At 36.6% G+C, this 72,089-nt stretch overlaps 1 protein-coding gene across 2 annotated transcripts; it reads right to left on the bottom strand.

The window, feature by feature from the left end:
- Positions 1–11,610: 11,610 nt before the first annotated feature.
- On the bottom strand, positions 11,611–59,694 carry EIF3E (eukaryotic translation initiation factor 3 subunit E). Of its 2 annotated transcripts, XM_070802791.1 has the most exons (14): positions 59,540–59,694; positions 53,506–53,620; positions 51,862–51,979; positions 48,257–48,299; positions 47,099–47,203; positions 41,432–41,557; positions 40,628–40,752; positions 30,209–30,335; positions 29,074–29,175; positions 27,757–27,866; positions 13,225–13,327; positions 12,806–12,940; positions 12,412–12,470; positions 11,611–11,788 (listed from the first exon to the last, which is right to left on the bottom strand). In XM_070802791.1, exons 1-14 carry the CDS (start codon positions 59,627–59,629, stop codon positions 11,686–11,688), a joined length of 1,461 nt encoding a protein of 486 aa, XP_070658892.1. In that variant the 5' UTR covers positions 59,630–59,694; the 3' UTR covers positions 11,611–11,685. The 2 variants fall into 2 exon arrangements, with proteins under 2 accessions (XP_070658892.1, XP_019829403.1); XM_019973844.2 differs by lacking the exon at positions 12,412–12,470.
- Between the last annotated feature and the right edge of the window lie 12,395 nt (positions 59,695–72,089).

Here is a 72,089-nt window from a genome sequence, read left to right as displayed (position 1 = left end):
CCTGAGGGATGGGATGGGGAGGGAGGTGGGAGGGGGGTTCAGGATGGGGAACACATGTACACCCACGGCTGAGTCATGTCAATGCATGGCAAAAACCACTACAATATTGTAAAGTAATTAGCCTCCGATTAAAATAAATAAATTTTTAAAAAATAAAAAAATTATGGGCTTCCCATGTGGCACTAGTGGTAAAGAAGTCACCTGCCAATACAGGAGATGTAAGAGATGTAAGTTTGATCCCTGGGTTGGGAAGATCCCCAGGAGGAGGGTGTGGCAACCCACTCCAGTATTCTTGCCTACAGAATCCCATGGACAGAGGAGCCTGGTGGCCTAGTCCATAGGACTGCAAAAAGTCAGACTCGACTGAAGCGACTTAGCACAGCACATTAAAACATCTATTGAAACATACAGATCACTTAGAATTCTGGACGGCTATTCACACATTCTGCCCAGTATTTTGTAGGCCTGATTATGCTAACTCACCAGCAGAAAATTTAATTTTTAAGTAAGAATGATAACAAGTTTCAATACTTGTCACAGCTTTTAAAGTTCTGTCCCTATTAATGCAGTATTTACACTTACGGCAGCATATACGGTACCAATGTACTGACCTTTTGATATACAAAGATAAACTTCTGACTTGCCACTAGGAGATTCATGATTTGCTTTGTTTTTAAAAGTTGTGATAATTTTAAGCAGATCTACGTGAACCCTTTTCTGGTCTTCTCGCATCCAATGGCACACACTTAGGAAACACTGGCAAAGGTTCAAGTTGCAAGTCTCTGGCTAGGAGTAGAAAAACACTGATTGACTTCTGCACAGATGACCAACAGCTCCATTCTAATTGGCAAACTGAACAGACATAACTAATCAGTGCATTCTCTCTATGCAGACTATTTGTCTTTAAAATAGAGATACTCCCTAAGTTGAGGAAACCAGAGGGAATCACCTGAATAAACGAATAAGTAGTGGAGGAAATATCTACTAAGTATCTACTATTAAATCTACTGTTTAGGGAGTACAAAATGAACAAATTATGGCTACCAGGCTTAAAAGGGAATGTAGAGGTTAAGAAAAACAACATATCTACACATAAATGCAATAGAATACTGTTTTACTCCCTCAGAAGAGCACCACATTTCAAGCCCTGATCAAGTAAGACTGTCTTTCTGCAATCCATTTGTTTTTTTCCATGCTATTCTGCACATAAGTCATCCTCTGGTCCTCAAACAGCTGCTATCTGACACTGATGCACATGGAATCTTAGAAGTATACTTTTGTCATCAGACTTACGCATACCCAGACATATACTTCGTTTATTTATCTGGAATTGTGCCTAAGCACCCATGCTGCTTTCCAGTTCAAAATGTCAACTTCTCCATTGTCCTCACAATACTTAAAAACAAAATGAATCAATCTGGCATTGTTCTCCCAGTCTCATTAGGCTAAATGGAAGTCAGCATGAGAGTCACAGTTTTAGAACCAAAATAGGAGATGCTTAATGTTATTTCTTGCAGATTCTAATAGTCAAACAGTTTATTAAATACAGGAGATGAAAAATTAACAAAACTTAACAGTGTTTGTGCTACCTCTCCAGTAAGTTAACACTTTTCCAGAGGATGGTTTGATCTCTGAGAGAATTAAAATGTGTGGGAGTAAATTATTTGCATGGAAAATACATAAAACAATTTAACAGCAGGCTCCTTCTAAGAGTCTAATTAAAGACTCATTGGAAGTTTTAAACATTTCACTCTAGCCCTGACCTTGTTTACTTCTCTTACTGATGGTCTGTACTGCTCAGTATTTTACCACTGACGTCTAAGGCTGAGGCAAATCTGATTTAGGGCTTCCACTGCTCCTGTTTTAGCAGTGGTACTAAAATAAAGAGTTTACTTTCCAAGTGACCTCTTCAAGATGCATGAGGATCTTTGAGGATAACTGTATCTCTTCCTTTGTCCACACATCCAACTGGAAAACAAAATATTGGTTAGATATGGGGATCAACAGTAGTCTGACAAACAATTCCAAGTTCAGAATATTGTCATTTTAGAAGTCAATACTTTTATACGTTGTTTAGCTGTGAAGTATAAAGGAAGGAAAATATCTGAGATCATTAGAATATCTGCTTCTATTTTTGCTTCTACCAAGAAAGAGCCAAGACCAAGAGAAAGTTTTGAAACTTCTCATAAATTGCAGTATTGTGTAGATTTTAACAAGTTTTCCAGTGACCTTAACCACTTAAAAAAAAAAAAAAAAAAGGATACTGTAACACTTCATCAGTCCATTTTCAAATTTTCAAATACAACAGTACCTAACAAACTGTATTACATTTGTGTCTGTGTATCAGACATCAACTGTAAACTCATGGAAAGAAGTGCTGGGGAACTCTTTGTAAGCTTTTGAAAAGGTACGTTTATCAAACTCTCTCCCTCCAAGTCCACAATTTTTCCTCTGTACCATTCTGAACAACATTTATTCTTTCACTCAATAGTTTGTATGTGTTAAGTTGCTTCAGTCATGTCTGACTCTTTGCAACCCTATGGACTGTAGCCCGCCAGGCTCCTCTGCCCATGGGATTCTCAAGGCAAGAATACTGGAGTGGGCTGCCATGAGCTCCTCCATGGGCTCTTCCCAACTCAAGAGACTGAACCCACTTCTTTTACATCTCCTGCATTGGCAGGCATGTTCTTTACCACTAGCACCACCTGCAAAGTCTATTCAATAGTTAATTAAGGGCCTAATACAAGCCAAGCATTAGGAATTTGGCAAAGAATAAGACAAATATTATCCATAAACAAATGACACTGATAGTCTTGGGCAAATATTAACCAATTAATTATAAAATTATTAATGTAAGTGGGGTTCAGTTCAGTTCAGTCACTCAGTCATGTCTGATTCTGTGACCCCACGGACTACAGCACACCAGGCTTCCCTGTCCATCACCAACTCCGGAGCTTGCTCAAACCCATGTCCATTGAGTTGGTGATGCCATCTAACCATCTTGTCCTCTGTCGTCCCCTTCTCCTCCTGCCTTCAATCTTTCCCAGCATCAGTTCTTTTCTAGTGAGTCAGTTCTTCTCATTGGGTGGCCAAAGTAGTAAAGCTTCCATTTCAGCATCAGTCCTTCCAATGAATATTCAGGACTGATTTCCTTTAGGATGGACTGGTTTGATCTTGCAGTTCAAGGGACTTAAGAATCTTCTCCAGCACCATAGTTCAAAAGCATCAATTCTTCGGCATTCAGCTTTATGATCAAACACTCACATCCATACATGACTACTGGAAAAACCATAGCTTTGACTAGACAGACTTTTGTGGGCAAAGTAATGCCTCTGCTTTTTAATATGCTGTCCATGTTGGTCATAACTTTTCTTCCAAGGAGTGTCTTTTAATTTCATGGCTGCAGTCACCATCTGCAGTGATTTTGGAGCCTGAGCCCAAGAAAATAAAGTCTGTCACTGTTTCCATTGTTTCCCCATTTATTTGCCATGAAGTGATGGGACCAGATGTCATAATCTTAATTTTCTGAGAGTTTTAATACAGCTTTTTCACTCTCCTCGTTTACTTTCATCAAGAGGCTCTTTAGTTCCCCTTTGCTTTCTGCCACAAGGGTGGTGTCAGCTGCATATCTGAGGTTATTCATATTTCTCTCTGCAATCTTCATTCCAGCTTGTGCTTCATCCAGCCCAGCATTTCACATGATGTCCTCTGCATATGTTAAATCAACAGGGTGACAATATACAGTCACAGCCTTGATATACTCCTTTTCCAATTTGGAACCAGTCTGTCATTCCATGTCTGGTTCTAACTATTGTTTCTTGACCTGCACACAGATTTCTCAGGAGGCAAGTAAGGTGGTCTGGTATTCCCATGTCTAAGAATTTTCCACAGTTTGTTGTAATTGCAAAGTAGATGTTTTTCTGGAATTTTCTTGCTTTTTCTATGATTCAATGGATGTTGGCAATTTGATCTCTGGTTCCTCTGCCTTTTCTAAATCCAGCTTGAACATCTGGAAGTTCTCGGTTCATGTACGGTTGAAGCCCAACTTGGAGAATTTTGAACATAATAATACAAATGAGATAAAACTGTAATAGAAGAATCTAGCCTAGTTTAGGGGTAAAAGAAATTTTCCTTTAGTAAGGAAATGTCAAGTTTTCTTTGGTAACTGAGTTGAGTTCTGGAGAAAAAATAAACTAAAAGTACATGTGTGCTTCTGGAAAGAGGGAGACAGGAGAAAAAATTTATTCCCAGGTAGAGGGAACAGCATTACAAATATTAAAGCACAGGGAGGACTCTTGCTCTTTAGAGAAGTATTTTTCAAATGTGAATTGATACCAATTAGATTATGAATACCAACAGAATAGAAAAAGAGATCATCACATATAGAAAGGGTGGGCATTGTTTCATAAACTTTTGCATCAAGTATGTTTTTATAGTATTGGGTTATAATGTAATGTTTCTCTTATTCTTCAGTAGCCAAAATAGCTGGAAGTTACTGCTCTGAAGGGCAAAGAAGGTCAGTGTGGCTTGAGGCTGGTATACAAGGAGGATGCAGCAAGCAGATATTAGATAATGATAGTCAGGGATTCAGTCTTTAGGCTAACAGTTTGGAGCCACTGAAGAATTTTAACCAGGGAAGAAAAACAATCAGATTTAAATTCTAAAAGACTATTCTTATACGGAAAACAGCTGGGAATGGTGGGAGGGGAAATGTCAAGAATACTTATAGGGAGAGTAATTCAGAAGCTACTGTACTCATCAAACAATGGATGCCAGCATGGATAAGAGTAGTGGCAGGGAAGTAGATTCAAAACACAAAATACAAAATAAATGAAAATCATTGAAATAAAAAGCTGAATGGATGTTTAATGGCAAATCAGAAACAGCTGAAGAGATCATTAATGAATCAGAAGACAAATCTGAAGAAATTACCCAAAATCTAATGCAACACAGACACAGAAGTAAAAAATTTGGAAGGTAGGGAGGTTTATCTGGTGTGAGAACTCAAAACCTGAGGAACTGAAAAAAGAGAAATATCCGGAGTTACTTTTCTAGGACTAATGCAAGACAAAATCCATTTTCAGAATCAGGAGGCCCAATAAATATTGTCAGTATAAGTAAAATTCACTTAGCCACAGTGTTGTACACCAGTGGAAAAGAAATGCTAAAAGCAATTCGAGGAAAAAAAGTCTAATCGCAAAAAAGAATGAACAAGGAAATGGATATTATTGTACAAAATAATGTCTTAATTTATGAAGTTACAATGAAAAGGAGAGACTATGGACACAAATAACAAGTGGAGAGCAAGATGACCAGCAGCAGCTTTCTTCATGACACTAAGGTCAGAACTACCTGTTAAGGACTTCCCAGTGGCCCAGTGGTGAGGAACGCACCTGCAAACGCAGGGGACATGGGTTCTGTCTCTGGTCTGAAAGAGTCCACGTGCCCTGAGGCAACAAAGCCTGTGCACCGCAACTACTGAGCCCGCATTCTAGAGCCTGAGCTGCAACTACCAAAGCCGGCATGCCCTAGAGCCCATGCCCCACAGAGAAACCTCCACCCACCGCAACTACAAAAAGCCTGTATGCAGCGCAAGCTAAGACCCCACACGGTCATTAAAATTTCTAGGGTGACTGCTATAACAATAGAATGCTTAGTCGCCCAACTAATAGAAGATGAAAGAAAAATGGAACCATAAGAAGGCAAGAAATGGAGGTGAAAAAAGCCAAAGTGGAACATATAGAAAGTGTTATAGTAAGATGGTAGAAATAAACTCATAAACATAAGAGGAAATGGATTTAACATTTCAGTTAGACACATGACTGTCAGCCTAGTTTCATAAATTTCAGGTAAGAAGGTGGAAACACCCCATGTTCAACAGTTGAATGAATTAGTTATCGTATAATCAGACCAGAGAATACTACAAAGCAGTGAAAAAGAACGGACTATAGATGAATTTATCAAATTAACATGGGTTAGTTGCAGTGTTGACAATGCAAGCCATAGAATACAAAGCATTTCAATTAAATATACATCAAAAATATGAAGAAAAGAAACAGGTCTTTTTGTAGGGATATACAAAGAAATAACACAAAGTCATGGTAATGGTTACTTCTTAGGGACAAAGAGGAAAATACAATTAGTGAGGGGCTCACAAGCTCTTCAAAGTTAAGAGAACCACTCAATTTCTTAAGCCAAGTAGTAGGTAGGAGATATTAGTTAATAGGTATAGGTTTTATTTTTCTTTAAACTGGAGATGTTAAATACAGTCTTTTGTATATTTCATATTTTAAAAAGCATACACATTTATGAACATAAAAAAGTTTTAAAAAAGACACACAAGCAACTATTTAAGTTTCTTTGATGTGTTCCAGTGCCTGTAAAAGCTGCTGACACAAAGAAGTGCCAATTATAGAATGCAAAAAAATAAAGAGCACAAAAATATTAATTAGTACATCATTTGTGGTCAGCATCTTACTAGGACAGTTTACCTGTTATCAAAACCTAATGTTAAATCCAGAACCAAGTAATTTGTTTTTATACATGCTTCAAACATACATTTCATCAATGAATACATTTTGGTAATGTGAAAATATGACCATTAGTTATATAAATTTTTTTTCTGATTGATACTGGTAATCCTTGGTAACATCATGTTTCAAATTCAAAGGGCAGTAGTATTTGAAAAGTAAAGTAGTAAAATATGAATATTAACTTTAGGCAAAGGCAAATTGGAAGTGGTCAAACAGGAGATGACAAGAGTAGATACCATTATATCTACTACTGTGGGCAGGAATCCCTTAGAAGAAATGGAGGAGCCATCATAGTCAACAAGAGTTCGAAATGAAGTATTTGGATGCAATCTCAGAAACGACAGAATGATCTCTGTTCATTTCCAAGGCAAACCATTGAAAATCACGGTAATCCAAGTCTATGCCCTGACCACTAATGCTGAAGAAGCTCAAGTTGAACAGTTCTACGAAGACCTACAAGACCTTTTAGAACTAACACCTAAAAAAGATGTCCTTTTCCTTATAGGGGACTGGAATGCAAAAGTAGGAAGTCAAGAAACACCTGGAGTAACAGGCAAATTTGGCATTGGAGTACAGAATGAAGCAGGGCAAAGGCTAATAGAGTTCTGCCAAGAGAACACACTGGTCATAGCAAACACCCTCTTCCAACAACACAAGAGAAGACTCTACACATGGACATTACCAGATGGTCGACACTGAAATCAGATTGATTATATTCTTTGCAGACAAAGATGGAAAAGCTCTATACAGTCAGCAAAAACAAGACTGGGAGCTGACTGTGGCTCAGATCATGAACTCCTTATTGCCAAATTGAGACTTAAATTGAATAAAATAGGGAAAACCACTAGACCATTCAGGTGTGACCTAAATCAAATCCTGTATGACTATACAGTGGACGTGAGAAATAGATTTAAGGGACTAGATCTGAAGAGTGCCTGATGAACTATGGACGGAGGTTCATGACATTGTACAGGAGACAGGAATCAAGACCATCCCCAAGAAAAAGAAATGCAAAAAAGCAAAATGGCTGTCTGGGGAGGCCCTACAAATAGCCATGAAAAGAAGGGAAGCGAAAAGCAAAGGAGAAAAGGAAAGATATACCCATTTGAATGCAGACTTCCAAAGAATAGCAAGGAGAGATAAGAAAGGCTTCCTCAGTGATCAATGCAAAGAAATGAGGAAAACAACAGAATGGGAAAGACTAGAGATACCAAGGAACCATTTCATGCAAAGATGGGCACAATAAAGGACAGAAATGGTATGGACCTAACAGAAGCAGAAGATATTAAGAGGTGGTAAGAATACACAGAACTATACAAAAAAGATATTCATGACCCAGATAATCACAATGGTGTGATCACTCACCTAAAGCCAGACTTGCTGGAATGTGAAGTCAAGTAGGCCTTAGGAAGCATCACTATGAACAAAGCTACTGGAGGTGATGGAATTCCAGTGGAGCTATTTCAAATCCTAAAAGGTGATGCTGTGAAAGTGCTGCACTCAATATGCCAGCAAATTTGGAAAACTCAGCAGTGGCCACAGGACTGGAAAAGGTCAGTTTTCAATCCAATCTCAAAGAAAGACAATGCCAAAGAATGCTCAAACTACTGCACAATTGCACTCATCTCGCACGCTCGTAAAGTGATGCTTAAAATTCTCCAAGCCAGGCCTCAGCAATACAGGAACTGTGAACGTCCGGAGGTTCAAGCTGGTTTTAGAAAAGGCAGAGGAACCAGAGATCAAATTGCCAACATCTGCTGGATCATCAAAAAAGCAAGAATTCCAGAAAACACATCTATGTCTGCTTTATTGACTATGCCAAAGCCTTTTTGACTGTGTGGATCACAATACCAGACCACCTGACCTGCCTCTTGAGAACCCTATATGCAGGTCAGGAAGCAACAGTTAGAACTGGACATGGTCCAACAGACTGGTTCCAAATAGGAAAAGGAGTACGTCAAGGCTGTATATTATCACCCTGCTTATTTAACTTCTATGCAGAGTACATCATGAGAAACGCTGGTCTGGAAGAAACACAAGCTGGAATCAAGATTGCTGGGAGAAGTATCAATAACCTCAGATATGCAGATGACACCACCCTTATGGCAGAAAGTGAAGAGGAACTCAAAAGCCTCTTGATGAAAATTAAAGAGGAGAGTGAAAAAGTTGGCTTAAAGCTCAAAATTCAGAAAACTAAGATCATGGCATCCAGTCCCATCACTTCATGGCGAACAATGGGGAAACAGTGGCTGACTCTATTTTTCTGTGCTCCAAAATCACTGCAGATGGTGACTGCAGCCATGAAATTAAAAGACACTTACTCCTTGGAAGGAAAGTTATGACCATCCTAGACAGCATATTAAAAAGCAGAGCCATTAGTTTGTCCACAATGGTCCGTCTAGTCAAGGCTATCATTCTTCCTGTGGTCATGTATGGATGTGAGATTTGGACTGTAAAGAAAGTTGAGCGCCAAAGAATTGATGCTTTTGCACTGTGGTGTTGGAGAAGACTCTTGAGAGTCCCTTGGACTGCAAGGAGATCCAACCAGTCCATCCTAAAGGAGATCAGTCCTGGGTATTCATTGGAAGGACTGATGTTGAAGCTGAAACTCCAATACTCTGGCCACCTGATGCGAAGAGCTGACTCATTTAAAAAGACCCTGATGCTGGGAAAGATTGAGGGCAGGAGGAGAAGGGGACAACAGAGGATGATATGGTTGGATGGCATCACTGACTCGATGGACATGGGTTTGGGTGGACTCCAGGAGTTGGTGATGGACAGGGAGGCCTGGCATGCTGGAGTTCATAGGGTTGCAAAGCCTCGGACAAGACTGAGCGACTAAATTGAATTGAATTGAACTTTATATAGTGTATAATCTTGAAAGAACATTTAAATATAAAAAAGATAGTCATTAAAGTTTTATTATGTTCCAATAGGTCCTTTTGGGAATCAAATAGTATCAAATGATTATATTGGTTAAAAAATACACCCTCTGCTCTCATTTCAAGATAATGAGATGGTTTTGTGAATCAAGATCCTCGTTTACAAGGTACTTAACATATATCCTCTAACCCTATGTAAACTTAGTCTGGAAGGATTTATAAAGCAATAATGACGTAAGGAGAGATAGTGTGTGATGTAACTGAAAAAGCCTGTTTTCAATTCCATGCTTTAACATTTACTAGGTATGACCCTGAGTAAATCATCTGTGTATGTTTCCTCATCAACAATATATAAATATTAACATCAAATTTGCAGTGCTTCCAGGCATGAGTGAGGCAGTCAAATGTTTGAATCCTTTTTTTTTTCCCTTTGGGTTATTTAGATAAATAAGTGTTAAAAATGCCTGACAAATTCTCTTCCTCCCTACAGTTTTTATGGGTCCACTATGACAAATGAAGTAACTGTCAGACTTGCTTTTAATTGCTAGTGATATAATCACCTAGAAATCTTTGCTATTAACACCTTGGTTGAACAATTGACTTAAAAAGTGAGTGTTAATGATGTTTCCAGAACATTTTGCCCTCGGGTCACTGGTGCAGATGGAAACAAAGGCATCTTAACAGCCTTCCCATTTCAATGCAGCCTGACTAACACATGCAATTTTATATAACTATTGCTCCATTTATTATAGATCAGTACTTCTGATCCAAGGAATTAGCTCCCACGTGAGGTAATGAGGGTGTACTTCTATCTGGTTACTGATATGCCACCTTTTGGTACTTTCTCTATGAACCTCGATCGTTTTCTATAAGCGGTCCTCTAAACTTGGCATTCTCACAACACTGGTTATAGATGAGTCAAAAATTAGCATTTGGCTTACCCTCTTTGGGAATCCTCCCCTTTAGTTTCAGCACTTTTGCATTATAGTTTAGAAGAACCAATACCACAAACCAGAGACCGGAACACAACACGAGCACCAGATTTGACCTGTATTCTCCAAACTTAACTGTATGTTAATGGCGGCCTGATCAGGTGTCAAATAAAAGAAAAATATGCACGTATCTTTTATCTTTGTACCATTTGTTGAGAGCAGTTAACAGGTATTTCTGTCATGTGACTGGGTTTTAGTTCAAAAAAGTGGAAAATCAAACCACTTCTAGGTAAAGGAGACTAAGGGGACTGTATATACTTCTTGAATATTTAACTGTTTAATATTCTGTGTGTTTAACTCTGTGTGTGTGTATGTGCACATACACACATCATATTCAATAAGGTATTTATAAAATTCAGCTTACACTCCTATTTAAGTCTCTGTAGAAGCCTAGTGAGTGACTAGGGAGCCACTTTAACTAAGGCATTAAGAAGTGGTAGCCTTATTTGTTAATAGCCCCAACTGGAGACAATCAAACTATTCTAAAAGAGGTACAGGTCAAACAATGTGGTACATTAATATCATGGAATACAACTTAGAAATAAAAAGAAACAAACCACAGACATACATAACTTGAACAGATCTCAAGGGGATTATGAGTAGAAAAAGCTAACCTCAAAAAAAGTCATATACTGTTGCTGTAATGTTCTCATAATGACAAGATTATATCTCCACTGTGGCTCAGATTGTAAAGAATCTGCCTTTAATGTGGGAGACCCGGGTTCCAACCCTAGGTCAGGAAAATCTTTCCTGGAGAATTCCATGGACAGAGGAGCCTGGGAGGCTACAGTCCATGGGGTCACAAAGAGTCAGACACGATTGAGTGACTAACACTTTCATATAACAAAATTACAGATAGAACAGATTAGTGGCTGTCCGGTGTTAGAGCTGTTGGAGTAGGCATGACTCCAAAGGGGTAGCACGAGGAGACCTTCCTGATGATAATGAAATCTCTAATTCTTGACTGCAGAGATGGTAACACCAAAAGTGATAAAATGGCAGAGTTATTCATACCACTGTGCCAATGTCAATACCCCAGTTTTGATATTGGGATTATAGTAACACAAGGAAAAAATTGGGAAAAACTATATTTAGGTTGCATAAGGCCCCTCTCCGCTATTTTTGCAACTTACTGGAAAACTATTGATATAATTATTCCAAAACGAAAAGTTAAAAAAAAAATCACACACATACACAAAGAAATAAAATGAAACGGTCAATTTTATTCAAATTCTCCAAAATTTATACTAAATACGTTGTTTCTAAAAGGTTTCACCTTCATATAATGGCTTTATTATTTCGCCTTTCTTTTAAAGGTTTTTCAATTTTTCTGTACAGTTCTTCAGTAGAAGCCAGAGTCCTGAGCTGCCCAGTTAGGAGCCTAAAATACACAAAGAGAAATCAACAGGGTGAAAAATAATTTCTGAAAAGCCAACTTCAAAAAAAAGTGACACTAGCATTTTTTTAGCCACACTTCTGCCAATCTATTCTCTACAACAACTTCTGCAATTACCAAATGTGAGGTGTTTCAGAACAACACAACAAAATATCATCTGATACAGTTTTTGACCAATTATAAAGTATAACAATGACAATATTATACCCAAAACAATAGAACTTAACCCTTAAGCATACAGAAATAACAACTACACGATAGTTATTTTTCAGGCTCAGTTAATTCTACACTTGGATGGAATAGGCAAGGACAATAATGTTTAAAACTGAAGGACTATGCTAAGGACACAAATCTGTTAACTAAAACTTCAATCAGATGAGATCCTTGAATGTAGCTCGACTATTTTCTAAAAACTTTCTACCCTCCAGCTATAAGTAATCATAATGCCTGAAAAGTACTAGGGGTAGTTTGGAATCCCAAAATTTCAAGGCTATACAAATTCCTTTAATATCTAACAGGCAGGATTTCTACCCAAAGTGGAAATCTATTTTCCTGACACTTAAATATGAATATCAGATAAAATAAAATTTTGTAAAATCAACACTAACATAATAAGATCAACAATTTTGCAGAAGTAGTTCTTTAAAGGAACACAAATTTCAAGCACTTGAAAGAGAGATAACACATGTAACTTATCACTGCCAGTATCAAAATGATGTGTTGAAAACACTAAGGAAATGACATAATGAAGGCACACAGGAAGGCTAAGAGAAAAAAACACCCAATTGTAATAAAACTAGGAACACATAATTTAATTTGTTTCCTAACTAACGCATAAAACATATAAGAAAAATCTTTTCAGTGTAAGTGATTCTTAAATAAAATTACCCCCAAATACAAAATCAGACACAACCAAAATTAATTTGTTCTCAAATGATGCCCATGTAACAATTATATTATTTACTGCCAAATTTGAGACAACAGAAGATGTGTGGTTCTTACCTCTGACCTACTATTCTGATTAAGTTTCTTCTCAATATTCATGGCCAACATCTGGCTTCTAAATGAAAGGCTTTTGGTCTTTTCAATCACTTGCTGATAGGGTGAGACTGCATTGTTACCCATAACCACATGACCCTAAAATGAGACAGAAAAATTGGTCCTATAACGTTAACAACCGAGTTTCTTAAGTCATAAGTATAACATCACAACCTACATGTATGTTGCAAATATTTTTATGCACAGTACAGATGACAATATTCATCCAACAACAAAAAAAAAACAAGAGAATGCTACTGCCTTCAAAAAAACTATTATATATTAAAACAAAAATTCTAGAATGAATGTCCTAACAAAAACTCCCCCAAAAGTATAAAATAATCAGCAACTGACATCTAGTACATAGCACAGACAACACTCACTAATTTAGAATCAATCTTGGCATCCAGCCTTGCATTTCTAATCAAATTTACAATCCACCTTTCAGCTTCTTCTGGAGTCATGTTCAGTTTATCTGCCAACATGCTAATGAAAAAGAAAAAAGAAAGAAAATGACATTAACTGAGTTAAAAACTTAGCTTTATATACACAGTCTCTGACCTATACTCTATATGGAAACTTTTAAGTACTTATGGGTCATCTTCTCTTAAATATTGTGACTCTTAAAATTGCATTGTTCATGTTTGTGCTATTTTCTTTAGCTGTTCACAATCTAGCTCATTTCACCTAACAGATTTAAGGTTCTTGAAGGGGAGGGCCCCATATTCTGTATTTATACAAATCCTTCTAGCTTCCATAAAAGTATCTTACTTAGTAGTACTCCACTACTAATGATCTAAGGGAGAAAAATGTTGAACGATGTGTAATGATTATAGACATTAAACCCATTACAAGGAGCATTAGTAATTAAAAATAATAAAATGCAGCACATAACTAAAATTCAGGGCTGCTGAATTTCATTTTCTTCTGCACTAAGGACATTCCCTTGAACTGTACACTATAGATACCTAAATGGCCACTGAGTTTAAGGAAAAAGAGACATACATACATACAGAGAAAACACAAACAGAGGAGAGAGGGAAGGAGAAAGATGACAGACACCAAGACCCTGATTTAAAGTCTTTGATGTCATCAACCAATTTGCATTTTCTAATTAATGATCAGAGGCCTCTTGAAAAAGAGGCCACTGCAGGCCTTAATTTTTCAGGATTAACACAAACACAAGCCTTCGTAGCAGGTAAGTCAGTCAGTCAAACGATGAACGAGTATCTATGTATGAATGTATAATATTTAAAAGGATGGTATACATATATGTGTATACAGGTGAAGTGAACTGAAGTTGCTCAGTCGTGCCTGACTCTTTGCGACCCCGTGGACTGTAACCTACCAGGCTCCTCCCTCCATGGGATTCTCCAGGCAAGAGTACTGGAGTGGGTTGCCATTTCCTTCTCCAGGGGATCTTCCCGACCCAGGGATCGAACCCGACCCGGGTCTCTGGCATTCCACACACCTTAACCTCTGAGCCACCAGGGAAGCCCCAAATATAGGTGTTTATACTCAAATATTAACTCTCCTCTTTCACTTGTTTTCAATGAATATATTATACACTTGCCAGGTCTTCTAATATTATCACTACTTTGATGAAAAAAACTAGAATATCAAAATTCCTAATCTAATAGCACTCCCAATTTTAAAGTATAAATTTTTAATACACTGGAAATCATATAGCTATGTAATTGCAGAAGTCTTAATCCAAAAGTAATCAATCAAGTTAACAAAAATACCTTAATGGGAATAATATAATCTGAGCTATCTCTATTTCATGTTTACTGACAAAGAGAAGAATTTCGTTTCAAATGTAAAAAGTTAGGCTATCATTAAAGTTACTGCTAAATCAATGAAGGCAATCATTTAAAATTTATCCCTAAAATAAGCTTGAAGTTAAAACACATCATGACGATGAGTATGAGCCAACTCGACCATAAAACTCCTTGGATTTACATGTCAAATTCTGTTCTCTTTTTATGATCAATTCTGCCTTAAGTACACATTCTCAGCAAACAAAGAACAATTAGTCCATGACTACTACTTCAATTTCACGATCAGGTTTCATTTTATTGTCTTTATCATTGTTCTCTAAGCAAACCCTATTTATGTTACTAAAAATAGGGAAGTATGTCATTTTACTGAAACAACAAGGCATTTTTTTGACTAGGAAAAATTCCTGCAGCTGGTGTTTCCTATGGCTTCTCAATAAACTCCGTGTTTTTCCTACTGGTACTTGACTTATTTTCCAACTGGTACTTGACTTATTTTAGAAATGTGTACATTTCATTTTCTTCTGCACTGCTAAAGTAAGCAACTGCCTAATACTTTTAGCTGAAGCTGCTACTCTAAAGGTAAAGAACATATTTTCCAAAACATTATTTTATCAACTCCTGTAACAACTTCTCTTTTGTATGTCTCCTCCATTCCCCCAAAATACAACTCTTTAAAGTGAAGCCAAGACCATTTTACTCTGAAAAGCACAAATGAAACAATCTGTACTAAATATATTAAAACTCCAATCTTCAAGATCTCCATATACTGTTTTTAAAAAAGATATGTTATTCCTAGTAGCTACTAACGATATAGTCAGTTTTTAAAAGATTTTTAAAACTATAAATAAAAGCTCTTTATGGAGGCTGTTTACATAATTAAAATTATAATGAAACATTCAGGGTTACTTTACTGGATATTATAAAGTGACTAAGAACTCAAGCAGAGTAACCAAGGCCTTATAGTTGCATAATGTCTGCTGTGCTTAAGTCACTCAGTTATGTCTGATTCTTTTCGACTCCATGGACTATAGCCCGCAAGGAATGGGTAGCCATTCCCTTCTCAAGGAGATCTTCCTGATCCAGGGACCAAACCCAGGTCTCCTGCATTGCAGGCAGATTCTTTACCATCTGAGCCATTGAGAAGTCCTACCAATTATCTCTTTAACCACTGACTCTAATCGAAGTTCCCTAACAAACTACTTTCATCTTGAAAGACTCTCCTCTCCACCAACCAGACTAAACCTCACTGTTCATTAACTATGACATGTTTTAAACCACTTCAGGGTCTTTGCAAATGTTGTGCCTTTTGTTTCAAAGGCTAATACCCCTTTTTCTTCACTTAGCGATGTGTTATATAGGTATCAGAGAAAACAGTACCCTCATTGGCCTTCCAAGACACTTCTCCCAACCATTATGTATCTGTTTGATGTTTTCACCATTCTCTGTTTTTTGCAGAGCATTCATAGTCTCTGGTAACTCATATGGTGAAGAACCCATGTGCAATGTAGGAGACCTGGGTTTGATCCCTGGATGGGGAAGATCCCTCGGAGAAGGGAATGGCTACATACTTCAGTATTCTTGCCTGGAGAATCCCATGGTCAGAGGAGCCTGGCAGGCTACAGTCCATGGGGTCGCAAAGAGTTGTACACAACTGAGCAGCTAACACTTTCACTTTCATAGAGCTGTAAACTGAGTATCTTGTTTAATGATAGACTGTCCATGTAACCCAAGAGCATGCACCACAGCTTCCCCGTTCATGTCTATATATCCAGCAATTAGCACAATGCCCAGTAGAGAGGAGGCAATTAATAAAAACTTACTTACCGTCTGATTCCTACCCTAGTTACTACCCCAGTGCTGGCTTTGTGACTGTTTCATAATATTCTAACTAATCTGCCTCTTGAGTCTCATCTTATAGTTGCCAGCTTAGTCCTAAAGCCCAACTACCAGCTTATTCCTAAATTCCTTTCAAAAATATGAGCCCTTCTACCAAAACAATAAAATTCAAACTTCCAAGTTTCATTGTTCTCTACAATTTAGCTACAATTGAACTTTTCAGCCTTCTTCCTCATGAATACCACAGCCCATCCAAACCAAACCAATTCTTTTCCTTTCCTGTCACTTATTCAACAAAATATGAATTGTGTTAGATGCTTGTGACAACATACAGTCTGTCTTCCACTTTTATAAAAGTTTAAAGCTAGAGTTGGGGAGTAGGGGACAAGCACCTAATCCTCCAAATATATAAACTATTTTAAGTGTAAGAAGGAAAAAGAGGAAGAAGCTATGGGAGTGTAAAAGGGTTTAACTAGTTCTAGTTTGGAGGTTTGGGGATAATTTATGTATGGAAATGTTTAATGTCAAGTTATAAAACAAAGACAATTTTATTCTGTATAACTCTACTTAGAATTTTCTATTCTTCTTCTTTCTTTACATACATATTCTAAGTCTTACTCCATCATGGCTGGAGCAATCTGACAACATGTATCAAGACCCACAAACGTGTGCCTGCTCTGACTCATAACACCATTTTGAGGATTTACTGTTTTGCAATGTGTTTGCTGAACCTCTACTTATTAAATCAAGTCAAAGAAAAATCTGAAATAAGGTCTGAGAAGTATTAGTAAATTATTGATACCTTCTCAGATTATCTAGGCTACCAAACACTTTAAGAATAAGAGAATGTGGCAATAATCCATTTTAAGTAACAGTAAAATATACACAGTAAAAGAAATTAAATAACAGAGGGAAGTTCTCTAAGTCCACAATTCTCTTACATTTTGCTGATTTTATGGAAAAAAAAAAAAAGTAAAAGATTTAAAAATAAAAAAAAGTATCTTATTAAAGCTTGAAGAAACAAAAACTTGCCTTTAGCTATCCTACCCCATGCTTATTTTGTGTTATTTAAAAGAATTCAGTTTATCAATTAAAAGACAAAATATATCAAAAGGCAGAATTTCTGGGAAAAAAAATCCTAATTCAATCTAAGTTTCAAACTCAAAAATAACTTCCAGATTATTCAGATAACATTAAAATCTCAACCTTGTCTGCAGACAGCTTAAAGAAGACATTTTAGGTTTAAAACCTTATATTTAAGACATGACATGATTTAAAACGCTGAGAAGGGAACACAGGTGAAACATTTCCTAACGTAAACCATACTGTTTTCTTAGGTCAGTCTCCCAAGGCAATAAATATTAAAGTAAACAAATGGAATGTAATCAAACACAAGCTTTTGCATAGTAAAAAAAACTAAACAAAAAGCCAATCTATTGACTATGAAAAATACTTGCATATGATGTGACTGACAAAGACTTAATTTCCAAAATATACAAACAGCTCATATAACTAAATAAGAACAACAAAAAACCTAATCCAAAAAATGGGCAGAAAACCTAAACAGACATTTCTCCAAACACATACAGATAGCAAATAATTGCTAATTATTAGAGAAATGCAAGTCAAAATTACAATGACCACCAGTCAGAATGGCCACCATTAAAAGTCTACAAACAAATAATGGAGATGGTGTGGAGAAAAGGAACCCTCCTCCACTGTTGATGGGAATGTAAATTGGTGGGACCACTGTAGAAAACAGTATAGAAGTTGCTCAAAAAACTAGAGTTGCCATATGACCCAGCAATCCCACTCCTGGAGATACAGCCAGACAAAACCATAATTCAAAGAGACGCACGCACCCCTATGTTCACAGCAGCACTATTCACAACAGCCAAGACATGGAAACAACCTAAATGTCCAATGACAGATGAATAGATAAAGATGTGGTATATATACACAAGAGAATACTGCTCAGGCATAAAGAAGATTGTGAAATAATGCCATCTGCTGCAACATGGATGGACCTAGAGATATACTAAGTGAATTAAGTCAGAGAGAGAAACATAAATACCATATGATTTAACTTACACATGGAATCTAAAGTATGACACAAACGAACTTCTCTATGAAACAGACTCAAAGTCACAGAGAACAGACTTGTGGCTGCCAAAAAGGAGGAGGGCTGGGGGAGGGATGGATTGGGAATATGGGATTAGCAGATGCTAACTATTAACTAGAGACTGGATAACCAACAAGGTTCTATGAAAAAAACAGCACAGGGAACTATATTCAATATCCCATAATAACCCATAAAGGAAAGGAATATGAAAAGGAATATATATATATATTTGTTGAATTTGTTATAATTCTATATATATATAAATGAATCACTTTGCTGTACAGAAATTAACACATTATAAATCAACTATACTTCAATAAAATAATACTGGAGTGGGTTGCCATTCCCTTCTCCAGGGGATCTTACCCACCCAGGAATTGAACCCAGGTCTCCTGCATTGGAGATGGATTCTTTACCAACTGAGCTATCAGGGAAGCCCATATATAAATTAATCACTTTGCTGTACAGCAGAAATTAACACATTATAAAACTTCAATAAAATAAAGATACATTAAATATTTTGTGTAAATCCCTTATTCACACCTTTTAGTTGAAAAGCTCTCCTGCTCAAGTGATACTGAACTTTTTTTTTTTTTTAATGTGGATCATTTTTTAAAGTTTTGAATTTGTTACAATATTGCTTCCTTTTTTATGTTTTGGTTTTTTGGCCCCAAGGGATGTGGGATTTTAGCTCCCCAACTAGGGATCAAACTTGTACTCCCTACACTGAAAGGTGAAGTTTTAACCACTGGACTGCCAGGGAAGTCCTTGAATATGTTAAGTAAGTAACACATAAAACCCCAAGTGCATGCTTAGTCATTCAGTCATGTCTGACTCTTTGCAAACACATGGACTGCAGCCCACCAGGCTCCTCTGTCCATGGAATTTTCCAGGCAAGAATACTGGAGTGGGTTGCTATGCCCTCCTCCAGAAGACCTTCCCAACAAAGGGATCGAACCCAGGTCTCCCACACTGCAGGCAGATTCTTTACCATCTAAGCCACCAGGGAAGCCCAAAACCCCAAACATCCTTTCCCAAATCTTGAGAAAAAAGAACAAAGCTGGAGGCTTCACATTCCTTGATTTCAAACTACATCACAAAGCTATAGTAATCAAAACGTATGCTACTGGCATAAAAATAGACACACAGATTAATGGAACAGAATAGAGAGCTCAAACTGAAGCATATATGGTAAATTAATTTATGACAAAGGAGGCAAGAATATACAATGGAAAAAGAACAGTCACTTTCCAACAAATGGTGCTGGGAAAACTGGACAATTACATGCAAACAAATGAAACTGGACCAGTCCTCACCCCATATACAAAAATTAACTCAAAATGAATTAAAGACTTGAACTTTAAAACCTGGAAATATAAAACTCCTTTAAAAAATACACACACACACAAGCAGTAAGTTCTTGACATACGTCATTGTGAGGATTTTTTACATCTGATACCAAAATAAATTCAAACACAAAGGTAACAAAAGCAAAAATAAACATCAAACTAAAAAGCCCCTGTACAGTAAAGGAAACTATCAACAAGATGAAAAGTAGCCTACCAAGCGGGAGAAAGTATTGCAAACCACATATATAAGGGGTTAATTTCCAAAATACAGAAAGAACACATATCAACTCAGTATCCAAAAAAAAAAAAAAAAAAACCACCACCAAACAATTTGATTTAAAAATGGGCAGAGGACCTGAATAAATGTTTTTCCAAGGAAGACATACATAGGGCTAAGAGGTACATGAAAACATGCTCGACATCACTAATCATCAGAGAAACATACACAAATCAAAACAATGATATCATCTCATACCTGTTAGAAAGGTTATCATTAAAAAGGTAAGAAATAAGTATTAGCAAGGATGTGGAGAAAGGGAAACTCTTGACGCATTGCTGGTAGTTAAGTAAATTGGTACAATCACTGTGGAAGACACTAAATGGATTCTTCAAACAATTAAAATAGAACCCAGCTAAAAATAGAACCCAGTATGACCCAGCTATTCCACTTAAATTTATCTGAAGGAAATGAAAATTCTAACTTGAAAAGATATAGGTAAACCCATGTTTACTGCAGCATTACTTATAATACCAAGCAACCTAAACAGCCATCAGTGGATGAATGAATAAAGAAAATGTGATTACACACACACAGAGTTATTTAACCATTAAAAAAATGAAACTGTACTACCTGCATGTTGAGGGCAGTCTGCCAAGTGAATTAAGCCAGACCAAAAAAAAAAATACCACATGATCTCACTTACATGTGGACTCTAAAACAAAACAAAAAATGCTCACGGATACAAAGAAGAGATGGGATGGGTGGGACTGGATGAAGGGTCAAAAGGTACAAACTTCCAGTTATAGAATAAATAAGCCATGGAATATAATGTATAGCATGGGGACTACAATTAAGAGTAAATCTCATCACAAGAGAATAAACTGCAACTATGTGTGGCAATGAACATCAAGTACACCTATTAAGGTGATCATTTCACAATATACACAAATATCAAATCATTATGTTGTACACTTAAAACTAATGTTCTGCTATATGTTAATTACATCTCAATTTGGCAACTCACTCCAGTGTTCTTGCCTGGAGAATCCCAGGGACGCGGGGAGCCTGGTGGGCTGCCGTCTATGGGGTTGCACAGAGTCAGACATGACTGAAGTGACTTGGCAGCAGTAGCAGAACAAAAAGTATCATTAATATCCTTAGTAAAATTAAAAACTGTGGAACTGCATTCATAAAATAAGAACAGAATGCTATAAAAAATATTCAGAAAAAGAAGAGTGACAGAGGTCTTTCTTTCGGAAACTGAAAAATAACATCAGAGACTATTTTTAATCCACAGAAGACTTCTCTGGGAGAAAATCTCCCAGAGTGTAGAAAACAAAGATACTATGATGGAAAATAGAGAAATGAAATGAAAATTGGAAGTCTGATCCAGGAGGTCTAATACCTGAATAACAGAAGTTCCAGAAAGAATAAACAGTGAACATAAAGAAGAAACTGTTAAAGAAATAATTGTAATTCAAGAAAAATTCCCAGACCTGGAGGCCATGAACTTCTAAATTTAAAGAGTCCAATATGAAGAACTGATCTCCTTAAAAGGAAATAAAACCAGTCAATCCTAAAGGAAGTCAACCTGAATATTCACTGGAAGGACTGATGCTGAAGCTCCAACACTTTGTCCACCTGATGCCAAGATCCAACTCATTAGAAAAGACCCTGATGTTGGGAAAGATTGAAGGCAAAAAGGTGAAGAGGGTGGCAGAGGATAAGATGGTTAGAAAGCATCACTGACTCAATGGACATGAACTTGAGCAAACTCCAGGAGATAGTGGAAGAGAGCAAGTCTGGCATGCTGCAGTCCACAGGGTTGCAAAGAGTCAGACACAACTTAAGTGACTGACAGCAACAATAAATATGAAAAATTAAAACAGACCTATACAAAGGCATATCACTGTAAAATTTCAGACAACGGGCACCAAAAAAACCTCCCTCCTTCCCACTGCTAGAGAGGAAAACAAAACACCTGTATAAAAGACGTTGCTGCTGCTAAGTCCCTTTAGTCGTGTCCGACTCCGTGCAACCCCATAGACGGCAGCCCACCAGGCTCCTCCATCCATGGGATTTTTCAGCAAAGAGTACTGGAGTAGGTTGCCATTGCCTTCTCTGGTATAAAAGATGAGGAATTCAAAAAAAAAAAAAAAAAGTCTTCTGACTTCTACAATAAAATTGTGGAGTAGTTTTCAAATGAGAGTACCATGCCTAGCAATACCATTACTCAAGTATGAAAGTAAAATACAGAATTTCGTATGTGAAAAAAATTTACCTTCAAAGTACCCTACCTTATAAAGCCACTGAAGAATATGCTTTACCAAGTAAGATAATAAAGGAAGGCATAATATTATGTCCAAGTCCAGATTTTTTGAGGAAGATAAAACTGATAGAAAAATCAATTTTGAAAAGAGATTTATAAACCGGCAAAAAGTCTGAAGTGGAATTAATGAAAAAGTCATTAAGGAAAACAACAAAGCAAATGGCGGGAAAGTGGCCATTATCAATTCCAGAGAAAACAAATATTGAATACTAAACATACTACAAATCTACCTTATTTCAAACAAGGTGCTAAATTAACTCAGCACTTACTTGATGTTAAGTTCAGACACTAACACACAATTTATAAAAGATTAAAGAGTTGAGAAAAAGTCCCATAAACAAGTAATAATTTCAAATACAATATGGATGACATTTCAAATAAGTGGGAGAAAACAGCTTTTCAATAAATCATGTTGGCTATTTTGGGGACAGGGAGAGGAGCTACTTTCTATTTCCAAATAAATCCTCGATGGATTCAAACAGAAGAAATAAAGTCACAGAGGTCCTTAGAAGAAATTAGGTAAATAGCATATAAACCTACTATGAGAAAGAACTTTTAAATAAAATACAGTCAGTACCATAAAGGAAAAGCTTAGTAATAACTGACTAAATAAATATGTAAATCATTCCTTTGGCATGTGTGTGCATGCTCAGACATTGTGACCCCATGGACTAGCCCAGTAGGCTCCTCTGTCCAAGGAATTTTTCAAGCAAGAATATTGGGAGTGTGTTGCTATTTCCTACTTCAGGGGATCTTCCTGACCCTGTGTCTCCTGCATTGGCAAGCGGATTCTTTAACACTTTGCCACCTGGGAAGCCTTCATTCCTTTGGGGCAAAGGGGAAAAAAAAAAGAATCCTAAGTGCTACTTTAAGGCATAAAAAAAATAATTATTTTATCCTCTATTCAATGTCATTAGTAAAACATATTCATAACTCTTAGCACAAAATCAGATACTTTTCTTCTTTCTGGAAAGGCATTAAGACCAGCTGTCCCACCTAAGAACATAAGGTATATAAACCTAAATCTAGAGAACCAATTAGGCTTTCATCAACTCTAGGCTGATTGTCTATCAGGTTTCCAATGACTTATCTTTTCGACAGTCTCCTTTTTCTGAACCCTTCCATAGCCCTTACCCTGATGTATCTTAACAAATAAAGATTTGGGGTCCAGAATTTCAGAAGCTTATCAATTACCTGTTTAATAACTTGGCTTTCCAAATTTTAGTTGATAAGTGCAACTTATTTAAAAAAATACTGACTTAAGCCATTAAGTCATGGAAATCTCTGGCCTGTTTTCCACTGAAGACTGTGGCTAACTATTTTATATATCCAAAGAGCTCCAGTCTTTTATAAGGATATCCTATGACAATTAATTAAAAAGTAAGTGTTAAGTGTAAACTGTATTTAACTGTAAGATTAGGAGGAAATAGGAGAAAGAAAACAGGAGAAAACTGAGACATGAAATGCTCTGTATGACAAATGAAAATTCTCACTGAATTTACCAACATCTCATTAGTCAAAAATGACACTATATTACTTGATAATTAACACAGAAATACAATGATAATGGCTGTTAAAAATAATCTCCATCTGGAAACATACCTTTTATCTCTAATATCAAAGTATAATTAAGTATAAATTGCTATATGGTAATAAGGCCTTTAAGAAAAATATTAAGATCTAAAATGTTATTGAATAAAATAAGCAAAGTGGAATGACTTCATAACTTAAATGCAAGAGCAGTTGGCAAATACATACTTTTGTGAAAAGCCAAAACTAACCCCCATAGGGAAATTATATTAATGTATGCTCCAACATGTTTATCATACACATTCAAAATATTACTTCCATACTTTGTTTTTATCTACAACTGAAAACTGGTCCAAGTATTATTCTAGAACAGCTTTTAAATTTCAGACACACCATATCTGATAAACTATTCGGCTATACTAAATTAAATCCCACCACAGTAATCTTTTTTGACAGATGTTGCATACTTCATGGTAAACAGATTTGTAACTTATCCTATAAATCTAAAGGGCTGTGTATAAACTGATAAAAACATTCTTAACATACATTTTTATAAAGATAAGACTATCACATGTGCCCTTTAGTGAAGAATCCTATCAACAGAGAATGTTCCAAATCACAAATGGAAAGGGTTATTTAATAAACAACCATTGGCTTTAAAATGCTGAATAGCATTTGATATGTGTCCACTAGGGGAAAGAAAGGAAGACAAAGACAAATCCTTCCCCCTAGCCCTAAAAAAGATCAAATATCAAATAACTAAATTAATTAGAAGCAGAGATAGGCCAGCGTAAACTAGTAAATGGAGTGATTTGTCATAATTAGTATACGATGGAAGAGTCTACTTAAAGATACTTTAGAGAGCTATCAGGGTTCAGTGAAACTTCAATCCAAATTACTTCTCTGACTTTTCTGTATACAAATTATGTCCATGTTATTCTAATTACTCTGTATTTTTCTTCAAAATGCCTATTCTAATTATAATCTTATCTTTATTTAATATCTGGTTCCCTCTGGATTTTAAGCTCTGAGGCTGTGTTCTCTACTTTCTATCTAGTGCCTGGCACTCATTCACATCTGTAATATTTTCTTCTTTCAAAAATTGTCATAGTTAAACTATTAACTAATTATATCATATTATATCAAACTCTTAACTAATTATATCATAATCTGTATCATACGCATGGACTACCCCGAACACTACTTTTTAAAAAATTCTACACATCCTTTAAATGACAGAATTACAGAAATAGAAAACAGATGAATGGTTGCCAAGGGTTCATAAGAGGCGAGAAGGAAGTGGGTACAGGTATAAAAGAGCAATCTGAGGAATTTGTGTGGTGTCAGAAATGTTCTATATCTGAGTGTATCAATATCAATAGGGTGGTTGTGTATTTTACTATGGTTCACCAAATGTTACCATTGAAGGAAATTGTAAAGGGCACAGAGGATTTCTTCATTAATTCTTACATCAGAATTATTGAGAGGAGCTCTGAAAATTACAGGTGCTGAGATCTGCCCCTTCCCATTCTGAGAATGCTTTAATTTTTTAGGGGTTAGACCTGGGAAGTTTTAAACCAGATTCTCAAGTCTTGATCCCAGAGATTCTGATTCAGAAGGTCTGTGGTAAAGCCAGAAAAATCCATTCTTAAGTTTAAGTTATACTGGTGGTTTTTTAAGTTCTCCAGATGATTCTGATGTATAGCTAGGTTTAAAAACCTCTGAACTAGAGAACAGTAATTTTTTCTATGTACTGTTTGAATGTAAACAATAGCTAGTTTGGTCATTATCATGGATTCCAAGTCCCTGGTGTCTGACTGAAGATATTTGCTATATTTATAAAAGCCCAACTCAGATGCTTAACATTATTTCAGTCATATTTCTAACCCATTAAAGCAGTTCTAAAAACATGAAGAAGCCTAGGCCCCTGGACTGAGTCCTACTGGCCCCCATCCTCTCTGGTACCACCCCCCAAACCTTACAATCTGAGATAGCACTGTTGCACTAAGGAGAACTGTTTATTCACATGAAGCTATACTTTATGCTTATCCTCTACCCTCTTAATTCACTGCATACTAAAAATATTCAATCACTCATTTTTCAATCCATTACCCTAGCAGGCTATAACTATGTGCCTAAAAAAATTTTGTGACCTGATGCAATGGTTCTCAATCTTGGATGTGCTTTGGAATAATCACCCTAACTGCAACAGTAAAGTAGCCCTATTTAGTGTAACACAAAAGCCCTACACAGCATAACACAGAAAACTGGATTCAGAAAATTTGTGGTGGCTTCAGGGAATCTATATTCGTAAGATAAAAAACAAAACTCTACAGATTCTGGACAAAAAATTAAACACTGACTCATGGTTTTTTCCATCTTTATCCTCTGGCTCAAATGATACACTAATGACAAATTACTCTAAATCGGCTATTTCTAAAAATATCAATTGCTCACAATGAAAAAGAAAGAATTTATAACCAGGGTCAAGACAATGAATGTCAGAGAGCTATTAGCTCAGAATCTTGCATTAAATAAGACCTAAGCTGCTTAATGTCTCTGAGCCTTCAGTTTCTCAGCTATAAACGGGGCGCTACAAAACAAAGGAGTTGTACTGAATCAGTGTTTCATAAAACTGGGTTTCCAGAGTCAGTCATATGGTTCCACGGAGTCAGGAGGAAAGCAGAACACAAGTGCAGGCAAAACAAAGTGAAAGGGCTCTTCCTTTATCTGCTTGTGCATATACATAAATATGGATGCTTACATAGATAATACTGCATTTCAGGACTAATGACTGTTAGAACTAGATTGGGAACCAGATTTTTAAAATTGTATCAGTATATCTGCTAGCTATAATAAAGTACTAAATAAGGTCAAAGCTTCAACTCCCAAAGGAAAAGACCCATGTTCACACTAGAATTCTAACTCTAAATAACCACTTCAATGACAACCCACTAAAATAAGGCAAGCAATAATGGATGACTTAGTGAAAACCAAAGGCTCTAAAGAAAAACTTTGGTGTACATACAATTCCTAAGAGGCAAACATTAACGTAGTAAGTTTTTAAACATTTAAGGAGCATTAACTGTTTGCCTTCATCTGTGGTCAAGGGGCACTGCTATTTTTCAATTCCTAATACATAAAATCAGTTTCTAATAAATTACATAAGTTTCACAATTTTTTCCCCAACAATTTCTTCACACAACAGAGAAAATTTCAACTGAAATTCTCCATAACTTTTCCATGTTTCAACATTTTAGGATGTCACAGGAGTTTACTATGAGAATTCAAATATATAATTAAATAAAATAAATTCAATTCACTGAAATAATTACCAAATGTGGTCTTTTCAACAGCATTTCCAATTTACTAAGGACTAATTCCTTAAGTGAACTCCTGTTGAAAACCATTCTAAAACTGGTCATCGCTCTTTTCTCCCTATGTAATGGTATAAAAGTATTCTTTTAAAAAGTAACTCTCTGACAATCATAATACTGCCTTCAAGTAATTTTCAAAAATCATGCTTTCCCACACATATAGAAAATAAGAAGGATCTGAAGCATCCCAGAATTCAAACAAAATTTAGGATTTTTAATAAATCACTATGACATTTCCTTTTTCTACTATAGCACAGAGAAATACAATAGAAATCCAATTAACTGGAATCCTGGTAACTGTAACTTTATAATAAATGAAAAGTTTATAGGAATTTAAAAGTAGAAAGTATAAATTAAATCAGTATTCTTACTTAATGCTGATACACTGATGGATGCGACAAAAAGTCTCAAATATGAACAGACGGGCATTTTCAATGAAATCCTCAAGACAAGCCACCAAGAAGAAATCATTCACTAGTACCTATACGAATAAAATATAAGAGGAAAAAATTATAAGTGCCGATGAGCAATTTTAAAAATTTGTCTCAAATATGTTCTTTGTTCTCTACTCATTATTCCTTTCATTACAACTCTCTCATCTAATATCACAGGTTCTACTTCACAGCACTTTTCAGAACACTATATTCAAGTCTCTAGCAATGCAAATAAGAAGAAAACGAATGCTACAAGAAAAAGAGCTAAAAACTACAACGTTTCCTTGTTCCACGGATGACCTGATCAGCCTTACGACAAAGAAGCTTTGTCCTGTCATTAATCTATAGAAATGCTCTGTAGATAATGTATTTCCAGCTTTTTAAAGTAGATATGAACTAAAGATATGCATACTTCTGTGATAATAAGTAGAGCGGAAAGCCACAGGAGAAAAAAATTCAAAGGGTGACACCTATTTCACAGATGTATCATAATTAAAAGAGAATATTTTAACTTCAAGAACAGCAACCAAGTGCCCCACTGCCTGAAACGGCCTAGATACTTAGTATTACAATAAACACCAATATCTAATAATGTCACATTTGACTGCATGTACACAAGTTGTTATACTACATATACCCAAGTTGTTACAAATTTTGTTCAATGTTTGAAAATCATCTCTAAAGGTATACTTACTTACAGATTTGGTAAATGCATTTAACAAGTAATCCTTAGTTTTTCAAAACTTGCAAACTAACTTACTAAGAAAAAAGACTGTAAGCCCAACTTTTTCAGATGCTCTGACAGTACCTTAGTTTCTGCCAGCTAACAGAAGACACTCTTAAATTAAAATTCACTCTTAGCTTGACTGATTTATAGCAAATGTTAAAATACAGTCGTAAGAAAAATTTCAAATTAGGCCTGCTTATGTAACATGCTGGAATCACAACTGTGATGTAAAACTTGATATAATTTTGCTTATACATATAAAGCATTTCACATATTTTTATTCATTCAGGATAAGACATGAAATTATGTGTGTATTTATAAAGCCCTTAATATTTTAATCAACTGTTAACAAAAGGGGTAGACACATAGTAATAACATTAGAAATGTCTTCGACCCAACACATTTCTAAACAGTCTGCCATTTTAAGGTTAATAAACATTTCTGACATAATTAATAAAACTCTGTTAATTCTTATAATACCCCCAAATTAAAGAATTATTAATTTGTAAGCAAAAATGTATACTTACTGATTCACATTCCCTTAGCTTTTTCTGAGCCCCATCAAAGTCAAAATTAACATATAAGCATTCCACAAATTCTGTAATTGGGTCTTTATATGTGTAAGACTCCTGTAAAATTAAGTCAAAGGTTAAGCTGGATTTGATTCAACACTGTTTAGTAGTAGACAGCCCCCAATCTTCCTATTTTCTCCTCCCTTACCATTAGTTTCTAACAAATTACCAAGTACTATCTTCTCAAAGCAACTGCTCATATCCTAATTCATGGCCACACCTTAACCTTATAATGCCTTCTAAACCAAGTTCTCTAAATGGTCATCCTAGAACCATTCCAGAAGCTTTCAAATTCCTCTACAGCCAAAAGCCTCCCTTAGTCAATAAACAGTGATGAACTTCTCCAAGTAAAAGTGTATTCATATTCTGATGAATAAAACTGCCTTTTTCTATCTAAATTATTCTCAGCTAAAATAAATATTGAAGTTCTTTTTGAACCCACAGTTAGTTATTGTTGAGTTATTGTTTAGTTATATTCACTAAAAACCAAGCAGTAGTGCTATAGCTTGTGCACAAGATAGGTATATTAAAATTATGTAAAGATTAACTACTTTGGTATTATTTAGGTAGTGTCCTTCAAAAAAAAATCCAGGCTCCGCATCTCCTTTACTCTTTGCAGTAAGAGCAACACTAATACACAATAATATATTAAGTATCCAACTAGCAGAGAGCAGTATTCATTCATGCCACACCTACCATAAATATATCTTGAACTGAAAGGCAGCATATGCCCATTTGGGGCTCTTTTCATGTATATTTTCCTCCTATTTTTAAAAAGATTTTTAGCCTACCAACAGGGGCTTCCCTGATAGCTCAGCTGGTAAAGAATCTGCCTGCAATGCAGGAGACCCTGGTTCGATCCCTGGGTTGGAAAGATCCCCTGAAGAACTGAAAGGCCACCCACTCCAGTATTCTGGCCTGGAGAATCCCACGGACTGTATAGGCCACGGGGTTGAGGAGAGTGGGACACGACTGAGCGACTTTCACTTTCACTCTTTTCACCGTTAAGAACTAAGAGTCCTACTTCTTCAAGAAAAAGAGGTTAAAGTTTAGGCACATTTTAAAAATCAATAAAGATTTTACTTTTTACCTGCTGAATAACTTTGACCAGATCTTTTAGCACCTGCCGGCGTTTTCGAACATCTTTGTTTGTTATGACTGCTGTGGTCAAGTAGCGGAGAATATGTGGACACATCGTTTGAATTGCATTAAGATACCTAAATAAAAACATGCAATTTACTTAATAACTTACCAAGTTTTCTAGATCTATAATCATCTGTGATTTAAAGAAAACACTTAAGCAGCCCATCAGACTGCACTGTTCCAGTAACCAAGGATTGTAAAACAATTACAAATGAGTATTATTAGGGCCATCTTCACCAAGAAAAAGTTTAAATGTAAGAATGCTAGCTGGTATTTCTCAATTTGGAGTGAGATGAGAGACTCACTTAAGAGGTAAATAATTCTATTACCACTGCTGAGTAAAAGGATTTTGAAAGGCTCTTATATAAGCCATCAGTCTGTTTCAAAAGATTTCATCTACCTGTAAGAACAAATGTTATGAAAAGCTATGTGCAAAACACTCCTCATAATTAAGAGAATCAGGTGCTTACACAAATTGAATTAAAAACAATTAATTTCAGGGGATGGAAGACTGGAAACTATTCTGATGATAAGCAGCTGACCACCCTGGTCATTCGGTATTTATACCTGTATTTCTTCTGCTCAATTTCCTTTTACAGCTCTCTAATTTTTATCTAGTAAGAACCTCTGAGCACCATGTTGGAAATATTTGTCAATAAAGTCCATTTCTTTTAGTTGAATCTTCAAGCTCCAAAGTACCCACCCAGCTCTATCTCCCAGCATACCACTGACTGCCTCCTGCTTTCCTCACTTCTCATTAAAGCTCACGCCACATGAACTGCTCCCCCAAACACATCCCTCTCAACGTCTAAATGCTAGCCATTCTTCAAGGTCCAGAAGAGAAACCTTATCTCCCAAGATCTCCCAGATTATAATGTTAATAAATCTCTATACTTTGTCATAACGTAGATACGCCATAAAATGTTGTTTGAACTCATCAGAGGACCCTACAATCTGATAATAACCTACCATTTAGATAAAATCTAGTTCCACTTACTCCTCTTTAAATTCCCTCTAAACAAGGCAAGGTATAAAAATAATCAACATTAACTCAAGAACAAAACAATTTCTAAGAAAAGATAACTAACTAAATCAGCTAAAAGCTTCATTATCTGAAAAATTAAGTATGAGTTTCAGGCAGAAAATTTTAAATGCAATTTTTGTTGTTCAGTACAAGTGACTGCCTCAATACTATTACCAGAGACATGGTATATAGGAGAGCATGATTGATTTTCTTAATCAGATTTGAAGTAGGTAGTTTTAGTAGACATTTATGGAACTCATTCATAGATTTATTCATACAAGATTACAGTTTATTTTATATGATGGTAACCCCCTCCTTTTTACTTATCCTTTCTCTGTATTATTGCATCATGTATAATTTCACTGTTTTTATTGGAAAATGATGTCCTTAAGAAATCATTTCTCTCTATGTGGGTATATAGCTGGGTTAGAAAATTATTGTGAAGGGCCAGATAATGAATATTTTAGGTTTTGCAGGTCAAGAGGCAAGACTCAGAATATTAATCAGGCACCTATATAAAAATAAAACAAATTTCTAAAATATTTTATTATAAAAACTCAAAAATATAATAGCTGACTACAAATATTTATAATTCAAGTCTACTAATAAAAATAGTAAAATTCCAACTTTGCTTAATTGGGTTCAAATTTAGAGATCCCTATTAAAATTTATTGCAAATGTTTATTTGTTAATGCTAATCTGTAATGAGATTTTTCATATTTAACCTGACAATGATTTTTTAATGTATGCAGGTACTACCAAACATTAATATCAATGATAAGACTTTAATTTAGCATATTTATCACTTGGGGAAGGCTTTTTTAGAATTCTGTTAAGATCTTTTGATACTGCCTTTTAGCTATCATTATATTGCAAATAAATCATTTCTATTTCAACTGCACAGTTAGATGGATTTTCATACACAGAAATTTCCTTTGTACTTACAATGAGATCTAAAACTTTTTGGAAATGTAACTTGAGCTTAAAAAAATGTATCTGCTACAAATCTGTGTGGGAATGAAGGTCTCATTTCTTCTTTAGACTTTTGAAAGAACAGCAAAGGTTAAAGCAGCTAGACATTACTTAGGATTCATACTATGTTATTCATCATCAAATGCCTGCTGCAGTACAAGTCTGCATATAAGTACTGTTCAGATATGTAATTTTAGGTTGAACTAAGAAACGTTAAGTCTATACCAAAATATAACTTCCAGAGCCATCCAGGGCTTGCTCATAGTGGTTGAGGGCAATTTTTTGTTAAGGAAAATTTCCATCTTACTCCAACCTAGAAAAAGTCACAATAAAACTTTGCCACTGCAAAGCCATTTTATCACTGTGGTACTAGGGAAAGTCAAGATATTCTATTGATCAAACAGAAACTCAGGGACTGTGAACAGTTAAGCCCACAAAAGAAAATGAAGCTCACTGTTGACGCTAATGGTTTAATAATACACCATGGATTCAGGAATCTTTCACAAAATACATGGAAATGTATAGTGCAATGGACAACTATAGGCTTTCAACACCTCACATTTTCACAAGCTTTGTAAATTTGTCCAATAATAAGCAATTTTCTCCCCCACATATATTTGCCACCAATATTTTTAACATAGTTTAGCAGATTCCACTCCAGGTTGTACTAAATTAGTGTTTTCTTAACTCTGAAAATATTTTCAACTGTAGTTGTTCCACAGACTATTTTATAATAAAGGCATGTTCTTCAGACACTTCAAATTCCAACAGTGATTCCTCAAATCAACAACTAGCCATAATGATAAACATCTATCAACAGAATCTAAGAAATCACTAAAAAATCATATACTTTATTTTTTAATTGACTACTTATGTGCTCCCAATATCTTCAGTTCTGAGGAACAGTTCTCAGTAGAAGGCTATAAGTTTTAAACCAATTCTTTTTTTCTGCACATATTTTTTTGGCTGCTGCAACTGAACGTAACTAGTAAACGGCTTTCCTTACTTGGTTAACAAAAGAGCTGTTCAGAAACTTACTTTGGTTGAAGCCTCATTTTCCTTAATTTTGTGAGGAAATTCTGCTGCAATATTGTTTTAAATTTCCTAAATTTTCTGAGAGCTGCTTTATAATCAGTTGGGAATACTGTAATGAGTGCTTATGGCCTGGTTATATGGATGAACACTGTACACTTTTAGCATATCTACAATGTCAGTTCAATGCTTTGCTTTCTAATTTGAAACAAAATATTTCCAGTGTATTGTGCCTTAAAATTTAAGCACATCTGAAATCCACTTTTCTCCTGTTGTTTTGACATGATGAGTATGCACTGATAAAATGCTGCCATGTAGATACACATGACACTTGAAAAGGGCCAGGCACTAGGGCAGCATCACTGGGATTCAAAGAGCACTGAGCAGCAGTGAAGCAAGGCAAGTGCAACAACGTATGACCATTTCCGTCACAACAATTCTACTCTGCTGTTACTGTCCGAAAGCAGATATAGATCATCTCTGTATCTTTCTATATCCATCTATCTCTATACGTGCACGGATCAGATAGATCAATATAGATCAATGACATTAAAACTGTAATTTCATAATTTTTACATCACAAAATATTATTCTTTTCACTGTTTTTCCTAACCATTTAAAATGCAAAAGTCATTCTCAGATTGCAGGCCATGAGAAAAAAGGTAATGGGCCACAATTTTTAGCTCGCGGTCCATAGCTTTTGGTATACAGCATTACCACAGTAGACTTCCAAACACAGCAGGGAATTCCTACCTGCTAGGAAAGAAGCGATCCTGTCTATGTATGGGTGCAAGTTATCTATATTGATCAGTACAAAAAGGAAGGGAGTGAGGATTAAGGGTGATTCTGGGCAAGTCATCTTAGTGTAAACTAAGGATCAGTAATCATATGATTTAGTTCAAATATAAAAAAACTAGGTATTGCTATTTAACAGCCTGCCAGTAACCACTGTGCTTTTCTGTTATACTTCTCTATCATTCATCTCCTTTCTTCTTTATCAATAAAAATTTTAAAGTCAAATCAATTTTCATCTTCTAACTTCTCCAGGTCTCACTGGTAAGTGTCATAAATTTATACTGTTTAACACGCACAATACATCTGCTGCTGCTGCCAAGTCGCTTCAGTCGTGTCCGACTCTGTGCGACCCCACAGACGGAACCCACCAGGCTCCCCCGTCCCTGGGATTCTCCAGGCAAGAACACCGAAGTGGGTTGTCATTTCCTTCTCCAATGCATGAAGGTGAAAAGTGAAAGTGAAGTCGCTCAGTCGTGTCTGACTCTGAGCGACCCCATGGACGGCAGCCTGCCGGGCTCCTCCATCCATGGGTTTTCCAGGCAAGAGTACTAGAGTGGGGTGCCATCGCCTTCTCTGGCACAATACATCTATATTTAGTTAAATATGTTCTTAAGCTACTTGTGTTATTTGTTTGGATTATAAACTATGTAAGAAAAGAGCCTATACCTTCTCCATTTTTGAAATCTAACTTAAAACTATTTTTCCTTTAAATAAGAGGTTCAGTATTTATTGTGTTCTGAAGTGCAATTTCAGGAAGGTCAAATAAGAAAGTTTACTCTTTCTCTAGCACAACCCTGCTCTGATTGTTTAATTTTATGGAAGTGTTCTTACAGTATTTTTTAATTATAAGTCAGAATGTTTAGTAATCAAAGGATAAGACAGAATAAACCACCAAATAAAATTCTCCTCTCAAACATGCTTATAATCTAGTTAGGGTGATAAGGCAATTTTAAGTTTTTTTAAGAAAGACATTAATTAAACTTCAAGTATAAGGTAGGCACAATATACAGGACCTTATGTAGGAAGTAAACCTGAGCTGGATCTTGAAAAACAGGCAGGCTTTGAATTGGTACAAAAAGAAGAAAAGGGTATTTCCAGAAAGGCTAAAAAAATTTTAAAAGGCTAGACTTACTATAACTGCAGAGGATGGATTTTTAGAGATCATCCTAAGCTGAAGCAAGTAAAATACTTGCATAAAAAAGTTTTCTTGTCAGGAACAATTAGGAAGTTTTGGAAAAATAACGGCAGATAGTATGTGAGGATAAATTCTGGACACGATCTAGTTGACTGTTAACAGTAAAACTTGAAATTTCTTAGGAAGTACACATTTTTTTATTTAGAAAACAAATCAAACATTCTTTTGCTAACTGAACTTTGAATCTTTTTTTACAAATGGAGAGTAACGAGAGCATTGTATTACATATGCATTCTTCTTACTAAATAGCATCTACGTTTGGAAGCCTCATCTCTAATAGCCTACGAACACTGTTCCAGCTTACATTTGATACCTTATCTTATATATTATATTACATTTAAAAGTTCAACATTTTCAAACGTGTAAATCATCTCCATTTTAGATTCAGAATAAATTATGGCAGAAATGATAATGTATATGATATAAGAGACTCAACCGGCTCTGGCATCTAAACTTTCACTTCAAGGACAAAAGTATAAATAATCATCGCAGTACTTTTTGTACTTGAAAAAAGCCTGAAATCACAATCTATATAAACTATCAATTTAACATATACTCAATGAACCACATTCAATTGTATTTCTGTGCTATTAGAAATTAAAACCAGAAAAATATGATACTTTCTCCATTAATACCTACTATATACCAATGACAATTGAAAAAGACATACTGACTGTAGAGACATAAATGCAAGCTACACACTACTTCCTAAAACCTACTCTACTTAAAGAATATGCAATCTAGGAAAACGAATGAAACAATAATCTGTCAAGCCAACTGGGTGTTTTCTCACATGAAAAAGTTATAATCAGGCAAAAATGAGAATATGTCATTAAGACATTACTAATGAGGAAGAAAATATGATGGCAACCTGACCCTATGGCAAGTGAAGATGATAAGCACCATATTTTGGAGAAATTTTAAAGCTGTAATACTAAGTTGGGAGGATGAAAATGTTTGACATTTACTAATACATTGCTAATTTTATTTTCACTGCCTTTGTTCTGTTTTTCTGTACTTTTAATCAAGGTTTTAAAAGTCGAACAAGTATTCTAGGCTATGAACTAATTTCTGAGTGCTGCTTTGGCAGGTATTTCATAATTATAACACTTAATCTCTTTGATTCAGTTATTTATAAAACTTTTAATAATGCCCAGTTTTACTGTATTTTTGTCCAGGAAGCACATGCTATGAAATTTCTAGTTTTTAAAAACGTATTCAGAGATTTTTAATGGCATAAGGTATTCTTTTTTATACATGAACCCATGGAAATACAAATGAAAGCATTAAGCCTACTTACAAAATACAGCTTCATAATTAACTGTCTTAATTCTAAGTTGTTATTTTAATTATATTTCTATAACCACGAACCTTTATGTTACTTTAAAATTTAAAAAACAAATATTTTTTGCATTGTTTTCCTTCATAAGTTTGATTTTTTATCTTCAACAAAACTTTCTGCTATCTCAACTACTACCTTTATATTTCTACTATTTATAATAAATGATTCTACTAAGGAATTAAATATAGTTGTAATTATATAAAAGCCATAAGGTTGTCAAGAACAAATCCATACTATTTCCCCTTGATCTGTATTACAGAATTTTTACAGTGGGTTTGAATATTTTTACTTTTCTTGTTTATTTTATTTAAAGATGTGTTTTTAAAATCAGCTCAATAATATTCCTCTCTGGATACACATGAAACTATAAAAACTATAGGAGAGTGAGTCTATCCATAAGTAGTAGCGTGGAAGGCCAATTCCTAGGGATCCCTATGACTTTATACAAGAAAACCTGTCCTTATAACCCACCTGCTAGGTACCAAGATTAGAGCCAGCTATTACAGTATCTAATGTCTGAATCAAATTTGCTCATTTAGGGAAGGTTCATACTTTGCACTCATGACTTTAGAGATATTAATAAATTCATAAGACAATCTTACAGGTTTATTATTCAGAAGGGAGGCAAAATACTACATGACAATTTTATTTTTAATCTCCCCTCATTTGAATGCATGTCTGATTAACCCCCATAAATACTGAGAACTATATCCTTAATTTTTGAATTTGAAATTCTCACAAAACATCTTTTTTCATAAGATGCATGGATAGTTTAAAATTAAAGATAGGTAGTACTCATCAATTTAGTAAGAGAAAACTATCGTTATTAGGAAGACTTGAGAACTTGATAAAAAATATTTAAATCAATACTGGGGACCGGGAAAGAAAGAAGATGGGGGCAAAGTGAGAGGTAGTTGATCTGAAATAGAATCATAAAAAGAGAAGTATAGAAAAAAGCAAATCTTGGAAAAGTCCACTCAAATATTTAGGGTGACATACACACCACAACATGTTCCTGACCTGGATCCTAGATAGACCTAGTGACAAAAATATTGTGGAAATGGATATGTTAATATGAATGGTGCTATTAAACATTCTAGTCACATAAATTAATATTCTATCCTGATTCCAAGTATTCATAAAGAAATCTTCTGTACTCCACAACTTCCTATATAAATATTAAACCTATAGGGTCAGAACAATCTGGTCAATGTTTCATGTTCTTAGTCCTCTTAGCACTTATAGCAAATGATGGCATGTCAGTTTTTTTGAAGTTGGTTTAGCTTTTTTCTTTGCAAATAAACCCCTAAAATACTACCAAATAAAGCTGTGGGCTTCCTATACCAAAAGTCAGAAAAAAATATAACATCCTTGTAGGATCTTACTTGAGTACACAGTGACTTTCCTTTTTTAACCTTTTCTAAGAGCTTACTTAATGCAACAAATGTACTATAACTTAACTTTCCAGATTACAATCTATTATTGCATCCAGCAAAGAGTATGCAACTATAAAATTTTAGGGGCTTCCCTGGTGCCTCAGCTGGTAAAGAATCCGCCTGCAATGCAGAAGACCTGGGTTTGATCCCTGGGTTGGGAAGATCCCTTGGAGAAGGGAAAGGCTACTCACTCCAGTATTCTGGCCTCGAGAACTCCATGGACTGTATAGTTCCTAGGGTTGCAAAAGAACCCTAGGAACTATACAGTCTAGGCAAGACAAGACTGAGCAACGTTCAACTTCCTACAAAGAAGGTTTCTTTAAGGAGGAACAGCAGCTCAGATGGAAATAAGCTTTTATGCCTTACCGACTATTGTGAACCTAGATGGTATATCTGAATGCTATAATCTCTAATAAAATAAATAACTGTAAACCATGTAAGTTATAAAAAATTTTATCTCTTGTAATTTACATTTAAAATTTAATGCTGGAATCATACACTGTCTTCTACCTCACTTAATGCCATGTAGTTTTTGCTTTTTCAAGGAAAGATCAAAAAAATTTCCTGTTACAAAAACTTCCTTGCCTGTGTTCAGTTTTAACAAACTGGACTAGTGTATCATGATACAAGGGCTTCCCTTGTGGCTCAGCTGGTAAAGAATCCACCTGAGGGAGACCTGGGTTTGATCCCTGGGTTTGGAAGATCCCCTGGAGAAGGTAAAGTCTACCCACTCCAGTATTATGGCCTGGAAAATTCCATGGACTGTATAGTCTACGGGGTCACAAAGAGTCGGACACAACTGAGCAACTTTCACTATCCTGCAAATACTGACTAAATACACTAATACTGAACTTAAGTTATAATATTAATACAGAAAATAAGCCAAGCAGATTTCTGATAAAAGTGCTTCTATTTGCCAGATTCAGGGGAATATTTAGCATTTAACGGAGAAAACACAATTTATACCATTTAAAAATGGCTCCCTGTTTCTACATTTAAAAATTACTGGCACTTCTTGGTTGGCAAATATTTTTCATCTTTATCACCACCAATAATTTCTCTTAAATTTAAAGTTCAGATGTTCATGTTAACAACTTAACTGAAGAAGTCAAATATTTCAGTGTTAAAAACCTTAATAAACTGAGCATTTAAAGAACATGGTTACTAATGTGATCAGTTTAGATGATTATATTTCATCAACTTATGTAAAAATATTGCTAGAGTACTACTGCCTTGTTTTTAAAACTTCAGAAAATCACACAAAAAATATAGGTTATTCAATGTTCACTGATTTTATATTAAAAGGGTATTATACCATCAATTCCTAAACTATACTTTTGTAAAGTAAATACACATTTTAGAAAAAAATTAAAATCTTAATTTGACAGACAACAATAAGCAAAAATCAAGTGAAATGTATTAGGATCTCTATCTTAATTTAGGTTAAACATAACAGAAATATGGCTCAAAGTATTTATGTGTGATTTAGCCAACAATGCAGTTAATAAGTCACACCCAGAAACAAAAGTTAATGAAATCTTGGGTTAAATTAATAAAAGCATATGCACTGGTCACTGAAGCTAATATTGCCACTGCTTTCTATAAAGCTTAGATATTCTAGAATAAGCTTTCAATTTTAAACATCCAGATTTTGAAAATGCTATGGATAAACTGGTGGTTATCTAAGAATGGCAGCCATAATACTAAAGAACGTAACAAACTACATTACTTGATAAAATCAGAGATATTTAGCTTGAAGGAAAGAAAAATAAGGAAAATTATCTTCAGGTATCTGAAATATTTTCATAAAGTAAGTCCTGTTTTCTGTTGCTCCAACCAAAATATTAAGAAATAACAGGTAGAAGATTCAGAGGCATAAAGAATAAATTTTAAAAATGACTTCTACCTAATGATAGAATAGTATAGTTCACAAAGCAGTGTATTTCTTGTTACCAAAAGCTGGATGATAGAGCAAAGATGATATAATACGGATTCCTGGGATGTATTATCTTCCTTCCAAATAATACAGCCTGAAGTCTTCTAATTCTGAAGCTTTCATGCAAGTATGAATTACCTGGATTTTTGTTACACAGAAGATTCTATTCAGTTCTTCTAGGATAAGGCATAACATTCTGCAAAATACTGATGCTGGTGGCCCAGGGACCACACTTAAAGAGCACTTTAGGGCTCAGAATATACTTTTATCAAATAATTTACTTAAGAGTTATATGTAAGCTTTTTCCATGAACAAGCACATCTACCACATGAAGAAGGGAAAAAAAATGTGAAAACAAATTTAAATGTTAGAAGTACATTTTAAATTTTAAAAATCCCGTTTGATTTCATGTAATTAAAGTGAAAATTATACAGTGGGGACTTCCCTGGTGGTCCAGTGGCTAAAACTGCAGCTCCGATGCAGGGGGCCCAGTTCAATCCCTGGTTGGGAAGCTAGATCCCACATGCCACAACTAAAAGCTCCCGCAGGCCACAACAAAGACACAGTGCGGCCAGATAAATAAACAAATAAATATTTAAAAAAAAAAAAAAAAAAAAACAGTGAAATAACTTACTGTGGCTGGTAAAGGAAGAGATCAATAATGTTATCGCGCCCTTTGGGATGATTGAAGAAAACAAACAGAGACCAATGAATAAGCCATGTCCGCTGCTGAAGAGACTGAAGTGGAGAACTCACAGACTAAAGGATTAAAAAATGTATACAAAGGAAATATTAATATATGAGAAAGAGAAAAGGGAATAAATTATTGCTAATACTGGAATTTTAAAATGAGAACCTTCTAAAGCATGCACACTGTGATTCTTACGATCAAAGCCCAATCTCCTATACTACTCTGCTCTCTACATGACCCTTGACATTCAAAATTTCCCTGTTCTCAGAGACAAATTCAACAATGTCCACTAAGCCATTTTTACAGAGCCTCTAAGTTACACTCATTTCAGAAAACATTTTTAAAAGCAAGCACTAAATTAAATACTCCATTAAAAGAGGTTTTATTAGACACTAATAGGAGATGAAAAATGTCTTCTGCATAGGACTTTCAATAAAGGGTAGCACTAAGAGTATTATGTCTCTTCCACTGAAACAGGTAAAAGAGGCATTACAGCTCTAACAAAAATGAAAGTGGAGTTATTTTCTCTAAGAGCCAAAAGAAGTCTGACAACTTCCTTCAAGGAGATTCAGTAAAATTAATCAACCCACTAACCCACTGTGATTTTTAAGTCAGGTCAACATTTTAGTTTAGTCTTCCTCCCTCCCATTCTTCCTTCCTTTTAAAAGTACACAGTGCTTTTCCTATTAAGAAGTATGAAGGATACATAGAAACTTCAGAGAATCACCTTAAAAAGGTGTAACTCACATTATTATCTATGGTCTCTTTTAGCCGTGTCAGGTCTTCCATGGCTGCATCCCAATTCTGCATTAAGATCTCAGAGGCCAGTTTTCCCCAGAGTGAACTCAAAGCATTTCTATCCGTTGCTGGAACCTGTTGAAGCCATCATAATTAATTATATTCTGAATACTCTGGAGGAATAGATAATGTTAAACCCTACATATCCACCCAGCCTACTAAAAAACCTAAAGCTCTCTTCCCAAAACTGCCCTTTATTTGGATCACACTGGTTAAGCTGACTCAAACAGCTTTCATTTAACTTAATTTACTAAAAATACTCAGGTCTTTGATACTCAGTCTAGATCAGAAAATAAAGAGTAACCTAAAACTAGGATACAGCACCAGTGTTTTAGCATAATCCATTTCAGATAATTTTAATCAGGGTTTCCCTGGTGGTTCAGATGGTAAAGAATCTGCCTGCAATGCAGGAGACCTGGGTTTGATCCCTGGGCTGGGAAGATCCCATGGAGAAGGCATGGCAACCCACTCCAGTATTCTTGCCTAGAGAATCCCAATGGACAGAGGAGTGTGGTGGGCTATAGTCCATCCACTCCAGTATTCTTGCCTAGAGAATCCCAATGGACAGAGGAGTCTGGTGGGCTATAGTCCATGGAGTTGCAAAGAGTTGGACACGACTGAGTGACTAAGTACACAGCACATACACAATCGAATTTTAGAGCCCTAAATCTTTGCCAAGATTTAAGATTCAGAAGCAATTTGTTGCTAAAAATTTGGAGTAAAGATGTGGAAATGAAGACTTGTGGATCTCATTTACAATTTAAAAAAAAATTTCAGAACAAAAAACTTTCTGAATTACGATACAAGTGGAAAAAGTCACAAAAAGAAAAGCAAGTGTACTGGCTAATAACATTAATAATTATCAAAGGAATATGCAATGAGCAACAAAAGTTCATTTTCTTATACAATCCTAATACCATGAAAGGTAAATAAAAACTTTTTATCTTCATTAAAAATGAGGGCAGAAATGATGCATGGAGAGCGTAACTTGTTGAAAATTATACCTCTATTCATAAAAGCTATAAATTTCACACTGCAATTTTAACCTACAAAAAAAGAGAAATGAGGGCCATGCTATCTCCTCTTGCCATTGGTGGAAGAGTATCATAAACCCAAACACCTATAAGGACTAGGCTACCAACAAAAACAAGTAAAGCCGGACTCTCAAAAAGCAAGGCAAAGAAAAGTGGATTATATAATGACTCTGAACTGTGCTAAAGCAGCAGAAGCAAGTGAGTGTACTGGAGGCAGAATACCTTTTTCACTGAAGCATTTACATGGTGGTATTAATTGTAAAGTACCATTAGTACATATCATAATTACAAGTTAAATAAAATTATATGGGCAGGACTGGAAATCCAAAAACTAAGAATTTTGGCTCTACCACTATAAACAGCTGAGCCATCTGTGCTTTAGCTTCCTCATTTACAGGATAAAGATACTATCAGAACCCACCTCAATTGTTGTATGAGTTAGATGACATAATATATGTAAAGATGATTACATCATCATCTGACACATAATACAAACTCAGAAAATATGAGTCATTACCAAAACAATAATGAGACTAGAAATGACGATACAGAGTACTATAGGCTGCCTTAACTATGAGGATTAAGACCACACCTAATTCAGACTCAGCCTATACTAAAGATTCTTCCTTTGACGGCAATAACTAATTCAAATATACTGAAAAATATATAACAAACTCTTAAAACAGGCAAACTCTTAGAACAGGCAAATAGCAAAGACTGAATTTGCAAATTAAAATTGGAAACATAATGAAACCACTGGTTCTTATTATTGTTACAATTTATGTCCACAAAAAACTTGTATATGAATATTCATTATCTTTATTTGAAACAGACAAAACCCAGAACTAATCCAAATGTTTATTAATGAATGAACAGAAAAACTAGTATATTCCTAGAACGTAAAGAATCAAACTTCTGATACATACAACAACACAAACACATCTCAAAAACTTGCTAGCCAAAATATGCCAGGCACAAGCTTAAAAATATCATTCCTCTTAAAATGAAATTCTACAAGGCCACTCTAATAGGGATGGAAACCAATCAGTAGACGAACAAGAGATGAGGTATGACTGCAAATGGAAACAAGGGGTCTTTCTGGGGTAAAATATTCTTTATCTTGATTTGGTGCTGGCTGCACAGGTATGTGCATGTTAAAACTTACTGAAATTAAAAACCTGACACAAATATCATAAAACTATTGTTCAAATTACAAAAGAGAAGATGTTTGATCCTTACAAAGAAATCTAAGTACTAATACTTCACTGAAATTTAAGATGTCATCAATTTTAAGGTGTATTCATTATTTTAGGCCAATTTAGGACACATCCCAATTTTAGATGTTAAAATGGGATGAACGATGTATGAAATACACATCTTTTACAGTGACATTATCAAGCAGAGCACATCTGATCCAAATCTTCAGTCAAGATTCTAAAACTCAAAATAAATAAATACACTAAAAAAAAAAAAGAAAAGATTTTAAAATCCAACAACTCAAGGAAATGGGAACCCACTCCAGTGTTCTTGCCTGGAGAATCCCAGGGACGGGGGAGCCTGGTGAGCTGCCGTCTATGGGGTCGCACAGAGTCGGACACAACTGAAGTGACTTAGCAGCAGCAGCAACTCAACATTACTCAAATTTTCTTGAGTCAAGGAAAAGTACCTTTAAATTGAATGACAAGTACTGAAGAGTAGGAAATTTTAAATTCTAAGTGAATCACATACACAAATACGATCACCAACAGTCCCAGCATCTTAAAATTACTTTTATTTCAAATAGCTGTTGGATGAGGGGAGGGGTTATATTTCGAAGCCAGACCAAAGACCACAGTGAGGGCAAATTCTAACAAAATAATTAAAATACAGTGATAATAACTTTCAAAACAAAAAAATTTCCAAAATTTTTACCAAATTTATTGCACCATTTCAATTTAAATTAATGAATTTCTTACAGTATTATTCAAAGAAGTTTTGCAGTCAATGAGGGTGCATTTAAGTACTAGTTGGTATTTTCTAAAAGCCACCAAATCTTTTAAAAATAAAAGTAGATTCTAGGGTCACACAGCTTTAATTTATACAACACTAACCTACAATAGGTCACTCAAAGAGTCAAATTCTAATCTCAGATCATAGTTACAATGGTTCTTTCATAGCTTATGTTTCCCTAACCATAGATTTAAAAGACTAATCAACTACTAGGAAAGAACTGAGAAATGAAAACAGGTCCTTTGCAAAAAAATTAAATAACCAATAAGCAAAAACACTTGATATTATTTATCCCAAATTTAATATAGGATTTTTATCTTTGCTATTAAGAAGATCTCAAATACACAGATTTTATAATTGTGCCTATCTATATCAAAAGTAAAATAAACCAGCTTAAAACTCAGCTTGGTTAGCCTTTATCAATATGCCAACATGAAATAACCAACTCCATGTAACTCAATTTTTCTGTGGCACAAGATGGGATAAAAAGTTTAAAGTGAATTGCACCTAATTTCTGAGTACTGTCCAATCACTGTATTTTGATTCTTAACATAAAACATTAATTTTGTATCTGGACCATGGTATTCAACCACTGGAATGTCATCTGAGTTCTATCATAAGATTTGCCAGGTGATGCAAAAGCTTAAGATCAATCCAGAATTTTTTAAAGACAGGAAACCAAGTGAGATCTTCATATTTTACAAAAGTAAATATAAAAACTCTGCAAACTTTTAAAGTATACACCATCTATCTGAGCCACCAGGGAGGCCCCATACATGAAGCACATGCAGAAATTTTCAGACTAAACCATACTACATAAACATAATAATACTATTAAAACTAAAATATGTAATACATGTTAGGATAAAAAGCTTTTTGTAGCAGTGCAGCAAGTTTTTTAATTCCCAAAAGGTTCATGCATACTACTCTGGCTCAAGTCCATGTCATTACAGTTGGCTCTTCATACCAACCTGCTTTCAAGGGTGGATATGCTAGAAGAGTTTCAATATCTGGATTTCCAGCAGGTACCTTAAGTTTCCATGTCTTAGCAAAATGGCACATTCACTCACTGAGCAGCAACAATAAATTTACTGTGCTAGAACTCTAACATGACACTAAATCTTCATTCTCAAAATTCACTCCCAGCATTAACAAATGATATGAATAACCAACTCTTTTCATGTACCTGTAATCATAGCAGGCTTCTGATTTTACAATCCTCTTCTAAGCTGTTTACATTTCCAAAGTAATCAACTTTTGCTCTCTTAAATCCTTCATAATATTAAAAGTAAAACTGATGGAATTTTCTGATAAGCCACTACAAATTTAGCATCATCCATTACCTTCAATGCACTTGCAAGCTAACCACAGCTAAACTGCAAATTAAGAATTCATTTACAAATAGGAGTAAAAGAAAAAAAATTTTTTTTTCTCCAAATCAAACTCAGAAATAAAGTGAAATCTATTTCTTTGAAAGGATGGTACTTTTAAAAAACAAAGTTGTCTAAGTATTTTTTTAAAGTATAAGATTTATTTAATAACACCAAACTCTTCCTTCCCTTACAAAAAAAGGAAAATCTAATTTCCTAGAAAACAACCAAAGATAGGAGCCATTGAATGTTTTCTTTGTGACATGTGGGGCTAAAAGAAAAAGGTACCAGAAAACAGAGACAGAAAGAAGGGACTGTTCCAAGGTTAGAACACAAAAAGTCCCTGTCTTAAGAGGTAATTTCCCAACTTCTAGGATTAACTAGAGTTATCAGATATGTAAGCAGTTTCTTACTAAACCAAAGTAACGAATTATAATTTCTCAAATGAGAGGCTAGTTAAAACAAGAATTCTGGAGATTTTAGAAGGCATTTATTAATATAATTACCTAAACAGAAGACAGAATGAGAAAGAAATCTGTCAGTGTGAAGCCTGATTTTTCCTTTAGCTTCACACAACTCTCTTTACCTGACAAAAGCAATGAAACTAGAACTTGTCAGATAAGACAAAATTGCTATTATGTAGCAATACCATTTAAACTCATCTACTCCCTACAAAATGGGGAAAAAAATTGAAATTTATGGTCTCATACCTGAGGGGGGGAAGTAAGTAGAAAAAGTTACTATTAAGGCATAAAATCTTTTTAAAATGTCATTAGAATTCCACAGCTGTTTAGAACAAGTTCAAGGAATACGTGCAGCATAAAACGTTGAACTAAAATTAGCAATAATAGATTTACTCACTAAAAATTAAGTAATATGCCACCTACAATGTGCCATTCACTGTGCCGGGCAGTATTATTATAACAAATCTATATAACAAATCTATTACATGATAGAACTCTACAAATGCTAAAATCATACATCTATATATAAAATGACAAATTAGTGGTTCCTACTTTTGGATTTCAAGGACAAGCTAAATCTCCCTCCAAACTTTGAGGCCCTGACATAAGGTTTCCTGTTTCTCTCTGGCTTTTGTTGAAAGTTTATTTTTTCTTTTGCCAATGATGGCTGAAAACTTAATGGACAGACCCAAATCTATAGACCTGTTTTGAAGAACCAAGGCAACCTACAAAAGAGAGGGAAAAGAAAAGATTACTTACCAACACTCTAAAGAAGTAAAGATATTCTGCTGCTCCAGAGTAATTTCCACATTCATACTGGAATTTTGCATACCTGTACAGTGTATCTAAATATTCCTGCCTGAACTACAAAAAGAAAAAAGCTTAGGTTATGCTTCTTAATTTTGAGTTTTAAGATTCAAACCATTTACTCTTTCAAATGTCCCCAGATAGCAATTCTTTCAAAAATTGATCCCTCCCCCAGCCCAATATCAGAAAACCACATGACCCTTAAAATATATATTAGGAATTACTGAATTTCACATTCACAGCTCTGGCCTTGAGTTATGAATTGTAACATCTTCACTGTTGTGATACAAACTTGAACTATAGCTGAAGGTCTGACGTGTGAATCCCTTAGCTGGTAAAGGAGCTTAGACAACTATCTAGCACATGCATCCCTGTTAAGATTTTCTGATTCTGTATAAATAATGTGTACAGTAAATTTCAGTTCTCTGCAAAAACTGGCCCCCAAATTACACCCATTTTTAGAGTTTATGATTCAAACCTAGTGAAAGAGAAGAAATCTAAGAGAAAGGCTCCAAACTAGAACATTAACAAATATATCAAAACATTTTACATAGAAACTAGAAAAAGTAATCATGCCCAGTAGTCAACATGCCTCCTGTTACAATAATTATGTGTTAAATAAAAGACAAAACTTGAATGCAAGCTAAATAATTAATTATATGCAAATGATTATACACACACTTTGAGTTAATGCAAGGGAAGGAGACTGGAAGATGACTATGTAAGCCTATAATAACATTCCTTTATCTGAGATTTATAAAGGTCTTGGTAACATCAAGGGCTACTACATTCCACAAGGTAGCCAAAGTGTTACTTATTGCTATTCTTCAAGGCATTTTAATTCATATTTAGTTCTGTTTTACCTGCTTGTCAGAAATACAAAAAGCTAACATGTTATCTAAAGGTAATTACAAGCGTATTATTTTCCAATCAAGACTAATTTTTAAAGCTCCAAAAACATACCTGGTCTTATGTCTAACACATTAATTGGGAAATTACATCCTTTTCAAGCCATGAATCTAACTATTAAGCATTGTTCTTTATTATTTATTCAGCATTGTACCTTTATTACAATATGACAACTAAACAGTTTTTTAAAAGACCACTTACACCATGCTTGTCTGCCAGGTAGTCAAACAGCATCCGACCATCCCTTAATAAAAAAATTTAAAAATTACTGTCTTTCACAGACCACAGAAAACAAGCATATTCAACTTCTACCTTATTACTCACATAAAGCCACACAATTACTTTAATATTTAACACTAAAAATAAGACTTCCAGAAATAAACTGGAGAAGGAAATGGCAACCCACTCCAGTGTTCTTGCCTGGAGAATCCCAGGGACGGAGAGCCTGGTGGGCTGCCGTCTCTGGGGTCGCACAGAGTCGGACACAACTGAAGCGACTTAGCAGCAGCAGAAATAAACAGAACATTACATGTTTTGAACATAAGGAATAGGAACTCAAGGAAAACTAAAGTTTAAAATTTCACTTTTGAGATTTCTTAAGCCCTAATTAAAAATCATATGTTCTGATTCACCACATGATCTCAGTTTTTCAGGTAATAAAACCAGAACATTCTGACTATTCTTATAGTGACATCAGTGAGATCTATTTAGGTGGTAACCTACTGAAAATGCTATTTGCTCTCTTGAGGACACATTTCTAATTGATAATATATTAGAATAGAGAAGGAAATAAACAGACGATACAAACAAGCACAAATTAATCCTATAGATTAATTTTGCCCCCCTCCACAATGTTAGTATTTTTCATAAGAACAGTGATTTGGCAAATTTCGAAGACTAACAAAGCATGCTTAACTTACAGGCTATCTGTGCTACACATTCTATCAGTATACAGTTCATACCAAAGGGTCAAAAAACCCAATTTAACTTTTCTAGAAGTAGCATAACTTGAGATGCTGGCAGCCTAGTAAAAAACAAATTAGTGACAAAGACACAAGGGACAAATGACAGGTGGCAGAGTTGCCCGCCTTTTGCACATTTTCAAGACTGAAACCATTTCCTTATGTTTACTGCAAGAATGAATACTGTTGCATGTCTTTGGGAGCATAATTTTACTTGCAAGTTTAATGGGGAGGGGATATGAGCATATTATAATAATAAAAACATTTACAAAATTTTAACATAAAAAGATTTTTAAAAAACACCTCACTTAATACTTGCTGTAGACCACAGTGAAGAACTCTGTTACACACTTTATATTATAAAGTATATGGAGAAGGCAATGGCACCCCACTCCAGTACTCTTGCCTGGAAAATCCCATGGACAGAGGAGCCTGGTAGGCTGCAGTCCATGGGGTCGCTAAGAGTTGGGCACCACTGAGCGACTTCACTTTCACTTTTCACTTTCATGCATTTGAGAAGGAAACGGCAACCCACTCCAGTATTCTTGCCTGGAGAAATCCCAGGGACAGAGGAGCTTCGTGGGCTGCCGTCGGTGGGGTCGCACAGAGTCGGACACGGCTGAAGCGACTCAGCAGTAGCCACAGCATAGTATGTACATGTATAGTATGTATGTATAGCAAGTACACTGTAGTACTTGCTGCTTTTATAAAAAGAAATATCTGGTAACACTTTCTCAAATCACAAATAAAAACTTAGAGCCAATCACTCTAAAAATTTGGTTCAATGATGTATCATAAGAACTCAAGGTGCAACATGGTAAAATCCTGAACTCCTCCTCAAGTGAATGTATTGATAGAAAAGATTTTTCATGATGGTAATATTCAATTTTACTAGAGGACTTTATTTTTAAACATTTTTAATGACACAAAGGTCTTCACTTAGTAAAGTCAGAGTAAGGTAACATGCTTTCTTTGGAAACCAAACAATAAGTCTACTTCTAGCTAAGAGGAAGTCACGAATAAAAAATAACCTATCAGCTCTCTACCACCCTCCTCGGGCTGGGCATGGAAGGATAGGAGAGAATGATGCAATGTGATAAGAGAGCTCAGGATTTCCCGAACAGGTCCTCCCTAGGCACAGAGTTTCTCACCCGCAGCACTACTGACATTTTGGGTTGGGTGGTTCTTTTAGGGGGAAGGGAGAATAGTATCTGATGCACTGTAGGATGTACAGCTGCATTCCTGGCCTCTCTTTAGATGCCAGCAGCATCTCTCTAATTGTGACAACCGAAAATGTCTCCAGACATTCCCAGAAGTCCCTGGAAAGAGGGGTGGAGGTGCTCAGCATAATGACATTTGGATTAACTGGTCAAGAAGTTCTAAAAACATTTAGTATTATCAGTTATAATTAAGGACTTCTTGGTCCCTACACAATAAAGATAAAGCAAAGTAAACAAAGTCATCATTTAGACAATGAACTTTTAGACTGAGTTACTAGATAAAGCATGAATTAATGTTTGTATTAATCCAGAAAAGAGAATTTTAGAATTCAAATTAAGGAGAGGTTACCTGAAGGCAATAGAAATAAAAACAGAAATAAGCAAAGAGGACCTAGTCAAATTTATAAGCTTTTGTACAGCAAAAGAAACCATAAGCAAAATGAAAAGATAATCCACTGACTGGAAAATATATATACAAATGATACGACCAACAAAGGCTTAATTTCCCAAAATACAAACAGCTCATAAGGGAATTCCCTGGTGGTCCAGTGCTCAGGACTTCTCACTTCTACTGCAGGAGGAACAGGTTTGAACTCTGGTTGGGGAATTAAGATCCTACATGCCACCCAATGTGACAAAACCAAAAAAAAAAAAAATACAACAGCTCATATAACTCAACAACAACAAAGCAAGCAACCCAACTGAAAAAGGACATGAAGGTCTAAATAAACACTTCTCCAAAGAAGTCATACAGATGGCCAACAGGCATATGAAAATGTGCCCAACACTGCTAATTATTAGAGAAATGCAAATCAAAACTGCAATGAGGTACCATCTCACACCAGGGAGAATGGCCATTATTAAAAGTCTAACAATAAATGCTGGTGAGGTTGTGGACAAACGGAAACCCTCCTACACTGTTGGTGGGAATGCAAATTGGTGCAGCCTCTGTGGAAAACGGTATGGAGGCATCTCAAAAAACTAAAAACAGAGCTACCATATGATCCAGCAATCCCACTCCTGAGCACATATATAAACAAAACTGTAGTTCAAAAAGATACACGAACCCCTATGTTCATAAGAGTGCCATTCACAGTAACCGAGTTGTTATGAAAACAACGTAAAATGTCCAGTAACAGGTGAATGGATAAAGATGTACATATAAACAATGGAATACTACTCAGCCATAAAATGAATGAAATAACACCCACTGTAACAACATGATTGTACCTACATCATACTAAGTCAAAAACAGAAAGACAAACACCATATGACATCACTTGGATGTGGAATCTAAGCTATGACACAAATGAACTACAAAACAGAAATAAATTCACAGACGCAGAGGACAGACTTGTAGTTGCCTGGGCCGGGGCGGGGGGCGCGCAGGGGGAGAGGCGAGGATTAGCAGATGGAAGCTTTAAATATATCTAATGGATAACCACAAGGACCTACTGTGCAGTACAAGAACTACTTTCAATATCCCGTGAAAAAACCATGCTGGAGAACACAAAACCTATATACACGCAGAACTGAATTACTCTGTTGTACAGCAGAAATTAACACAACATTATATATCAATGCAACTTCAATAAAATACTTTTTTAAAAAAGAAAGAAGCTACCTGGTTGACTGCATTTGCCTTGTAGTTTCTGGATCTTCAAACATCTTCACAATTGGTTCAGTTTCTGCTTGAAGCTGTTTCAGCTGTGCAACAACAGTTGTTCTTTTTTCTCTCAAAGCTATTAAAAATGCAAAGGAGAACTACAATGTTAAATTATACTGCTAACTATGAGGATGTCTTGGACATTTTTCAATCTATCTAAATTGTACGCATATATATTTCTCCCCAACATATTCACATGCCAGGAGCCACCAAGTCAGTAACTCCCCTAGATCCAATTTGTTTCTTTCTAGCATCACAAAGTCTTCTTACTCTCAGAGCAAACTGAGGAATATACAGATACAGTCTGAAAGAAGCTGTTGAGGAACCAATTACCTAACTTTACATTTCAGAGACTTCATTCTCGGTGTTTTCATATTTGCTGTCACTGCATTCTCTCAGCAGACTATCCCAGTTTCTGAACACAGGCCCAAAAGGGTTTCCATACATTATTACTACAGGTTTTCAACTAGATTGAATGGAATTTAAATCCAATCAGTAACTTCTCTTTTCGCTATAAATCCAGTTCGGCAATCTCTCACAGACAATTCTATAGTTCCTTTTTACTGCACTATGAAGTCAGAGAAAACCTGCACGTAACCTACCCTGTTAGCATGTTTTAAAGTTTCAGAGAAATAGTAAGTCTACTTTTTCACCACAAATTAAAATATAAAGAGCTATGGTTCTTGCAGGAAATTTTAGAAGAAGTCAAAACAGTGATTATGTTTAAGATAATTTCTACATTATATATTAGAAAGTATATACTAGAAGAGTGTTTCTCACACACAGAGGGAATCTAGATCAAATGTTGAGAAATGTCTATTTAAATAGAGCAAATTGTTATTTCTCTACTGAAGAGTTCTTAAAATCTTTTAATATTACTTGCAGTGTTTTTTTTGTTTTTAAAGAATATCTACTGGAGAAGGAAATGGCAACCCACTCCAGTACTCTTGCCTGGAAAATCCCATGGACAGAGGAGCCTGGTAGGCTACCGTCCATTGGGTCACGGAGAGTTGCACACGACGGAGCAACTTTTCTTATTACTACAGAAAACAGGGATTTAGAAAATACTATACCACAGTAGTTCCCTAATTTGAGTGCTGGTCTTTGGCCAACTTTCTCTGGCTAAGTAAATCTGTGCACAAGAATTCGCATTTCTAACAAGCTCTCCCAGGTGAGCTGAAGATGGTACTTCTGGGGACCAAGCTTTTGAGGACCAGGGCTATTCTCAGATGCTTCAAGACAAACAGGAAATCTCTAAGGCACACACGATGCTAACTGAAAAAGTTAGCAAGCCAAAAAACCTGCAACATTCTCAGATAATTCTAAGGAAACAATCTGATTAGTAAGTACAACTCTGATGATGCATACTATGAACTGAAAACATTGATGACCATGTTTTAAAGTAGATTCACACCTTTTATGAAAGAAAATACTTTTTGAAGACCTGTAGCCTTTATATTTATTACCTTTCACTCAAACAACTTTTAAATCATTCAAATAATTATTAAAACTTCAGCTAAAGTTCTTTTATAAATCACAAAATGTTTAATACACATGCCCTCAGCTCACATGTCAAACTTCAGATGTAATGAAAAAACTTACCATGAGGAATATCATCAGAATAAAGGTTTTTGTACACATCCATAGCAAAGTCTACCATGTTGGTATCACTAAGAAGATCCAATTTCCCTTGTAACAACTCCTTTTCATTATATATCTGCAAAAAACAAAACAAAACAAAACAACTTTCTAATGAATAAACTGAAGTTCCCTCAAAAAAAGTAGTTAATAGTAAAGATTAGTGTACCTGGGAACATATCCTAAACTACAATATTTTAGTAAAATATCATACACTATTAATTCATGCTCCTACAATAAAGGCAAGCAATCAACTTACAGAGACAAAAGATTTTGTTTACCTAACAACTTTAAAATAAAGCAAAACCATTCTCACCAACTTCTGATCTTTTATGTGTCCCTACAAGTCACCTTTTAGCCTAGAAAGAACAAGGCTATGGGTAAACAACCAACCATACCAACCCCACTGAGAAGCACATGGTATAGCTGACACCTTTCCACAATCAGGTAATTAGGAATCAACTCTTAAATGTTTTACCTTCTCAGTCACTCACATCCACAAGATGCCTACTCATTTCTCCTTGAGGTGGTCTCTCCTTTATATTCCACATACTTTTTCTCTAAATAGTTAAAATCCTTCATGCTTTCCATCTACACTCCTGAAACAAAACTAGCACCCATTCTGTCAATCTTGTCGTAACAGGTTTCGCTTTGGCAAAAAGTCCAATAAACATGAATTTAGCCCACAGTTCTGGGACCAAATAGATACATAAGCAAACTCACATAAACATGTCGTGTACTGAGCAACATGTAAGGATTTTACACGAGGGCACTCAGGAAGAGAGACGGTAATGTTAATTCAAAAACAATTTTTAATCAAGTACTCAAGATGATACCATTTCAGCACAAGATTTTTGTACTAAATCTAGTTTTGCCATGCAAAGAAAAATGCAGATAATTTCTACAACATTTTACTATTCATGAAAAGACAAGATAAAGGTGGTCAAACGGTACAGCCACGAGATCAAACCTGAACCTTCCGAACTACATAGAACTCCCAGAAAATAGTAAGAAAAAGACAATCCAATTGAAAATGGCTGTAAGATTTTAACAGGCACTCCACAATAGTATACCCAAATGGCCAATAAACACCGAGAAAGGTCCTCAACCTCATTAATTCCTTAATTAAAAGGAAATATAAATTAAAACCACACTAAAATCTAAAAAACTGACAATATCAGTGTTGGTATAGATGTAGAGAAACTGAACAATTTACTCTGCTGCCAGAACTACAACCTCTTTGGAAAACTGTTTTTATCTTCCAAAACTAAAATATTCTTTAACCTAGCAATTCTACTCCTAGGTACCCAAAATAAATGGGTGTATACATTCAAAGGACATTACCAAGACTGTTCCCAGAAACGTTATTTGTAACAGCCAAGTCTATCAACATGAGAATGAATCAACAGCAGTCTATTCATACAATGGATTAACATCCCAAATTGAAAATGAATGAACTACTACCACCCTAACTTAGATAAATCTCACAATGTGGAAAGAAGTCATACAAAGCAGTAGGTGCTGGTGAATGCTTAATTCCATGTATATAAAAATTTTAACAGCCAAACTAATCAAACTAGTGCTTACCTTTGGGAAGAGTGAGTAATGACTAAGAATGGTCAGAAGAAAGATTTTTAGGATGTTTGCAACATTTTATTTTTTGATCTGGATGGTGGTCACACATAAGTGTGCTTCCTTGGGAGGAAAAAAAGCATTTTATTTGCTCACTTTTCTGTATGTACGTTATACTTGGTAAGAAGTTGACTTATAAAACAAAACAACAACAAAGTTTCCTTTCAGTTTGCCCTATGGAAACTCTAACCTTAGGTGAATAGATCCTTTTCCTGGCATGCCACCTCTCCTAGTCACTTCATCAACAGCCTTTAATTCGTAACGTTTCTCCCAGCTGTAGATCCAAAGCATTGCTGCTCTGCCTCAGACCTCAATGGCCCCTTCTTAAATCTACACCCACTTACATCATTCTCTCTAAATTTTATCTTATAGGCACACTTTTTCTGTAAAGAAAAGATAGTAAACATTTTAAATTTTGTGAGCCAAAACGCAAAAATCAAGAATACAATATGTAAGTACCATAAGAAAGAAAAGTTACAATTTTCTTTTTGAAATTAAAAAATATAACACAGAATAAAATTTTTTGCAACACAGTTCTAATGAGAAGAATGGAATTCTTTCTAGACAGGAAAAATTTCACTCAACTGGTGTACAGTTAGTGTTCTATAGTTAAGAACAACTGCAAATGCTCATCTGTTAAATTTTTTTTTAAGCTCAGACCATACAAAACAGGGAGAGAGGGCTTTATTTGGTTCACATGCTACAGTTGGCCAATTCAGTCTGTCTACCTCTTGAAAACTACTTATTAATAAACTAAAAATCTTTCAACACCTCTTCCTGCTATTACTCTCTACAAATCCAACATCTACACTGATGATTCTTCAAATACTCAAGCCCTTAAAGCTTCTTTATCTTGCAAATTATAACTTTCATCCAGTACCTCATCTCTACATTTCTAACTTAAATTCATCACCTCTTCTACCACTGTTTCTGAAATGCTTGATCACCCTCAACACACCTTCTGTTCTAATTTTTACAGTTTTTGATGGTCACTTTCCACGTTAGTTTGGATAGTTTTGCTATTTCCAAGCTCTTCTCTTTAACGTGTGCTCAGTCATGTCTGAGTCTTTGTGGCCCCATGGACTGACAGTAGCCCACCAGGTTTTGGCTATTTTAAAGCTCTTCTCTGTACTAGTTACCATTTATTCCATTCATTTTCTCCAACCAAACAGAATTCAATGTCAATCACTAGCACTGGAAAAATTTATCTCTTTTCTATGTTCTGGCTAAGGTTAATTATAAAATATTTCAGAACTAGGCAATAATGTTATTCCATCAAATCTCTGCTTTTCTCAAATCAACAATTCTTTTTCATCAGTCTTGAGATGGCATTTATCCACCACATTGTCTACGCTACTCAAATAACCTTCTACTGTTTCTCTCATTCCAAGAATGACCACTTATAAATGTAAGATTTCCAATCAAAGTTAGGCTCTTCACACTCACCAATCCTTGCACTTGTCTTTGGTCAGCTTCTTCAGTCACCATTTCCATGCTTGACCTCACTCCTCAAAACCCCAACTGAATGCCTCGCTCCCCTCTCATATAGGACAGCCTAGTCACGACTGAAGCGACTTAGCAGCAGCAGCAGCCTCCTTTGGAGGCTTTGGAGTAGCTACTCTGTACCAGAAGACTGAATTCTTTATACGCACTAGTTCATGAATTTTTCTAACTTACCCCATGAGGGTGGTAGTAGTAGGAACACTTGATGCATGAGAAAAGGTTTAGTCAAGATGGGAAAGATAGCTCCCAAGTGCACCAGAGTGCTGACAGAGACAGGATCCTACAGAGACAGGATCCTAGTCCAGGTCTCAATTCATTCCCCAGGCTCTTAAAAATTATCTGGCCTTCTACTTCACTTGAGAATAAAGAACATCAAGCTTCAAATAAGTATTCACACATTTATTAAATAATCATGAAAAGCCTTTATATCAGACTCTCTTTACTGAGAACATAAGGGAGAAAACACAGTTCCTGCTCTCATGGAGCTTATATTCTCCAATATACTATAAATATACTTAATTAATACCCTCATCATCACTGAGTATCTATCCTAACCATCTAGCCTATAAAACTCGGACTCCCCTCCTCAAAATCCTTTTTGCCCACAGAATAGTACCTCTTCAATTTTGATAACACTCCGATAGTACTTCTCTGACATTTATTACTCTTGGACTTATAATTACAGACCTTTCTCCACCAAAGGGTAAGTTTTTTAGTGATGAGATTTTATCTTGGAGTTCTCATAATTCCATGGTAATCCTATACTTCAGTTCAGTTCAGTTGCTCAGTTGTGTCCGACTCTGCGACCCCATGAATCACAGCATGCCAGGCCTCCCTGTCCATCACCAACTCCTGGAGTCCACTCAAACTCATGTCCATCGAGTCAGTGATGCCATCCAGCCATCTCTTCCTCTGTCGTCCCCTTCCCCTCCTGCCCCCAATCCCTCCCAGCATCAGAGTCTTTTCCAATGAGTCAACTCTTCGCATGAGGTGGCCAAAGTACCAGAGTTTCAGCTTTAGCATCATTCCTTCCGAAGAACACCCAGGGCTGATCTCCTTCAGAATGGACTGGTTGGATCTCCTTGCAGTCCAAGGGACTCTCAAGAGGCTTCTCCAACACCACAGTTCAAAAGCATCAATTCTTCGGCACTCACCTTTCTTCACAGTCCAACTCTCACATCCATACATGACCACTGGAAAAACCATAGCCTTAACTAGACAGACCTTTGTTGGCCAAGTAATGTCTCTGCTTTTGAATATTCTATCTAGGTTGGTCATAACTTTCCTTCCAAGGAGTAAGTGTCTTTTAATTTCATGGCTGCTGATAAATATTCCAGCATCTTCTGCCTCTCGAAGTATTACAGCCAAACTACCAATATTTTCTCTAAGAAAACATAGTTAGAGCTGTTATTTCCCACTGATTCTCAGCTCTGTTCAGTTTTGGTCCTGCCCAATGAAAAACTAATTAACACTTATGTATTCCTCCCTGTCATCTGTCTGCCTTGAAAAACCAAAGTGTAAAGACCATTAAACAAGAAGTCTGGCTAGTTTAGAAGTAAAGAAGATATTTTTCTATTCCTTGATCTTTGATGACTCTTTCTCAATTATCCAAAAAAGACAACAGAAGGCCAACTAAACTGTTTTATTCAAGCTCTATAATATAGATTAAGTACATCCTATAAAAGAAAAACCAAGACAGAACCAAGTTTTATATGGCAAGACATTTTTGAACAGTATTGAAAATAAACTTGGCTGTTCTCTAATTTCAACAACTACAGAGTTGTCTGTAGGTTTTTAGAAAAGGTTCATACGAATTTGAGGGTTATACTTGTCCAATGCACCATGGGAAAATTTGAAAACTTATCAGAAGAATTTAATGTTTATTTGTAGGGCTTTTTAATTGTTTTGCTGTTCGGACACACAAAATTTACTCCCCAAATCTAGAGTGCCCTAAGTAGACTCGAGTTTTACTCTGCTTCTGCAAACAGAACGCGTCTATTTTTTCTGGTCAATATTCTAATTCTTTCCTCACAGCAATATCGCTTTATTGTAACTACTAAAATACACCAATTTCCCAATAAACTTAAGTGTAACTAAGCCTAAGATTTTCAAACTTTTAGGGCTGAGATATGTTTTTAAATTAGGTCCAGAACCACATATTTTTTCAAGGTATCTTGAATAGCTAAATAGACATTAGCGACCAATTCCAATCACTCGAAGTCCGTACATCTATACGCTGAAAACCAACTTTCAAGATAAAAATTGCTGGTTTGTTATTTTTTGGGTCCCCCTTCCCATCGAATCAAACATGCGACGCTTCTAGAAGTGGCTATCTACAGAAACGCTAAACTCCTCGCAAAGAACTCATAACTTTACGGAAATTAAGGGACTAGATATTTAAGTGTAAGAAAATCATTCCAAACCATCCAGCAAAGAAAAGCACAGAGCCAAACCACCCTTCCTACAGTGCCCGGGAAAAAAATTAAATTTTTTGCTTTTAGAAGCCAGCTAGTCAAGCATTACTACAGCAGAGCCAGCCAATCGCCAACTTCCGAGAGGAATGACGCGGAAGTCCCTACGGCACCGGCACCTCAAGTGAAGTAGAGATCACTCCCTTTCGCCCCTGAGTTCCCTTTCGCCCCTGAGTTTCGTATTGTCACCTTACCCCTGCTCACAGCAGAATTTCGCGTAGCTAATCAACAGGGCTGACGCTAAACTACTAGCAGGTCCTTACAGCCCGTCTCAAGACCAAACTCGGGGCCGCCTCCCACGCGTCAGGCCTAAGGCTTCTGCCACTGCTTTTTGGCCTTACCTCGCATCTCAAGCACTCCCACGCCTTCCGCGCGCTCAAAAAACCCCTTACCTCTTTTACGGAGAGAAACTCAAGCAACGGAAAGACTAAATGCCGATCTAAAAAGTGCGCGATGCGAGTAGTCAAGTCGTACTCCGCCATCTTGCCAAGGAAAAGGAAAGCGTGCGCTAGCTAAAACTTTATTGATAGCGCCGACAAAGGAACAAACAGTCCTGAACTGCGCAAGTGCAGTGGCTAAACCAGTTAAAGAAAGGGGCGGGGTTCAAACGCGAGCGCTCAGAGAACAATAGCGCATGCGTGAGATCCTCCCGTCCTCCTCCCTCCATCCCTCCTGGCTACTGTGGGCGTGGTGGAGCGGCAGGCGAAATTTATTCAAGACAATAGATGTCTTGAAGTTGTTGTTTAGTCCCGCCGTCCTGTCCGACTCTTGCGACCCCATGGACTGCAGCCCACCAGGCTCCTCGGTCCATGGGATTTCCCAGGCAAGAGTACTGGAGTGGGTTGCCATTTCCTACTGCAGGGTATCTTTCCAACCCAGGGATGGAACCCGCGTCTCCTACAAGTCTCGGCATTGGTGGCTGATCCTTTCTATTCAGGACTGTCATATGAATGTAATAATATAATACACGGCCTTGAGGGTTTGAAAGAGGGTGGGAGAACAAACATATACGCAGAGGGACCAGTTAGGGACTACTGAAATAACTCAAACACGATGACGGTGGCTTAGATCAGAGTGGTAGCACTTGAAAGAGTTGTGGACAGTAGTGAAATTCTGAATATTTACTGAATGCAGAACTAGCAAAATTTGCCAGTAGATTAGATGACAAGGGTCCAAGATAACTCTAAGGTCTTTCTAGACCTAGAGACCATTTGCTGAGGTAAGGAAGGATGTGATAGTTGCATATTTAAAGGAGAGAAATCAAGAGTTGGGCATACTATGCTTTGGATGTCTATTAGACATCTAAGTTGAAATACTGATTAGGCAGTGGTGCATATGAATCTGGAATTCAGGAGAAAGGTAAGAGCTGGAGATAGAAAACTAGATGTTATATAGAAAACTAGATGTTATAGAAAACACAACACCAGGGCCAAATAGTAGAAAGCTTCTGTGAGGAATGTGAAATTTATCTGTGGTCATGAGGAGCCTTAAAGTATTTTTGAGTGTTACAGCAATAATCTTATCTGTGTTTCAGGAAGTTAATTCTGACTGTTGGGTGGACAGTGGATTGGATAGGTGAAACACAGCCAGGCTGTGGAAAATCTTCAAAACAGACAGGGAAACTTGGATTTAACCAGATAGGCAATGGGAGTCACTCCTGAAGTTCTTCAATAGAAAAAGACATGAAGACAGTGGTATTTTTTCCTTTAAAATTATACTGGAAGTGATTTACAAGAAGGATTAAAGTGGTGACAAATTGGAAACTCTGGTGATTTGCCTGGATTTTCCCTTGGAATTTTCCTTGCTGGTTCGTGAAAATGTCTTGCTACTTTTTATAAGAGAGATTCAGCCCCAAATATGGAAAATCTGACTTTCTTGCTTTAGTCTCTTCCTAGTGTTGTAGTTAAAAAGAGATATTACAGAGGAATGACAGGCAAGGCCTCACCTCGTAGGATATCAGTGGTATCAGAAGACTTTCTCATACACTCATCAGATACCTTCACAATTTCCATTTGCCGATCACCATGTCAGCCTCTGGGGGAACAAAGAAAAAGAACCAATCCCAGCCCAAAAGGAGTTTACAGTTTAGTGGGGATGGCCAGCTGTAAAATATAAAAGAATCAGAGCACCATGTGAGAGAGTCTATGCAGAGAGTGTCTGGAGGAGGAAGTGATTCATTGCCAGAGAAAGTTGGAGTTTCACGGGGAAGATAACACTGGGCTACCTCTGCCTGAATAGATGTTTAGCTGATTAAGAAAAGGGAGAAGAATGTTTTCTGAAGAGGGAAGATCAGGCACACAGACTTGACCTGGAGAAAAAGTGATCGGAGACTTTGAGAAGGTCTTTACGCCTAGAGGGTAGCATGCCTGATGCTGAGTGGCAGAACATTCAGCTGTATTGAGCGCTCAGGGCTGAATTGTCAAAGGCTCTATGGACTATACTGAGGAGTTTGAATTCTATCCTGCAAGCCCTTTTTTCCTGATAAATCTTTTAGCATCTCACTTCAATACACTGTCCTCTTTCTAGCTCAGGCTCTGATCATCACTCACACAGATTATTGTGATTGTCTTCCAAAGGGTCTTCCTGTCCCAAGTCCTGCATAAATCAAGCCTGTCATCCACCCTCCTATTTGAATGACCTAAATGTATATCTAACCTTGTTATGGGCAGAATTGCGCCCCCCTCTCCTGATAATCCCCATTCATGGATCACAGCCTTGTTGTGGTGAAGGGGCTTGTGAAACTTAATGAAAATATGCGCAATCCAAGATGGATAGGTCATAGTGGAGAGTTCTCATAAAACGTGGTCCACTGGAGGAGGGAATGGCAAACCACTGTGGTATTCATGCTGAGAGAACCCCATGAATTATGAAAAGGCAAAAATATATGACACCAGAAGATGAGCCCTTGGGTTAGAAGGTGTGCAATATGCTACTGGGGAAGAGTAGAGGGCAATTATTAATAGCTCCAGAAAGAAGGAAGCCGATGGGCCGAAGTGGAAACAATGCTCAGTTGTGGATGTATCTGCTAGTGATCAGATGATCATTATATCTACTATTGTGGGCAAAAACCCCTTAGAAAAAATGGAGTAGCCCTCATGGTCAACAAAAGAGTCTGAAATGCAGTACTTGGGTGCAACTTCAAAAATGATAGAATGATCTCAGTTCATTTCCAAGGCAAACCATTCAACATCTCAGTAATCCAAATCTATGCACCAACCACTAATGCTGAAGAAGCTGAAATTGACTGGTTCTAGGAAGACCTACAAGACTTTCTAGAACTAACACAAACACACAAAAATGTGCTTTTCATCTTAGGGGATTGGAATGCAAAAGTAGGAATTCAAGAGATACCTGGAGTAACAGGCAAGTTTGGCCTTGGAGTAAAAAATGAAGCAGGGTGAAGGCTAACAGCGTTTTGTCAAGAGAACACACTGGTCATAGCAAACACCTTTTTCCAACAACACAAGAGACATCTGTACACATAGACATCACCAAATGGTCAATACTGAAATCAGATTGATTATATTCTTTGTAGCAAAAGATGGAGAAGCTTGATACAGTCAGTAAAAACAAGACTGGGAGCTGACTGTGGCTCAGATCATAGGCTCCTAATTGCAAAATTCAGGCTTAAATTGAATAAATTAGGGAAAACTACTAGGTCATTCAGGCATGACCTCAATAAAATCTGGTGTGATTATACAGTGCAGGTGACAAAAACATGCAAGGGATTAGATCTGGTAGACAGAGTGCCTGAAGAACTATGGACAGAGGTTCAGAACACTGTACAGGAGGCAGTGACCAAAAACATTCCAAAGAAGAAGAAATGCAAGAAGGCAAAGTGATTGGAGAGGCTTTACAAATGGCTGAGGAAAGAAGAGAAGCAAGGAAGAAAGGGAAAAATATACCCAACTGAATGCAGAGTTTCAGAGAATAGCAAGGAGAGATAAGAAGACCTTAAATGAACAATGCAAAGAAGTAGAGGAAAACAATAGAACTGGAAAGACTACAGATCTCTTCAAGAAAATTGGAGATATCAAGGGAACACTTCATGTAAGATGGGCATGATAAATGATAGAAATGAGAAGGATATAACAGAACCAAAAGAGATTAAGAAGAGGTGGCAAGAATACACAGAACTATACAAGAAAGGTCTTAATGACCTGGATAAACACGATGGTGTGATCACTCACCTAGAGTCAGACATTCTGGAGTCTGAAGTCAAATGGGTCTTAGGAAGCATTACTAAGAACAAAGCTAGTGGAGGTGATGGAACTCCAGCTTAGCTGTTTCAAATCCTAAAAGATGATGCTGTTAAAGTGCTGCACTCAATGTGTCAGCAAATTTGGAAAACTCACCAGTGGCCTCAGGACCAGAAAAGATCAGTTTTTATTCTAATCCTAAAGAAAGGCAATGCCAAAGAATGTTTAAACTACCGAACAATTGTACTCATTCTGCATGCTAGTAAGTTCACTTGCTCAGTCATGTCCAACTCTTTGCAACCCCATGGACTGTAGCACACCAGGCTTCCCTGTCCATCACCAACTCCTGGAGCTTCCTCAAACTCATGTCCATCATGTCGCTGATGTCATACAACCACCTTATCCTCTGTTGTCCCCTTGTCCTCCTGCCTTCAATCTTTCCCAGCATCAGGGTCTTTTCAAATGAGTCAGTTCTTCCCATCAGGTGACCAAAGTATTGGCACTTCAGCTTCAGCAACAGTCCTTCCAATGAATATTCAGGACTGATTTCCTTTATGATTGACTGGTTTGATCTCCTTGAGCCTAAGGGACTCTCAAGAGGCTTCTCAAACACCACAGCTCAAAAGCATCAATTCTTTAGCACTCAGCTTTCTTTATAGTCCAACTCTCACATCCATACATGACTACTGGAAAAACCATAGCTTTGACTAGATGGACTTTGTCGGCAAAGTAAAGTCTCTGCTTTTTAATATGCTGTCTAGGTTGGTCAGAGCTTTTCTTCCAAGGAGCAAGCATCTTTTAATTTCATGGCTGCAATCACCATCTGCAGTGATTTTTAAGCCCCCCTAAAAATAAAGTCTTTCACTGTTTCCATTGTTTTACCATCTGTTTGCCATGAAGTGATGGGACCTGATGCCATGATCTTAGTTTTTTAAATGTTGAGTTTTAAGCCAACTTTCCTCTTTCACTTGCATCAAGAGGTTCTTTAGTTCCTGTTCACTTTCTACCAAAAAGGTTGGTGTCATTGGCATATCTGATGTTATTGATATTTCTCCTGGCAATCTTGATTCCAGCTTGTGCTTCATCCAACCCGGCGTTTCACATGAGGTACTCTGCATGTAAATTAAATAAGCAGGGTAACAATATACAACTTTGACATATTCCTTACCTGTTTTGGAACCAGTCTGTTGTTCCATATCTGTTTCTAAATCTTGCTTCTTGACCTGCATACAGATTTCTTAGGAGGCAGGTAAGGTGGTCTGGTCTTCCCAACTCTTTCAGAATTTTCCACAGTTTATTGTGATCCACATAGTCAAAGGCTTTGGTGTAATCAATAAAGGAGAAGTAGATGTTTTTCTGGAACTCTTTTGCTTTTTTGATGACATAACGAATGATGGCAATTTGATCTCTGGTTCCTCTGCCTTTTCCAAATGCAGTTTGAACATATGGAAGTTCATGGTTCACGTACTGTTGAAGCCTGGCTTGGAGAATTTTGAGCATTACTTTGCTAATGTGAGATGAGTGTAATTGTGCACTCAATTGAACTTTCTTTGGCATTTGCCTTTGGGATTGGAATAAAAACTGACCTTCTCCAGTCCTGTAGCAACTGCTGAGTTTTCCAGATTTGCTGGCATAATGAGTGCAGCACTTTCACAGCATCATCTTTTAGGATTTGAAATAGCTCAACTGGAATCCCATCACCTCCTCTAGCTTTGTTTGTAGTGATGCCTCCTAAGGCCCACTTGACTTTGCATTCCAGGATGTCTGGCTCTAGGTGAGTGATCACACCATCGTGGTTATCTAGGTCATGAAGATCTTTTTTGTATAGTTCTTCTCTATATATTCTTTTTTGTATAGTTCTTCTGAATTCTTCTGTATATATTCTTGTATAGTATTCTTGCCACCTCTTCTTAATATCTTCTGCTTCTGTTAGATCCATACCATTTCTGTTCTTTGCATGAAATGTTCCTTTGGTATCTCTAGTTTTCTTAAAGAGATCTCTAATCTTTCCCATTCTATTGTTTTCTTCTATTTCTTTGCATTGATTACTGCAGAAGGCTTTCTTATCTCTCCTTGCTATTCCTTGGAACTCTGCATTCAAATGGGTATCTCTTTCCTTTTCTCCTTTGCCTTTTGCGTCTCTTCTTTTCTCAGCTATTTGTAAGGCCTCCTCAGACAACCATTTTGCCTTTTTGCCTTTCTTTTTCTTGGGGATGGCTTGATCACTGCCTCCTGTACAATGTCACAAATCTCCATCCATAGTTCTTCAGGCACTCTTGTCTATCAGCTCTAATCCCTTGAATATATTTGTCACTTCCACTGTGTAATTGTAAGGGATTTGATGTAGGTCATACCCGAATGGTCTTGTGGCTTACCCTACTTTCTTCAATTTAAGTCTCAATTTGGCAATAAAGAGCTCATGATCTGAACCACAGTCAGCTCCTGGTCTTGTTTTTGCAGATTATATAGAGTTTCTCCATCTTTGGCTGCAAAGAATATAATCAGACTGATTTAGGTATTGACCATTTGGTGATGTCCATGTGTAGAGTCTTCTCTTGTGTTGCTGGAAGAGGATGTTTGCTCTGGCCGGTGTGTTCTCTTGGCTAGTAAGGTTATGCTCAAAATTCTTCAAGCTAGGCTTCAGCAATATGTGAACCAAGAACTTCAAGATGTGTAAGCTGAGTTTAGAAAAGGCAGAGGAACTAGAGATCAAATTACCTACATTTGTTGGATCATAGAGAAAGCAAGGGAGTTATAGAAAAACATTTACGTCTGTCTTCCTTTTATTATGCTAAAGGCTTTGACTGTGTGGATTGCAACAAACTGTGGAAAGTTCTTAAAGAAATGGGAATACCAGACCACCTTACCTATCTCCTGAGAAACCTGTATGCAAGTCCAAAGGCAACAATTAGAACCTTAAATGAAACAATTGACTGGCTCAAAATTGGGAAAGGAGTAACAAAGCTGTATATTGTCACCCTGTTTATTTAACTTATATGCAGAGTACATCATGTGAAATGCCAGGATGGATGAAGCACAAGCTGGAATCAAGATTGCAGGGAGAAATATCAATGACCTCAGATACACAGATGATACAACTCTAACACCAGAAAGCAAAGAGGAACTAAAGAGCCTCTTGATGAGAGTGAAAGAGGAGAGTGAAAAAGCTGGTTTAAATTTCAACATTCAAAAAACTAAGATCATGGCATCAGGTCCCATCACTTCATGTCAAATAGAAGGGGAAAAAGTGGAAGCAGTGATGGTTTGTTTTATTTTCTTGGGTTCCAAAATCATTGCTAATGATGACTGCTGCCATGAAATTAAAAGAGACTTGCTGCCTAGAAGGAAAGCTATGGCAAACCTAGACAGCATATTAAAAAGCAAAGACATCACTTTGCCAACAAAGGTCCATATAGCCAAAGCTATGGTTTTTCCAGAGTCATGTATGGATGTGAGAATTGGACCATAAAGAAGGCTGAGCGCTAAAGAATTAATGCTTTTGAATTGTCATGTTGGAGACTCTTGCAAGTCCCTTGGATAGCAAGGAGATCAAGCCAGTCAATCCTAAAGGAAATTAACCCTGAATATTCATTGGAAGGATGATGCTGAGGCTGAAGCTTCAGTAGTTCAGCCACCTGATGTGAAGAGCCAGCTCATTAGAAAAGACCCTGATGCTGGGAAAGATTGAAGGCAAAAGGAGGAGAGGGCAGCAAAGGATGAGATGGTTGGATAGCATCACTGACTCAATGGACATGAGTCTGAGCAAACTCTGGGAGATAGTGAAGGGCAGAAAAGCCTGGCGTGTTGGAGTCTATAAAGCTGCAAAGAGTGGGACATGACTTAGAGACTGAATAACAACTCCTGAAATTCAGGCTTCCCTGGTGGTCCACTGGTAAAGAATCCGCCTGCCAATGCAGGAAACTCCAGTTTGATCTCCGGGTCAGGAAAATCCCCTTGAGAAGGAAATGGCAACCCACTCCAGTATTCTTGCCTGGGAAATCCCATGGACAGAGGAGCCTGGAAGGCCACCATCCATGGGGTCACAGAAGATTCACACATGACTTAGTGACTAAACAACAACTGTTGAAATTCATAAGCTGAAGGCCAAGCCTCCAACTATATTTGGACTTAGGATCTTTACAAAGGTAATTAAGTTAAAAAGACATCATTAGGGTGTACTCTAATCCTAGATGACTGTGTCCTGATAAGCAGAAAAGATTAGGATACAAACATGTATAACAGAAAGACTGTATGAAGACACAGGGAAAAGATGGCCATCTGTAAGCCAAGGAGAGAGGCCTTTGACGAAACAACCCTTCCAAGATATTGACCTTGAACTTCTAGTCTCCAGATTTGTGACACAAAAAATTTGTGTTGTTCAAGCCACACAATCTGTGGTACTTAATAGACTCTGCACTTCCTATTTCATGGAGTATATTAGAAAAATGTCTTCGCACTCTATAAAGTTCTTTAGAACATTATCTCTCTGGAGCCATATACTCCTTCCATGCTAAGTTCTGCTTATGTAAGTCACCAAGTTTATTGTTTCTCTACATTAAGAAGCAAGAAAGATTCCCCCAAAGCAACCTAACTCTACACCTTAAAGAACTACAGAAAAGAACTTAGTCCAAAATTAGCAGAAGAAAGGAAATAGTAAAGATTTAGAGCAGAAATAGATGTCTTTGTAGTCCCAATTTCTGTCTTAGTACCTCACATATATCAAGTACTCAACAAATGCTATAGAAATGAATAGATATGCATAGAACCTGGATATCCAGACAACATATGCTTGATAGAAATTCATCCATATTTTGGAATAGTCTAATGAATACCTGTCACTACTATAGTGAACACATATTCAGAATTCTCATGTCTTCTGATTCAATAGCTCTCTTCAATATTTCTAAATAATGCTAAATAACATTATGTTAATCCAGCTACCCTTTTTACATACTGCATGCAGATACCTATTGCATTTTAATGTCTGCCTTTTTTACTTATATTTCCCACTCATTCAATATGCCTGACACAGTACTAGATCCCGAGAATGAGAAAATAACTAAAATGCTATTTCTACGTGAAGGAGGGCTTCCACGGTGGTTCAGTGGTAAAGAACACACCTGCCAATGCAGGAGACACAGGTTCGATCCCTGGGTTGGGAAGATCCCCTGGAGAAGGAAATGGTAACCCACTCCATGGAAATCCCATGGACAGAGGAGCCTGTCAGGCTACAGTCTTTGGGACTGCAAAGAGTTGGACATGGCTTAGTGAATAAACAACAACATGAAGGAACTCATGATTAGGCAGAAGAGACAAATGCCTAAACAATTTATATTTTAGTGTGGTAAGTGCAATCATGAAGGTGTGCATGGAGCATTACTATAGTGGTTTAATTAAATCATAAGCACAGACACATCTTACGTCTATGTGTTTTCTAAGTTTCCCCCTGCCCCCAAATAATTATTGCTTCTTGGAGTGTGTATCTTCAGAAGCTGACTTTTTCCTGACCTTATTCCTTTTCTCTGGGGGGCCTTATTGGAACTGTGTACTGATTCCACCTAATGCCTGTGAGCATTTCCAGAAACCTCAATTCTGCTGTCATCCTCATTAAAGAATCATACAGAGAGAAGGTGCCTTTGGAGGACTTAAATCCCCTTTTTTCTTCACTTACCACCTCATATAAAGCTAGGATTGACAGCTAAATCTACCTTATTTGGAGCCGTTGTAATATGTGAAGTGAAGGATATTGGGCAAAGGGAACCATCACTGCTCTTTTTATCTTTCCCCAGTGCTAGGACCTGGAATGTGGCGACGCCATTCTTGAGGGGAAAGTAGCAATTCCCAGTAGTCAGAAGTATCTCAGAGGAATCTGAAAGAGTTGTGATGAATCTAAGAGTTGACAAGCTAATATAAACCACTAGCCACTCCAGGACATAATTCAAATACCTATGTATCTGTTCAAATACTTTTAACTCTGTGTGTCTTTCATAGAGTATTCTGTGCCTGTGTTATCTGTCTTTAAAAATTCCTGCAGTCCAAATAAACGTTCACTGCCTGCTTTCCAGACTAGCATGATTACTGACAGGAAATGGTAATACTGAAATGCAGTACAGGCTTCTAATCATGACAATTATCACTTGAACACATTCTCTTGTGCGATAACAGCCAGCTTCAATTATCTGGCCAGACATCTTATTTGAAAAATCTGACATGAAAAATATGGTCTCTTTAAGAAAGTAAGTTTTAAAAATATTTTCCCCAGTACTTTGTTATGTATATCTCAAGCCAACACTAGAATCTACCGCCAGTGAGGGAATTAAGCTAGCAGAGCATGCAAGTCAAGTTACTTTTGATATAGCCAACAATGTCGAAGTAAATATTAAGATTCTATAGGGAGACAGGCAGAATTTTCAGCCTAAAACCCAAACAGGTAAACAGAGTTTTCAGGGACACCAGAAGGCTAAAGCAGAAGAGTTAATAAGGAATGGACCTTGCTCATGCTGGTGGTCTCCTCTTAGCCATGTTGTATTTTCTTAACTGTTTACATGTTTGTTTCTTCTGCTAAACTATGAGTTCTTAAGATCAGGAATGGTCTTAAGATCATTTATGTCTATGTCTATTTATGTCTAGACCCATGTACCTTTTGAAGAAAATGATGTAATGGAAAGGAGGCCCTTAGAGTAGAAGAGCAACTGGGGTTCATGTGAAAGCACTTAAATATCTTAATATTAACCAACTGGGACTTCCCTGGTGGTCCAGTAGTTATGAATCTGCCTTTCAGTGCAGAAGATGTGGGTCCTTTCCCTGGTCAGGGAAATGAGGCCTCACATGCAGTGCAGCAACGAAGCCCACGTGCCACAACTAGAGATTCCTTGCGCTGGAATGAAAGATCCTGCATGATGCAATGAAAGATCCCATGTGCTGCAACTAAGACCCATGCAGCCAAATAAATAGATATTTAAGAAAAATACTATCCAGCTTTCCAGATGATTTGAGACTATGCATGTGGTTTGAGAGGTCTTCCCTGATTTTCCTGTTTGGAATAATTCCCTCCAACCTTACCTCACCTTGTTAACTTCCCTCCCAATGCTCATCACAGCCTATGTTGTTGTTCAGTATTGGTTTACATTATGCTCATGTGTACGTGCTAAGTTGCTTCAGTCGTGTCCAACTCTGTGTGATCCTGTGGCCTGTAGTCCATCAGGGTCCTCTGTCCAAGGGAGTCTCCAGGCAAGAATGCTGGAGTGGGTTGCCATGCCCTACTCCAGGGGATCTTCCCAACCAAGGGATCAAACCTGTGTCTCTTGCATCTCCTGCATTGGCAGGCAGTTTCTTTACCACTAGTACCAGCTGGGAAGCCACATCCTTCTCAGCTCATGGTAATTCCATGAAAGCAGGAAACTAATCTTCAGTCCTGTTCATTACTGCCCAATAATTATTTGTTGCTTAATAACTATTTGCCGAATGAAGTTTTGAATGAATTAATATGTGTGATTTAGGCCAAATGAATATGTCTCTATCCTTAACATTTCTTACATGATAGAAGAGTCTGCTTACATACCAGGACACAGTGGATACAGGAGAAGCAGAACTACTGAAAAAGGAAAAAACATGAAAAAATGCCCTGAGTCCTGGTATTTCATCTCTGAAAGGGAGATCTCCCCTTTTTTATTCTCCTAGGTGACTTTAGAAAATTAACTCAACGCCATGGAGGAAGAGGTATTCTTACCTTTGAAGGCTCCTCTGAGTCCTGGAGATGGGGAATAAGGGAGTTGTCACAGGAGTTAAAGCACCATTTATTTAACAAAGGTATTCTATTCTTGGTGCTTCCCAGGTGGCTCAGATGGTAATGAATTTGCCTGCCAAGCAGGAGACAGGGGCTTGATCCCTGGGTCGGGAAGATACCTGGGAGAAGGGCATGGCAACCCACTCCAGTGTTCTTGCCTGGAAAATTCCATGGACAGAGGAGCTTGGCAGCCTATAGTCCATGGGGTTGCAAAAAGAGTCCAACATGACTAATCAACTAAACAACAATAATTCTATACTTGCCATGTAACAAGACCTGAGTGGGGCCACAATATAAAAAGATGGAGCAACAGGTAAAAAGTAGGGCTCTCAGTCTGTAGCTGCCAGAACAGATCTATGTATTAGATTCAGTTTTTTAATCTATTTCTCCATTTTGTTTATATTTTTAAAATAATTTTTCTCTCTCTCTCTCTTTTTTTTTTTTTGGCTTAGCCATACTGCTTTCAGAATCTTGGTTCCCTGATCATGGATTGAACCAGGGCCACAGCCGTGAAAGCACTGGCTCCTAATCACTGGACTGCCAGAGAATTCTCTAATTTCTCTTTTAAAATGAAGGACTTTCCCTTTTCATTTTCTGTTACTTTTAAGGCATTCATTAACCTAATTCTTCTTAATTAATAAGTTAATTCTTTTCTGAATTCTGTCACCTCAATGCTGAGCCTTTCTGATTCTGATTTATGATGTTCTTTCACATCTTGAATAATTTGCTTAATGTCGCTTAGGTTTGTTTTGAAATGGTAGGTTATAGTTTGGTCTCTTTTGTGGGTACATCTTCCTGGCCTGCTTTTCCCACCTGTAAAGATGCTAGTTTGCTCCTTATTTTTTCTTATAATAAATGTTGTATGAGATTTTCCCTGGATACTTTCCTCATGCTCATTTCTATGGGAAATCAGGGAGGTTTGTGGCTTTTGTGTGTGTGTGTGTGTGTGTGTGTGTG

This window comes from Bos indicus, chromosome 14, assembly GCF_029378745.1.
Source record: "Bos indicus isolate NIAB-ARS_2022 breed Sahiwal x Tharparkar chromosome 14, NIAB-ARS_B.indTharparkar_mat_pri_1.0, whole genome shotgun sequence".
In the NCBI taxonomy this organism is placed as follows: Eukaryota; Metazoa; Chordata; class Mammalia; order Artiodactyla; family Bovidae; genus Bos; species Bos indicus.
The sequence above is the reverse complement of the archived record's forward strand: the minus strand, read 5'-3'. Positions and strand labels throughout refer to the sequence as shown.

Bases quoted from the DNA above. Each gene is read 5' to 3' on its own strand.
- EIF3E (XM_070802791.1), bottom strand. From the start codon at position 59,629: ATGGCGGAGTACGACTTGACTACTCGCATCGCGCACTTTTTAGATCGG. The intron at 29,176-30,208 runs GTAAAAAGTAAA...TTAATTTTACAG, and splicing joins TGGTCAAAGTTATTCAGCAG to GAGTCTTACACATATAAAGA. The intron at 11,789-12,411 runs GTTAGTGTTGAT...TGTGTATTTTAG, and splicing joins AAAATTGTTGATCTTATTAT to GCTCCTAACTGGGCAGCTCA.